The 72089-nt window shown below is 42.2% G+C and overlaps 2 pseudogenes; both read left to right on the forward strand.

Moving 5' to 3' along the window:
- Positions 1-13565: 13565 nt before the first annotated feature.
- LOC113886005 lies at positions 13566-24164 on the forward strand (annotated as a pseudogene).
- Positions 24165-41273: 17109 nt separating this feature from the next.
- On the forward strand, positions 41274-50599 carry LOC113885706 (annotated as a pseudogene).
- The last annotated feature ends 21490 nt before the right edge of the window (positions 50600-72089 follow it).

The raw sequence follows: 72089 nt of genomic DNA on the forward strand, positions 1-72089 counted from the left end.
GCTTTGGCTATTAGAGGTTTTTTGTATTTCCATACAAATTCTTAAATTAGGTGTTATAGCTCTGTGAAAAATACCGTTAGTAGCTTGATAGGGATTGCGTTGAATCTATAGATTGTTTCAGTTAGTGTACTCATTTTCAGTATATTGATTCTTCAGAACCACAAACACGGTATATTTCTCCATCTATTAGTGTCCTCTTTGATTTCTTTCATCAGTGTTTTATAATTTTCTATATATAGGTCTTTAGTTTCTTTAGGTAGATATAGTCCTAAGTATTTTATTCTTTTCATTGCAACGGTGAGTGGAATTGTTTCCTTTATTTCTCTTTCTGTTTTCTCATTATTAGTGTATAGGAATGCAAGGGATTTCTGTGTGTTGATTTTATATCCTGCAACTTTACTACATTCGTTGATTAGCTCTAGTAATTTTCTGGTGGAGTCTTCAGGGTTTTCTATGTAGAGGATCATGTCATCTGCAAACGGTGAGAGTTTTACTTCTTCTTTTCCAATTTGGAATCTTTCATTTCTTTTTCTGTTCTGATTGCTGTGGCCAATACTTCCAAAACTATGTTGAAAAGTAGTGGTGAGAGTGAGCACCCTTGTCTTGTTCCTGACTTTAGGGGAAATGCTTTCAATATTTCACCACTGAGGATGTTTACTGTGGGTTTGTCATATTTAGCTTTTATTATGTTGAGTTATGTTCCTTCTATTCCTGCTTTTTGGGGGGTTTTTATCATAAATGGATATTGAATTTTGTCAAAGGCTTTCTCTGCATCTATTGAGATAATCATATGATTTTTATTTTTCTGTTTGTTAATGTGGTGTATACATTAATTGATATGAAGATATTGAAGAATCCTTGCATCCCTGGGATAAAGCCCATTTGGTCATGATGTATGATCTTTTTAATATGTTGTTGGAATCTGATTGCTAGAATTTTGTTAAGGATTTTTGCATCTATGTTCATCAGTGATATTGGCATGTACTTTTCTTTATTTGTGACATCTTTATCAGGTATTGGTATTAGGGTGATGGTGGCTTCATAGAATGAGTTTGAAAGTTTACCTTCCTCTACAATTTTCTGAAAGACTTTGAGTAGGATAGGTGTTAGCTCTTCTCTAAATTTTTGGTAGAATTCAGTTGTGAAACCATCTGTTCCTGGTCTTTTGTTTGCTGGAATATTCCTGATTACAGTTTCAATTCCATGCTTGTGATGTGTCTATTAAGGTTTTCTGTTTCTTCCTGGTTCAGTTTTGGAAAGTTGTACTTTTCTAAGAATTTGTCCATTTCTTCCAAGTTGTCCATTTTATTGGCATATAATTGCTGATAGTAGTCTCTTATTATTCTTTTCATTTCTGTGTTGTCTGTTGTGATCTCTCCATTTTCATTTCTAATTTTATTGATTTGATTTTTCTCCCTTTGTTTCTCTATGAGTCTGGCTAATGGTTTGTCAATTTCATTTATCTTCTCAAAGAATCAGCTTTTGGCTTTGTTGGTCTCTGCTATGGTCTTTTTGTTTCTTTTGCATTTATTTCTGCCTGCATTTTGAAGATTTCTCTCCTTCTACTAACACTGGTGTTCTTCATTTCTTCCTTTTCTAGTTGCTTTAGGTGTAGTGTTAGGTTATTTATTTGACTTTTTTCTTGAGGTATGCCTGTATTGCTATGAACCTTCCTTTTAGCACTGCTTTTACACTGTCCCACAGTGTTTGAGTTGTTTGTTTTCATTTTCATTTTATTTTTCCTCCAAGTTATATTGCCCTCTGAGGTGCCAAGTCTAGCCACAGACTTGCCGCTAAGAGTGTTTCGTGGTGTTTGGAAATTTCTCTCTTTTTTAAGACTCCCTTCCTGGCACGGATTTCCATCCCTACCTCTTTTGTCTCTCTTTTTATCTTTTACATTTTTTCCTACCTCCCAAGGCTATGGTTTTTCCAGTGGTCATGTATAGATTTGAGAGTTGGACTGTAAAGAGCTGAGTGCCAAAGAATTGATGCTTTTGAACTGTGGTGTTAGAGAAGACTCTTGAGAGTCCCTTGGACTGCAAGGAGATCCAACCAGTCCATTCTGAAGGAGATCAGCCCTAGGATTTCTTTGGAAGGAATGATGCTAAAGCTGAAACTCCAGTACTTTGGCCACCTCATGCGAAGAGTTGACTCATTGGAAAAGACTCTGATGCTGGGAGGGATTGGGGGCAGGAGAAGGGACGACAGAGGATGAGATGGCTGGATGGCATCACTGACTCGATGAATGTGAGTCTGAGTGAACTCCAGGAGTTGGTGATGGACAGGGAGGCCTGGCGTGCTGCAGTTCATGGGGTCGCAAAGAGTCGGCACAACTGAGTGACTGAACTGAACTGAAATCGAAGACAATGGGCTGCTTTTCTGGGTGCCTGATGTCCTCTGCCTACATTCAGAAGTTGTTTTGTGGCATTTCCTCAGCGTTCAAATGTTCTTTTGATGAATTTGTTAGGAAGAAAGTGGTCTCCCTGTCCTATTCCTCTGCCATCTTAGGACTGCCCCCAAAATTACTCATAATTTCCATGAGTTCAATAGGGCCCTGAAGACAATATTGCCTTGCTAGTGGGGAATAGTAAACCTGCTCAAAAGGCCGGTTTCATCTCAGCCTCAAAAACTATACAGCAAGCCTTCAAAAAATGCAATGACTTCAGTCATACAAAGTACATCCTCTGTTTATAAAAATTGGCATTAGAAATCAGTGTTCACTGGACAGAAGAAGAAGGTGCTAGCATAGTGCGGACCTTCCCTTTTTTACAACTCTAATTCTTCTCAGGAGGGAGCAGATAAATTGACAGGACTTACATCTCTTCAATACTAGACATACTTGACATTACTACACATACATAGACAATACTAGACATTCATGTTTGATTTTCACCGTTCAGTCTCCTCTCTCTTCTCCTCTCTTGCTCATCCTGGGCAACAGGGACTGCTCCTCTAAACCACAGCTCAGTCACTATACACAAAGCCGGATGATATTTGCCGAGTCTTTCACATAAACCAGTGAAAACTTGTTTCCTCCTACTTTGCACTCTCGGCTCTTTTCAACCAACCATGGCTCTTGTCCTACCTCTTGGGATCCTGGTCCTCTGTCACTTACAGCCATGTTTTCATACACCAGGCCTCAATTACATCCAATGAAATTCCTATTCAAAGTGGCCATAATACATGCAAAAAGGGAAAGAACAGGCTGCTCCTTATTCTCCTCTCTTGTTCCTTCACTACATACATTCACTGAAAACCTGTGTAGCAAGTTTGTTACATACAAGCGTTCAAGTAGAAAACTTTCAAACATGTAAAAGTGCATTTGCATGTGCAATCACATCAGTGAGTTCACAGATCTGACACACATTGTCGTGGGCACATCCAAGACAAGTTGGTGTGCATTTGTGTACTTTACTGTACAGAACTGTATGGAGTACAATAGGGCAGGACTTTTATTTCAAGCCTATGCTGTCTGCAAGGAAGCATAAATGCAGTGGTAATGAAGATGGTACTATTATTCTATTTTTAAAGGTGTGCTTAGTTGCTCAGCAATGTCTGAATTTTCAACATATGTACTGCAGTCCACCAGGCTCCTCTTGCCATGGGGATTCTCCAGACAAGAATACTGGAGTGGGTTGCCATGCCCCATCCAGGTACTGCAAGATTAAAAAGGTTTCTTTTATTGTGTTTGATTTTTTTTATGTATTATTTGTGTGAAAAGTATCATAAAGCTATTAAACTACAGAAATATATAGCCAACTGTCTTAGTTGGCTACCTAAGTAACTTTGCTGGATTTATGAAGAAATTGGGATTTTTGAACACTCTTTTGGAGAAGGAAATGGCAACCCATTCCAGTACTCTTGCCTGGAAAATCCCATGGACTGAGGATCCTGGCAGGCTATAGTGATGGGGTTGCAAAAAGTTGGACACGACTGAGCAACTTCACTTTCACTTTCAAATGTAACTTGGTCATATACAGGGGACTTACTGTTCGGCTAAGACCTGTGGATCCAAAAGTGAACGCATCCCCTCCAGATCCAAAGGAGTCACATTCTTGGTTGGGATTTTAGAGGAAACGTGAGATCTCCATAATTCTAGCCATTTCAGTCTTTTCAAAAGACCTTGATCAGGACAAACAAATACTAAAGCAGAAATAGTCATTGTGTTTCTACCCACTTCTAGAAAGCGTTGCTAAGTTCTCAATACTGAATCTTGTAATGGTGGTGGACTAGATGGAGAAGTGATGTGAACAGAAATAAAAATGGTGAGACAGGTAGGTCAGAATGTGAGGTAACAAAGACAAGGTATTTAGAGCTGAAGAATTGAGAGAGATTGGAACCTGAGTTGGAAAAGCAGTTTTCAAACCAAATTGGGTCATGTGGTATGTATAATCCTCACTTCCGTCCTTAGTAGATCTCTACTGACCAGTCTGGCTCTATTTTCTAGAGCACAGTTCAGATCCATCTAGCTGTTTCTCATTGCTCCTCCTTTCTCCTGCCTCCCACAATGTGCCCAGCCTTTCAGCCTATACCATTCTTTTTTTTTTTTTTTTTTTTGGTTGTTGTTCTTTAAGGCAGGCACTGCAGGCTACCTACAAAATTACATATTCTTGCTTCTTTTCAAAACTGAAAATAGTTTATTATATAGCCATGAGCCCAGTAGCTACAGGACTACACTTCCTACCCACCCGTGCTCTTAGTCATGACAGGTTACTTAGAGCTGCAAGCAGATCTGTAAGAGGGATTTCTTGGAAGACTGCTTTCAAGGAGCTGATTTAGCTGAGAGATGGGACTCTTCCCTTCCCTAATTTCCTCCTAAGTGTTGTCTGGATTTTAGTTGTGATGGCTGGAATTCCTGCAGTTTTATTGGACAATCATGTATCTTTGGAGATGGATACCACCCAAGCTCTGGCTGGCCAATCTCCAGTATTGTTTCAGTGAGAGATAAAAATCAAGTTTATCTTGGTAAGGTTATAGTTATTTTAGTTTAGTTTTTTTTTTTTAATGTGCATCCAAACTTAATCCTGATACTATTGTGTGTTTAATATGGTATAGCCTTATTATTTTGTTTGGTTTAGTGAATTACATTTCTCTAATTTTTTATTTTATAAATTGATTCATCAACCATTATACCTAAATTGTATAAGTGCAAAATTATAAGTATGCTTTCCTACAGATTTTGCATTTTTATACTTTCTTATCTTCTTTCCTTTCTTGTTTTCTCCATATTTGTAGAGCCTGTGCCATGTTCTTTCTTATAACCTCACCGTATCCATATCTGCAGGCCAAAACAGGCTGAAAGCTGTTTTGGAGAACCAAAGAAGAATAAATTACAGAGACATGAATGAAGGATGGTGGCCCTTGTTAGTCATCATGAATGTTCTTCAGTAGGATCACATTTCCCTGCTCTTCTGTTTGCCCACCACCCCCAGGTTTGCCATGACCATGGAAAATACTTCAGCCAGTAGAATTTGAGTAGAGGTGATATGTCAATTCCAAATGGAAGTATTATTTTATGTCCCACTAGCTGGAATGCAGAAATAATGACAGGACCTGGAGCAGCCATATTAGACCAGAGGTAAGTAGCACAGGCAGAAGATGTGACAAGAAAGAAGTGGGCCCTCATCTCTGTGGAGAGACCTCCACTAACATTATATGACAGAGAATTGAAATTGTATTGTATTTAACACAGTGTTATTTAGGGTTTGATTACAGTCGTTGAACCTGTAACCTAACACTCATAATAGAATAACTGATCTTTGTGTTAGCCTTGTCTTGACATTAGGGTCTGAATGAGACAATATCTACTGATGTATACTTACAAGTGAGTCAAGTGACAGCCCTGCCCTCTGGAAACTGTGGTCTAGTGTGAGATTCAGACTGAAGCAAGAACAAAGCCACATGGCAGAAGAGCTTCAAGATCCTGTAGGAACCCTTGGGAGGGGAACCTCAATCAGTCCTAATCTCCGGAAGTAGCTTGAAGCAGGGACAATCCTCTATCAGTCTCCACATAAATAGGCCATGGTGCCAAGTTTCATGTAAAAGTGATTTATTTCAAATTCCTTCCAGAGTGTTTTCCCTTTTGATCCAGTGCTTAAGATATGCGTTTGAGACCTGGTTTGGGAAGACTGCAAATGCCCCAGGGCAACTAAGCCGGTGGGCCACAACTACTGAGCCTGCGTGCCCTAGAGCCTGTGATCTATATCAAAAGAAGCAAAAGATTGAAAAGTCAGTGCACTGAAATTACAGAGTATCCCCTGCTCGCTGAAAATAGAGAAGTCCTTAGCAGCAATGAAGACCTGTTGCTCTTGCTACGTCACTTCAGTCGTGTCCAACTCTGTGCAACCCCATAGATGGCAGCCCACCAGGCTCCCCAGTCCCTCAGATTCTCCATGAAAGAACAGTGGAGTGGGTTGCCATTTCCTTCTCCAATGCATGAAAGTGAAAAGTGAAAGTGAAGTCACTCAGTTGTGTCTGATCCTCAGCGACTGCATGCACTAATCCATTCATGGGATTTTCCAGGCAAGAGTACTGGAGTGGGGTACCATTGATTCTCCGAAAATGAAGACATAGTGCTGCCAAAAAAAAAAAGTTTCTCCCAGAGAAACCCGTGAGGTCTCAGGGGAAGTAGGGCGTGAAAAAGGATGAAACTGCTCTGGGTCTGATATCATGCGAGTCATGGAGAGGGAAGCCACAGACTGTTTTCACAGGGAACTTGGGATATAAGTTGTGCCTCAAACGTGCTTAAACCCAAGGCTAGGGAGCTGGGATTTCACTCTCCCACTAGTGCCTCCCTCTCATCCTTTAACTGACACCCAGATGGTGTCTCCACGCCCTTGTATCAGATCCTCCAAAGGCAAACCAAAGGTGACACTAGAAGCAAAAGACACCACAGCTCAGGAAAATGCAACCTCAGATAATGTCTAGATTTCTGCATCCAGTCTGCCATCTCGAGCATCATATCTGAAATCCTGCGAGTCTAAAGAACTCCATGGGTCTCTACATGTAAGCATTAAAAAAAAAAATTCAGGTTTTAATTTATATAGGAGTGTAGTTGATTTATAGCATTGTATTAATATTAGTTGTACGGGAAATTAATTCCCATATACATACATATATCCATTGTTTCTTACTTTCTTTTCCTATACAGGATATTACAGACTATTGAGCAGAATTCCTCTTCCATACAGTAGGTCTTTGTGATTATCTATTAAATAAAGTAGTATACATATATTAATCTCAAACTCTCAATTTATCCCTCTCCCACCTTTCCAATTTGTTAACTATAATTATTGTTTTGACAGAGGGAAGGGTCTAGGCACTTTTTTGGATGACGGTCTGTGCTTGTGAGAGTACAGTGGCCAGGGAAAGCAAGCCTGAGAGAGACTCATTTGAGATGATGCTAAATGTTGAGAAGGACCTGGCCATGCAAAAAGCTGGGAGAAAACATTCTAGATGTGGGAAATAGCCCCTGCTAAGAAACAAGGTAACCAAGCTTAATAAATGGCTACCATTCCACTGCCAATCCTTCTTCCATGCTTGGAACTTGGCCTACAGATCAACCACCATGACCTCATCCCATGCTTCAGTTGTGAGTTAGCAGCAATGAGCCATGTCAGTCTTCCCAAGAAGGGATAACCTGGGGCTATCACGAGGCTGAATATGCTCTGGACTTAGGGATGTGTACACAAACTGGTTATCACCAGGAGCATCAGGTACCAGGGGCACCACCAATGCCTCTGACTATCTCCATGTACTTGTTCTCAGGAGTAGAAACACCAAGGAATCAATAGAGCAAAGAAACAAGTAATGATTCTTGTTTCATCTTGCCCCATGTGATTCCCACAGCACTTTGACCACATTGTTCTTTGACCAAAAACTCTTTCCTCTATTCCTTTTTCAAATGTGGCTTGTGAATAACATCAGTACCTGACTGTGAAGCCTGGTGGCTGGAACTCAACTCACAATCAGCTGTGGTACAGAGATGTCCAGCCTTGTCCTCTGTTTCTATCCTTTTTCTCCAACCAGATTCATAAAACAAAGTCCCCCCAAAATATAAGGGTGATTGTCATTCTCTCAAGGCATTTGAATCTCCAAGGTCTATTTGGAGCATCAAAGAAGAAACTCATCCCCTGCATCCAGGCTAGTCTCAGACCCTGCCTTCGCTCAGCCAGGGTTTCCCTGAGGAAACATAAGCCACATATCTAAGTTGCCAGAAGACTGAGAAGACAAGAAAATACTTCTCGCTGTGACTGCAGGTTCATGTTACCCAGTCAGACAAGGGTCTATCTTGTGTGAAGGAGGACCGGGAGCTCTCAGGATTCTGAGTTGTGGGTGAGTCAGTCACCACCTGCACGACTGCCTCTTCGGGTCACTACAGCTGTGGCTCTCCCACTGTGCCTGGAACCCAGAAGAAACAGCCCTGAATATTGCTTTCCTGCTGCTACATGGAAGCAAGTCTGCTGATAAAATTGGAACCAGACTTGAGGGGAAATGGGAAAGAAACTTCCACTCTGGTGTTTGAAGACATCTTAGAGCTATCCAGCAGTGGATGCAATTGAGCTTTCTCTCATCTTTCCCTTCCTGGAAGTCTCCTAGCCTGGGAACCAGTGTTATTGTGTCCCAGATCTTCACTAACTTATCTGCAGCTAAGGTGAGTCATACACCCCAGGGTTCAATTTCCCATCTCTTGGATGAGGGAGACTGGACTTGCTCCAGAACACTTGTTCCAGACTGAGGCTCAATGCCAATCAGTGAACAAGTGGCTCAGTGGTGGGTGTTTCTGAGGATGCTGAGGCTGCCTCTGGTGGGCACGGGGCTGTAACTGTCTGGTGATGTTCATGGGTCTTGGGCTCAGGACTGGGAGTGGTAAACCACTTGGCACACAGCTGCTGTGACACTGAGGACCTTAGAGGCCTTGCCCACCAGAACTTACCATCATTTGGGTTCTGCGGGATGAGATCAGGTAGTTATAAGTCAGAAGTTACCAATGGGGAAGCTTGTAGATTCCTCAGCAGAAACCCAAGTTAGGCTGATGAATCATCTCTCCAAAAAAGCTCTGAGAACTAGATATGCTAGGACTTTTAGACAAATTTTGTAGTATTTTAAATACCATTTAAAGTAGGTCATCTTTTGGATGACCTGCCATTTTCTCTCTGGCTTGGGATGATACCCACAGTTAGAGTGGAGTCAAAGGGCCTCTGGTGGAGGCTGTCCCTCTCCCTGTGACTCACTGGCAGTGAGTACAGCTCTCTCCCTTCCACATCTGGAGCAGGGATTCCAGTAGGAAGGATGTGACCTCCAAGTTTAACCAGAAGACTCAAGAAGGTCTGGCCCTCAGGAAAACACTATTCATTTCCCAGTGCTTCTTCCTTCCCTCCTGCATCCTGTGAAAGTTGCCCACCTCCGTGTTACTGGGCTCTGAATTCCTCCTCCCTTCACTTGTAGATATCTAGGCAGTCCCACTTGTGGCTCCATCCCTACTCAGGCCCAATCCCTCGCTTGCAGATGGCACTAAAGAAGGGAAAACCAAGATGGGTCTTCCCAGTTCATTCTTCCTAAAAATGTCTGCATTCATTCTGCTTCCAGACCCTGTTCTGAATCATCAACATCTACAGCTAGATGACTTAGCTTAGCAGAGGAATGGAGATGCATATGGCGGGGGGGGGGGGGGGGGGGGGGGGGGGCGGGGGGGGGGGCAGTAAGGGTATCAGGTACGGGGGAAAGTTTTCAGATGACAAGAGATGATTTGGAGTAAGGAGCATGTGGTCCTCCAACCACTCATTCATTGGAGACCTGCCTGAATCTGCTATCTTGGGCTCCTCAGGGTATCACTAAGACAGAAACTTCAAAATGGACTTGCTATAAACTTCTTGCTGCTGCTGCTAAGTCAGGCTTCAGTAATACGTGAACCATGAACTTCCAGATGATAAAGCTGGTTTTAGAAAGGGCAGAGGAACCAAAGATCATATCGCCAACATCTGATAGATTATCGAAACAGCAAGAGAATTCCAGAAACACACATACTTCTGCTTTACTGACTATGCCAAAGCCTTTGACTGTGTGGATCACAATAAAATGTGGAAAATTCTGAAAGAGATGGAATACCAGACCACCAGTCTGCCTCTTGAGAAACTTATATGCAGGTCAGGGATCAACAGTTAAATCTGGACATGGAACAACAGACTGGTTCCAAATAAGAAAGGAATACATCAAGACTGTATATTGTCAGCCTGCTTATTTAACTTATATGCAGAGTACATCATGAAAACACTGGGGTGGAGGAAGCACAGATTTGAATCAAGACTGCTGGGAGAAATAATAGCCTCAGATATACATCTGACACCACCCTTACAGCAGAAAGCGAAGAACTAAAGAACCTCTTGATGAAGGTGAAAGAGGAGAGTGAAAATGTTGGCTTAAAGCTCAACATTTAGTAAAGTAATATCACGGCATCCGGTCCCATCACTTCATGGCAAACAGATGGCAAAACAGTGGAGACAGTGGTTGACTTCATTTTGCTGGGCTCCAAAATCACTTCAGATGGTGATTGCAGCCATGAAATTTAAAAAAACGCTTACACCTTGGAAAGAAAGTTGAGATCAACCTAGACATCATATTGAAAAGCAGAGACATTACTATGTCAACAAAGGTCTGTGTAGTCAAGACTATGGTTTTTCCAGTGGTCATGTATGGATGAAAGATTTGGACTATAAAGAAAGCTGAGCCCTGAAAAATTGATGCTTTTGAATGGTGGTGTTGGAGAAGACTCTTGAGTGTCCCTTGGACTGCCAGGAAATCCACCCAGTCCATCCTAAAGGAAATCAGTCCTGAATGTTCACTGGAAGGACTGATGCTGAATCTGAAACTCTAATACTTTGGCCACCTGATGCAAAGAGCTGACTCATTTGAAAAGACCCTGATGCTGGGAAAGATTGAGAGCAGGAGTAGAAGGGGATGACAGAGGATGAGATGGTTGGATGTCATCACCGACTCAATGGACATGAATATGTGTGGGCTTTGGGAGTTGGTGATGGACAGGGAGACCTTGCTGCCGTTCATGGGCTCACAAACAGTTGGACACAACTGAGCAACTGAACTGAACTGAAATTATTGAATATAGTTTCAGATTTCTTTCCTTTTTTTCTTTTGGTTTTCTTTGGTTTTGTTTCTGATGGGCCATATTTTTGTTTTTCTTTAGAAGATACTCCACTCTGAATGTAGAGTCATAAGTCTGAATTTTTAAGCCACTTAAGTAATGTGTTGTTATAGGCAGCTAGTCAACAACTTCGGAGAAAGCAATGGCACCCCACTCCAGTACTCCTGCCTGGAAAATCCCATGGACAGAGGAGCCTGGTAGGCTGCAGTCCATGGGGTCGCTAAGAGTCGGACATGACTGAGTGATTTCACTTTAACTTTTCACTTTAATGCATTGGAGAAGGAAATGGCGACCCACTCCAGTGTTCTTGCCTGGAGAATCCCAGGGATGGGGGAGCCTGGTGGGCTGCTGTCTCCGGGGTCACACAGAGTCAGACACAACTGAAAGAACTTAGCAGCAGCAGCAGCAGCAGCAGTCAACAACTTGATGCAATTAGATTTATTAGTCTTTGTTCTCAATTTGTTCAGTTCAGTTCAGTCCTTCAGTCGTGTCCATCTCTTTGCAATGCCATGGACTGCAGCATGCCAGGCTTCCCTATCCATCGCCAACTCCCAGTTCTTGCTAAAGCTCATGTCCATCGACTTGGTGATGCCATCCAACCATCTCATCCTCTGTCTTCCCTTTCTCCTCCTGCCTTCAATCTTTCCTAATACCAGGGTCTTTTCCAATGAGTCAGTTTTTCCCATCAGGTGGGCAAATAATTGGAGCTTCAACTTCATCATCAGTCCTTCCAGTGAATATTCAGATGGATTTCCTTTATGATGGACTGGCTTGATCTCCTTGCAGTCCAAGGGACTATCAAGAGTCTCCTCCAACACCATAGTAAAGGGCATGTATGTGTGTCATTTGTCAGTGATGTCATATTTCCCCTTTTAGGATTTAACCACCAAAACTGAATTTAAATAATATGCAAAAATAAGGATTAAAACACAGTGCCCCATCTACATACACCTGGCAATAGGAGAGGCTCCTGTTGTATTCAAGGGACAGGCATGTATAGATCTCATGTAGGAATTGGCCCGGAGAGTCCTGGATGAGTCCTTAAACACGATTGTCTTTACTTTGGCTGCCACAGTTGTTTTGTCTTCTTTGATTGGGAAGACATTTCAAAATTATTTTTTTGTATGTTTGCTTTGGCAGAAAAGTTTTCATGGCATAGACGCTATGGAGATATTATATCAGAAATGTATCCATTTATCTTCAGCAGTTAAATTCATTGGTTTGTATGTCCCTGATCATCTTCTTTATAAATTTAAAGGAAAGAAACATGCTCAGTATGCATTCAATCTCTTTGTAAATCAACCAACTTGAATTAAATTCCTCTCTATCCGCACTGCACTCCCAACTCTAAGCCAGAAATAAAAACCTGCAGAGACTGAAGGCTGATTCCAGCACATTGCTGTGGAGATTTAGTTCCCACTTTTTTTTCGGGTAAAAAAAAAAAAAAATACTTGCTAACATTAAAATCAGTAGATTGTACATAAATATCCAAACTTCTTATGCTTTTGAAAACATGGCCAATAGGCCTGCTTTCCAGCATGGGTGAAGTGCAGGAAAGGCTGCTCCCAGTGGTAAGGCCTGTGCTGCCCAGGGTTCAACATGGCCATCTAGTCCTAGTATCATATCTCCTGCCTCCTGGGGCCTTGGGTTTGTGAGAACTAGACTGCTAGCTCTCTTAAGATAAAGACTACTTTTGTCTTGATCAACTTTGACTTTGAAGCCTTTAACCCGGAACCTAGTACACAGTTCTTCCTTGTATGTTTGTTGGATGCTATAAAATATCTTGTGGATGCATATGACATTTCTTCCAATACTGAACCCATGCAAGTGAAGTACTGCTCTGCCCTAAATCTTTGATGCAGACTGACATCATAGGTGCCCCTGATATCTGCCATTAGACCCACTACCTAAAGACAGTTGTGTATCCCTTGGCTGTCATGAAGTCTTCACTTAGCCATTTGACAACTTATCCTCTAGCAATTGCTTCTCCAATGAAAACAGCAAAGCATATCTTGTGAAGTGGCTAGGAAGATGACATACAACCATGAATGTAGAACATGGCCCCTAGTATCCATTTTCATGATGTTCTTAGCAGTTTTTTCCTCCAAGTAGGCAAGGTTCTCCATCTTCTTAGATGTCCATGCAGATCAGTTTGATTTTCCAGCCAAGGTTCAAGGAAGAGATTACAGTTCAATTCTCAGTATTCTGAGAAGCTTCAAAGTTCACTTGCCAAGGACACTGATGAAGGTGAAGATTTTATCCAGAGCTTTGTGTGTTTTTTTAGATCTATTAGGGGACTAAAGGGGAAAGCTAGGGTAGAACAGAGCATATATAACTAGGAGTTCCTGGTCACCACTACATGCTAAGAACCCATACTTCCCTTAGTATTTGGAGCCAGGAAAGAAGCATGAAGTGACTTGTGCTCCTCGGGCTGGTGGCCTTCTCAGAGTGCATAATGAAGTAAGTATGGGGACTGTAAGCCTCATCATATTCCTTTCTCAGATTTTTTTTTCCTCTGATTATTCTTCCACCCATCTGGGTTTTATTTTAATTTTATTTTATTTTTAAATTTTACAATATCGTATTGGTTTTGCAAAATATCGAAATGAATCCACCACAGGTATACATGTGTTCCCCCTCCTGAACCCATCAGGTTTAGAAGAGAATGGAATATTTCCCTAACAGTGTTAAAGTTCAACTCTTACTTATCGATAAGTCACTTGCTATAGGAACTGTGGATCCCAATATCTTCGTGTAGATTTGCATGGTTGCACAACTCTTGGGGTCCAGTCATGTCATGACCTATTGAAAATACAGCTCCTTGCAACTGTTCAGTGCACAGTCTATGCATATGTCGATGTGGTCCTGTGGAATAGTACTTTTCTACACTTTATTCAGCATGTCCTCTTTTTCCCCTCTCTACTTCAGACTGTATATGTCTATGTCTGCATCTCTGTATCACTATCATTTATTTCTCCACCTCTTTGGAAGTCACTGGGAGTGTATTTCTCTCTGTGTTGTTTTCTTTTAATTTTTCATTTGACTCTTCCTTCTTTCTCAAGCATCCAAATTTTCCTTACTTGTTCCCTATATCTTGGATTCTTCTTTCAACTCTCTCTTCTCTTTCACCTTGGAGAAATATACACTGATTTATGTACACTGTTTTATATCTCACAAAAAGTGTGACCACAGCCAACTCAGAAACCTCTTGCATTTCAAATTGATCCCTTGTAAAAGAGGATAGGAGTCCCCCTTCTACCTCCTTCCTTAAGGTTCTATGAGAAGGATAGAGTGGGATGACAACAGCAATGCTAATGGCTGTCATGGTTGAGACTTCCTATTTATTGGGTACCTTATTCCATCACTTCACTTATCCCCAAGATACTCTGTTTGGAGGGTTTGTATTGTTACATTCCACCATTTTACTGAAGGGGAGACTGAGACACCACATGGTCATATGGCTTACCCAAGATTGCAGAACAGAACGTGTATTCACATCTAAGTCTTTGCCATGGTATGTGCATAAAATTCTGATAATAAACTGCCTCATAAAAAGTAAAGAAAATACACAGGGCCATTACAATGACAGTTATACCCTAACACCGACAGCGTCTTGTAGCATCTTCTTTGTTTTGTCAAATGCTCAGTGAAAGAATACCTCTAAGGAGAGTGAAGACCATGAGAAAAACCCTCACTGAAAAAAAAAAAAACATACTGAACAATTTCCTGAAGAAACATGCTTATAGACTGTCCCAGTTTTCTTCTTGTGGCTCAAATCTAACTAGTCACCCTCTGAGGAACATCATGGATATGAGTGTATTGGGGAGGGTGCTCCACAGTGCCCCCTGGTGCTCCAGCCTATCACTGGGGCTTATCTGGAGGTACCTGGTGAGATGTTGGAGTTGGGGTTCCTGCAGGAAGCAGAAACCCTGGAAAACAGGGACCCCAATAAGAGGAAAAGGCATTCTCATCCTCAACTCGTGGTCTTTGTAACTGGGCCCAGCAATGACCAGATGGCAGGTAAACATCCATTTCTGTGTCAAAGTTGTAGCATTAGTTTGAGGGTGATTGTTCCTTCTGAACTAAGTGAGCCACTCACTTACAGATGAAGAGTGAACCATCACTGATCAAAAGATAGAACCAACTGCAAAGTAATTGTGAATCCCCAGGTAGAGGAATTCAGTTTCCACAGATGCAAGAACCATAGCAGTAAACAGTTACTGAACCTGTATTCCATGTAAGGTCATAAGAATCTAACACTGTGGTTACCGTTTTTAGACTAGAAAAGGGGCTTATTTTGTCTTCAAGAATGCCCATGCCAGCCTGAGAGATAGGCAAGGAGTAAATGCATTTCAAATGAAAGGGTCACCTGTGTGGTGTTGATTGGATATGGTCTGATTTAGAGGGAGTGGCTGGGGTTGATCAAGAAGGACCTCCTGTAGAAGAGGGTGCTAAGGCTGGATTTGAAGAGACTACAGAGCTTCTCAAATGAAGGCACCAGGACTTCCCTGGGTGTCCAGTGGTCCTGGAGGCCTAGTGGTTATGCCTCTGGGTTTCCCAGGCAGGAGGTACCGCTTCAACACCTGGTCATAGAGTCAATATCCTGCATAAATATCAAGTGCAGATACCTCTATGACCAAAGTCTATGAGCTGCATGGTGGATAGAAAGTGATCCCAAGAGATATGTTACACCCAGAGGGAGGCATCAGTGTGGGAATAGAGGGCAGCCAGTTCTGCACTAACCCACTCTCTCCTTCTCCCTGTAGATGCTCTACGAGGGTAACATCACCATTGGAACATCCCCGCAGGAATTCCAGGTTTTCATTGACACAGGCTCATCTGACTTGTGGGTGCCCTCTGTCTTTTGCACAAGTCCAGCCTGTTGTGAGTACAGACATCCCATACCCGGACCATCCTTCACTTGCCCTGCTGCCCCATTTCCACCCTTGGCACCTGATGACACTGATCTCTTGTGTCTGCAGCTACACACGTTATATTCAGACATCTTCTGTCTTGCACCTTCCAGCCTACCAATAAAACATTCAGCATCACCTATGGATCTGGGAGGATGAAAGGAGATGTTGTTCATGACACAGTTCGGGTAACAGTGTAAAAATTTCTGAGTCAGGACTAGCTATGGAGTGACCACTGCTTGCAAAATAGATGCAGGACCATCTGTTAGGACCATTCCTAGCCTAACTCCCATAGATATTGGCCATCTTATCCACAGGATCATGTCTCTGAGGAGGCAGTGCCCATGGTGACAGATGAGCAAGCAAAGTAGCTAACCCAGAGAGTGGATTGAGGTGTGGACTTGCAGATCCTCTGCCCATGTGCAGTTCAAGGTTCTTTTCCTGAGAGAGAGAAGAAGGGACAAAATCACCCACTTTTACATTCACAGACTGTTCCAGGCACTTTCAGGTGATAACTGGTTTAATCCTGCAACAACCCCACACAGCAATTACTCTGATTAGCTCATGAGATATATAAGGAAACTGAGTTTCAGACAGCAAGGTCTTGCTGAAGGCACACATGTTGTAAAACGTGGAGTTAGACTGGGTTTTCAGGACTGAAGTTGCTGTAGGGTGTTTGGGGACAGGATAAAACTGATCTGGGGACAATAGGGGCAGTCAAGTGATTCAGGTATCCAGAGTGGGAAACTGGAGGCCTGAGAAGTCAAGGGGCCTGATAAATGAGTTCTCACTCTAGAGGACCCTAGAGAGTCTCCTAAACGTATGGCCTGCCTCCCCCATAAGACTTGAGTAGTTCCCCTCTCTCTCTTTCTGTCTCATACACACTCACAGAAATACACACATATCCCCAAAAGTGAATTCCCCAGGCAGTAATTTCATAGAACCCTGCAAGCAAGATTGTGTTTTTGGCTCTGTCTTCCTGGACAGATGCAGAATCCACAGTACATTACAGAGAATGCAGTCCATTCCTGTCATTAGGTCACAGTGACACCAAAGAGAAGGCTCTCTTGCTCTTGACTGTTTGTCCATAAGGTGGCATCAATGGGACCTGGCCTAACTCTTGGTTGTTCCACCTGTAAAGAAGCCATAAGGCCAGTTTGACTCACTCATGTGGTGTTTTTCAGAGGGGCAGATGTTTTAAAATTCACAGCCTCTCTCAAATTGAACCCAAATTCCCCTCCCAGCTTGATCTAACCGGCTGTGGGCCACCGAAACAGAGCCCAGCATCAATTTTTCTCTAAGGATCTAATGGCAATGCACCCCAGCCCAGTCCTAGCCCCACTTCATGTATCTGTAAGTGGGAACACTCTTCTCTCCCACAGATTGGGCACCTTGTAAGTACTGACCAGCTGTTCGGTCTAAGCCTGGCGGAATCCGGGTTTGAGGGCATAACTTTTGATGGCATCTTGGGCTCGAACTACACCAAAATATCCTTCTCTGGAGCAATCCCCATCTTTGACAAGCTGAAGAATCAAGGTGCAATTTCTGAGTCTATTTTTGCCTTCTACTTGAGCAAGTAAGTCTGAGATGGACAATCTCTTTCTCCAACTTAGCTGTAAGATGCTTTCAGTTGCACGAAAATTATAGAACACTTAATAAAGAAGTATCCTGAGAGATAATATAACCCAGGATAACTATGGGCCCAGGGCCCTACCTGGCTTCACCCCTGGCTTTTATAAATAAAATTTTATTGGAACACAACCCTACTCCTGGGCTCAAGACCAGTAACTTGGTCTAGGAGTGTGAGTGAGGAGAAAGGCTAATGGAAGGCAACAGGAAACAAGTTGAAGGAAAAGGCATTAGGATTTGCTTATGAATTTGATAAGGAAGGAAGGAGAAGGATGGTGGATATCTTTCCTTCCTCATTAGCATTTCACTGGGAGCCCAGGACCAGCTACCAATTTGTGGGAGCCAGTGAGAAACAAAAGTGTGGGACACAAAAATGTGGGACCCCTTGTTCAAGAAATATTAGGCATTTCAAGACAGGGAGAGCAGAGGTGGGGTCCCTTCTGTGTGTGGGGCCCTTTGCACAGTAGAGGTCACAGACCAGTGGAGCCAACTCTTGGTGACCTGAACCCACACCCTTAGAAATTCCAGGCCTTGATTTTCCTGAAAAATGACAAGATGGTCAAGGGGAAAGCAAAACGCTTCAGCACCCTTTCCTCTGAGATTGTCTGAGCACTCAGGTCACAGGTGGTCCAGGGCGTCTTCAGAAGACATAGTGGGTAGAGCCCAGCCAAGTGATTCAGCTTCTAACCTCCTCTGTACCATTCATTAGCCAGTAACAGACCCCAGTCTGGATCTCAATCGCTCCTAGCCTCTACTTCTGCATCTGTACATGGGGACCTTATTAGGGCCTTGATGGGTGGACAAACACAGCTCTCAGAAAGTGCTGTTGTTACTGTCCTTTAAGGATCCCCCCCTCTCTTCCATTTGCAGATACAAGTGGGAGGGCAGTGTGGTGATGTTTGGTGGGGTGGACCACTGCTACTGCAAGGGAGAGCTCAACTGGGTACAAAGCAAGAGACTGGAGTGTACACATGGACCGATAAGCCTCTCCCACTGAGGGTCAGCCCAGTGATGCTCCCTCTATTGTACATGGACACAGGTAGACACACACAAATTAATTCTCAGACACATAGTCCCACAGACATATACACCACCCACAATGACACAGACCAACACACAGACACATGGAAACACACAAGCAGACACATATAAACATAAAAAGAGACACATAAAAACATGCATAGCTAGTCATAGACACACACACAGAGACACATAAAAACACACATACAAACAAGCACACAAGCACATGGATACACAAGCAACCCATGGGTTCATAATCCCCAGGCCTTCTGAGCAAGGCTCTGACCAGGGTCCTAAAAGGGTCTAGAGAGGTCTGTGCAGCTGGGAGAGGGCTGCACCCACTGCCCTTTGAGGTGGGGAGCATGATTAGAGGACTTTACAGTGTGGTGAACAGAGAATCAGGGAGAATTTCACCAGCCTGAACAGAGTTATGATAAGATGACCAACAGTCCAGGGCTACCTAGGACATAGGAAGTTCACAGTATAGTTAAATGTCATTTTAAAAACAGGGACAGCCCTCAGAAAATGGGAAAATCTGGTCTTCTTAAGGATCAGCTACCCAGCACCAGTGGAGAGAGGTTGGCTGTAGTCTTAAGATGTGAAACCAACTAATTAAAAAGGCACCCCACGTTCTTGGGCACATAATGGGACAGGGGATATAACAGAGAATCAGGAAGGGGGGATCCAGGAGTGACCTGAGGACAAGAGGCATAATTGATAGGATTCTGTGTGATACCCTCAGACAAAAGCTGACCTATTCTTTGGAGTTTCTGTGGGCTAGTCATGTATTTCCTGGCCAGGGTCTCAGGGTCTGAGCTGGTTGTAGGAGCAGTGCTGGCAGACACCCTCTCCCAGAGGAGCTCCTCTCTCCCCCTACTATGAGAATCTGCTGCCCTGCAAAACTCCATCTTCACTCTGCATGCAACCTGTTATTTGTTCCCCACCAGCTACAACTTTCTGGATGTTTCTCATTGTTTTATCAGTCTTCATTCACTCATTGAACAGACAAGCATTGGGCATTCACTGTGTGCCAGGCACTTTAGGGAGGAAAGGAGAATAAAACGCCCTCACATCTAAGAAGGCAGATGTACATGAAGTGACTCACCCACATAGTGAATGGTAATGTTGGTACATCCTAGACATGAAGAGGAGAAGACAGTGGCAACCCACTGCAGTACTCTTGCCTGGAAAATCCCAGGGATGATGGAGCCTGGTGGGCTTCCCTCTATGAGGTCACATAGAGTCGGACACGACTGAAGTGAGTTAGCAGCAGCAGCAGACATGAGGAAGGGTCTACAGAGAGTGACCAAGACAGGAGACTGATAAACATCAGGGGAAAGACTTCCCAAAAACAGTACAATTAAGGTGGAATCTGGAAGACAAGAATAAATTTGCTAGTCAAAGTGGAGTGGAGTCTTCTAGGAAGGAAGACCAGGTTGTGTGAAGGTGCAAAAAATCCTGGTGTATTCAAGTACTGCATTCGAGGATGTCAAGAAAGGTGCTGTGTCGAGAGAAAAGGAAAAGAGGGCAAGAAATGAAGGGCTGTTTAGGAAACAGTCGGGAAGGGGACAACTCTCAGAAGACTCAGAGTGACCTTGATGTCTGCTTTCTTCCATTGTCTCTCAGCATTTCCATGGGAAGAAAGGTTATTGCTTATTCTAGCGGCTGTGAGGCCATTGTTGACACTTGGATATCACTGATCCAAGGCCCAAGAAGACTGGTCAATAACATGCAGAAGCTCTTCGGCACCGCGCCACGGGTTCCAAGGTGAAGAGTCATACCCCAGGGTCACCCCAGTCTCCACACACAACAAGGATCTCCAGGGCCAACCTCTCACCCCCTCTCTCTAACAGCACTACATTTCATGTTCTGTGGTCAATACCCTGCCCTCTATTATCTTCACCATCAACAGCATCAACTACCCGGTGATGGCTCGGGCCTACATCCTCAAGGTGAGGGGACAATACTGAGAGTTGGTTCTCAAACTGGAGCTTGCAGGAACCCTTGGGCTGCTGCTGGGAGGAGGGTGCCCTCTGCAGGCCATGTCATACCATTGTAGATACTGCTGAGCCCTGTGGCTGGGCCAGTGCCTCCCACAAAACCAATCACTTGGGAGTAAAGGGCTGTGTGGGACACAGATCTTCCTGAAATAAATGTGGAGACGCCACACCGTGCTGGCATGGTGGAAGTCAGAAGGGGAGGGGAACACTAAGGTCCTCAGTCCTCAAAGAGCTTCAATTCAATCTGAACCCTTAGGTGCATGAACATGAAATTCAGTTCTAGCAGTCCCTGAAATAGGCCATCTTACAAGGAGAATGGCTGGGGACAGTTTCAGTATGATGTTCCAGCATAAGTTCACAGTTTCCCTTCCTTTCTCAAAGTTTTCCTGGTTTGGATGATGAATTACATGGTCAGCCTAGTTCTTGGCTGCATTTTCCCCTTGCTCCGGCTTGGTGCCTCCTTTGTGAGTTGGAATGCCCGACCCCTCTGTGGGGAGGTTGGATGCTAATGTTATTAAAGGGTGCTCAGTGACTGCTCAGCCCCAGCACAGGGTGGAGGTTTCATGTCAGCTCCCTGTGGGAGTTCACAGCAAGCTGATGTGAATTTCAGGAATTCTAAAACCACAACTCATAGAGCCATATGGAGGGTTGTTTGGTTCTAGGCAAAACTGAACTGGATTCCATGCAAATGGCATCTCAAGGTGGTCTGCACTGGGGCACTCGGGACTTACTAGGGGTGATGAGGGTTACGGATGGACCAGTGAGGATGGGGAACCAGAGTAAGTTACCCAGCCAAACCTGGAGAGGCCAAAGAGGGTGAGACTGGCAGATGGTCTAGGCCATGGAAGAGTTTGTGATGACCCACCAACTCCACCACCTCCTAATTCAGAGGAATTAATTATAAGGGGTAATGAAATAGATTCTCTTCATCCCATCTCAGATGATCTTATCACTGGGCTTTTCCTCCAGGGGATTTTGGCAGAGGTACTTCAGCAGAGCTTGTTCCCTCTTGTTCCCACACCCCAGTCACCAGCTCTATGCCACAAATGCCTGCTCTGTCCTTTCCAGTCCTACTTGGTAAGTGGTGGCACTAGTGGATCCCTGAGCCATCCCACACCTCCAGGGGCCAGAATGCCCCTTCTTTGACATTCAATGCTGCTGGGGAGAATGCAGCGCATGTATCAGGGGACCCAGGGTACACAGAGCCTTCAGCCTTTCTGAGCTTCCTCCAGGGGTGGAGCTACAAACTATTTAATTGGCGCTGCCATGGTTAGGCACTTTTGCAGTGGAAGCATCCCTTCTTTCCACTTGGAGGCCCTCAGTACATGCCTCAGCTGAGTCAGCAGGGGTCAGAGGTTGATTTCCTTTCAGATTGACTGGTTTGATTTCCTTGTTTTATAAGGGACTCTCAAGAATCTTCTCAAGAACCACAGTTCAAAAGCTCAGTTCTTTGGCATTCACCCTTTCTTATGGTCCAGATCACACATCTGTACATGATTACTGGAAAAATCCTAGCTTTGACACTACAGACCCCTGTAGCATAGTGAGTCTCTGGTTTTTAATACACTGTCCAGGTTTTTCATAGCCTTTATTCCTTCCAAGGAGCAAGAGTCTTTTAATTTTGTGGCTGTAGTCAAGGTCCATGGTGGTTTTGGAGCCCAAGAAAATAAAATCTGCCCCTATTTCCACTTTTTCCTCATCTATATGACATGATGTGGTGGGACCAGATGCCATGAATGTTGAGTATATTTTTGTGAATAGTTTTTTGAATGTTGAGTTTTAAGCCAGTCTTTGCATCTCTTCTCCTCAAGAGGCCCTTTAGTTCTTCTTTTCTTTCTGCCATTAGGGCAGTGTCATCTTCATATCTGTGGTTTGTTGATAATTCTCTCAGCAATCTGTATTCCAGCTTGGTAATTATGCAGTCCAGCATATCAAATGATGTATCCTATATAGAAGTTAAATAACCAGAGTGAGAATGTACACCTTGTCATGCTTCTTTCCCAATTTTAAACCTTTCAGTTGTTCTGTGTCTGATTCTAACTCTCGCTTTTTGGCCTACATACAGACTTTTCAGGAGACAGGTAAGGTGATCTGGTACTCCCATTTCATTAAGAATTTTCCACAGTTTGTTGTGGTCCACACAGTGAAAGGCTTTGGCATAGTCAGTGAAGCAGATGGAAATGTTTTCAGGGATTCCCTTGCTTTCTCTATGATCCAATAGATGTTGGCAATTTGATCTCTGGTTCCTCAAACCAGTTTGTATATCCAGAAGTTTTCAGTTCATGTAGTGTTGAAGCTTAGGTAGAAGGATATTGAGCATTACCTTGTTAGCAAGTGAGATGAGCGCAATTACATAATAGTTTGAACATTCTTTGGAATTGCCTTTCTTTTGAACTGGAATGAAAACTGACCTTTTCCAGCACTGTGGCCACTGCTGAGTTTTCCAAATTTGCTGACATACTGAATGCAGCAATTTTACAGTCTCATTCTTTAGGATTTTTAAATAGCTCAGCTGGAATTCCATCACCTCTCCTATCATTGTTTGTAGTGATGCTTCCTAAGGCCCATTTGAATTCATAATCCAGTATATCTGGCTTTACATGAGTGACCCAAGCATCATCTCTTTCCCGGTCTTTATGACCATTTTTGTTCAATTCTTCCGTGCATTCCTGCTACCTCTTCTTAATCTCATCTGCTTCTGTTAGGTCTTTGACTTTTATGTCCTTTAGTGTGCCCATCCTTGCATGAAATGTTCCTCTGGTAGCTCCAATTTTCCTGAAGTGATCTACACTCTTTACAATTCTATTATTTTCCTCTAATTCTTGCACTTTTCACTTACAAGGACTTTCTTATATCCCCTTGCTATTCTCTGGAAGTCTGCATTCCATTGAGGACATCTTTCCCTTTCTCCTTTGCCTTTCACTTCTCTTATTTTCTCAGCTGTTTTTATGGCCTCCTCAGGCAACCCCTTTTCCTTCTCACATTTGTTTTTCTTGGGGATGGTTTTGATGACCACCTTCTGTACAATGATACAAACCTCCATCCATAGTTCTTCAGGCTACCAAACCTGATCCCTTGAATCTATTTTTCATCTCCACTATAAAATCCTAAGGGATTTGATTTATGTCATAGCTGAATGTTCTACTGGTTTTCCTTACTTACTTCAATTTAAGCCTGAATACTGCTTTCTTCTGCCTAAGCATTGGTGCCAGATCACCAGATGTGGAGCAAAAACACACAATTTGAGGACTGTTACCCTGGATTTGTGCATGGCTTTTCACGTGCTTAGCTGTTTGACCTTCATCAAGTCCCTTAACCTCAGTTTTCTCACCTGAAAAACGGGCACCATGATGATACTTCAACCTTTTAGATTGCATATGTGCCTGCAAAGAGCAGCTGGCCCTGAGACGCCTTTCTGTGTTCCTGAGTCTGGAACAAATATGAATTATTCTGCCACCTGGGGAGAAGGAAATCTTCTGTTTAGAGGTTATGGCTGCCATCACCAAGGCTAAATATTGATTCAAGCCAAATGGCATCTATCTCTGAACCCTGACCAAAACTCTGACTGAGCTGATGCTTCTGTTATCAGGGCCCCAACAAGAGCTAATGATAACTGGCTCATATTCCTCCCTTCTTCAGCCTTACCAGTCAGCCTTTCCTTGTCAACTACTTCTAGCCTGAAACCACCCTGCAAGGAGAATTGTAAGGCTTTTTGTCTCTTTTCAGTTTCCCACATCTCCAGCATAGCAAAAAGTAGCTGTTATTGCTACTTGTCATAGCAACAACTATGGCAACCTGTACAGTCCAGTCTCAGCCTGTTAAATGAACCTGTCCCCATTTGGACCCTCATGTTTTAATTACCTACAGCTGCCTTAGAAACCTTCCTATGCTTGCTGTTTAATGACCAAATATGTGTGGACTTGATATAGTTTTCTTTCCCAAGTATGATTCCAACCATGCAATGAAGTAACCAGACATTTAGTCATCTAACTACCCACAGGAATTGGCAAAAGCAAACCACCCATCCATTTCTTGCTTGCCCCAAAACAACATTAATGTGATCTGCTGAAACAATGTGATATATTGGCATGTACACTCCAGAGGGACAGTTTTTCTGGATTCGTTTACCACCTACTGCAGAATGTTTATCACAAACCTTGCCCTCTAGCAGCTGGTCACCTGGTTTTTGCAGACTCAGCCCACTCCTGATCCCTTCGACATCCCTCAGTAAAATCTAGAGAACAAACTCAGTTAAAGCTCTCTCTCCTGTAGAAAACAGTTTTTTGTTTTTTCAGAAAACAGTGTTTGGTAACACATTCAAAATATTGTGCTCCTTGCCTTGGGTTCAAGGACCTGCACCAGAGAATGGGAAGGCTCCCCTTCCAACTCAATTTTTCTCCACTCCAACAAGGACAAGAGCCTTCACTGGACCCTGTGTCCTCATTGGTATTGTTCAGTTGCTAAGTCAAGTCTGACTCTTTGTGATTACATGTTTGGCAACAGAACAGACTTCCCTGTCTTTCACTACTTGTGTACTTTCCTCAAACTCATGTCCTTTGAGTATGCGATGCCATCTCACAATCTCATCCTATTGTTCCCTATTATTCTGCCCACAGTCTTTCCCAGCGTTAGGGTCTCTTCGAATGATCTGAGTCTTCACATGATTGGCCTAAATGTTGGAGCTTCATCTTCCTCATCAGTCCTTCCATTGAATATTTCTCTACCACTTCCAAAACAAAACTCATGTTTCCAATCACCTAACAGTATTGGGCATTGGTAAAGTTTAATAGAAAAGGGATCTAGTCCTCTGAGAAATCCCAGCATTGCCGCCCTGCCTTTCTCTTACCATTCTCTCCCCCTGGCATAGAATTGCTTCCCTACAGCTTCTCCAGCTTGAAATGTCCTGTTGACACAAAATCGTCAACTATCCAGGAATTTTTCCTTCCTCCTTCCTTAAAGACTTCTGCCTGTTCCCTGATTGTCCTCTGTACATCAGTTCAGTTCAGTCTCTCATTAATGTCCAACTCTTTGCTATATCATGGGGTTCAGCATGCCAGGTTTCCCTGTCCATCACCAACTCCCGGAGCTTGCTCAAAAACTCATGTTCATCAAGTTGATGATGCCACCCAACAATTTCATCTTCTGTCTTCCCCTTTGTCTCCTGCCTTTAATCTTTCCCAGCATCGGGGTCTTTTATAATAAGTCAGTTTTACCCATCAATTGCCCAAAGTAATGGAGGTTCAGCTTTAGCATCAGTCCTTCCAATTTATATTCAGGACTGATTTCCTTTAGGAAGGACAGACTGGATCTCCTTGCAGTCCAAGGGACTCTCAAGAGTCTTGTCCAACACCACAGTTCAAAAACATCAGTTCTTTGATGCTCAGCTTTCTTTATGGTCCAACTCTCACATCCACTCACAACTTCTGGAAAAACCATAGCTTTTACTATACAGACTTTTTTAGTAAAATAATGTCTCTGCTTTTCAGTATCCTGTCAAGGTTTTTTGTAGCTTTTCTTCCAAGGACCAAGTGTCTTTTTTTTTTTTTTTTTTCCACAGCTGCAGTCACTATCTGCAGTGATTTTGGAGCCCAGGGAAATAAAGTCTGTCACTGCTTTCATTGTCTCTCCATGTTTTTGCCATGAAATAATGGAACTGGATGCAGTGATATTTGTTTTTTGATCGGTATGTACCTCATTAAGACCATCCCCAAAAAAATGAAATGCAAAAAGGCAAAATGGTTGTCTGAGGGTGCCTTAGAAATAACTTAGAAAACAAGAGAAGCAAAAGGCAAAAGAGAAAAGAAACACATACCAATCTGAATGCAGAGTTCAAAATATAGCAAGAAGAGATTTATAAAAAGCCTTCCTAAGTGATCAGTGCATAGATATAGAGGAAAACAATAGAATGGGAAAGACTAGAGATCTGCTCAAGAAAATTAGAGGTAGGGAAGGATCATTGCATTCAAAGATGGGACAAATAAAAGAAAGAAATGGCATGGACCTAAGAGAAGCAGAATATATTAAGAAGAGGTTGAAAGAATATATAGAAGAACTATACAAAAAGGATATTAATGACCCAGATAACCACAATGGTGTTATCACTCACTTAGACCTTAGACATCGTGAAATGTGAAGTCAAGAGGGCCTAAAAAAGTATCACTATGAGTAAAGCTAGTGGAGGTGATGGAATTGCAGTTGAGCTATTTCAAATCCTAAAAGATGATGCTGTTTAAGTGATGCACTTAATATGCTAGCAAATTTGGAAAACTCAGCAGTGCCCGCAGGATTGGAAAGGTCATTTTCATTGTAATCCCAAAGAAAGGTGATTTCAAAGAATGTTCAACTACCACACAGTTGCACTAATCTCACATACAACCAAAGTAATTTCTCCAAGCAAGTCTTGAACAGTACATGCACTGTGAAATTCTGTATGTTCAAGCTGGATTTAGAAAAGGCAGAGGAACCAGAGATCAAATTGCCATCATCCACTGGATCATAGGAAAAGCAAGAGATTTCCAGAAATACACCTACTTCTTCTTTATTGACCATGCAAAAACCTTTGACAGTGTGGATCACAACAAACTGTAGAAAACTTACTGAGATTGGAATACCAGAGCATCTTACCTGCCTTCTGAGAAATCTGTATGCAGGTTAAGAAGCAACAGTTAGAACTTAACATGGAACAGCTGACTGGTTCCAAATCAGGAAAGGAGTACATAAAGGCTGTATATTATCACCCTGCTTATTTAAATTATATGCTGAGTACATCATGCGAAATGCCCAACTGGATGAAGCACAAACTGGAATCATGGTTGCTGGGAGAAATGTCAATAACCTCAGATATGCAGAAGACACCATTCTCATGGCAGAATGTGAAGGGAAACTAAAGAGCCTCTTGATGAATGTTAAAGAGGAGAATGAAACATCTGGCTTAAACTCCCCATTCAGAAAAATGAAGATCATGGCATTTTGTCCCATCACTTCACAGCAAATAGATGGAGAAACAATGGAAACAAGGGGAGACTTTATTATTGGGGGGGGGGCTCCAAAATCACTGCAGATGATGACTGCAGCCATGAAATTAAAAGATGCTTGCTTGTTTGAAGAAAAGCTATGACAAGCCTAGCAACATTTTTAAAAGCAGAGACATGACTTTTCTGAAAAAGTTCAGTATAATCAAAGTTATAATTTTGCCAGTTGTCAGGTATGGATGTGACAGTTGGAGCATAAAGAATGGTGAGTAATGAAGAATTAAACCTTTTGAACTGTGGTGTTGAACAAGACTCTTGAGAGTCCCTTGGACTACAAGGAGATCCAACAAGTCCATGCTAAAGGAAATCAATCCTGAATATTCATTGGAAGGACTGATGCTGAAGCTGAACTCCAATACTTTGGCCAACTGATGTGAAGAACTTACTAATTAGAAAAGACCCTATTACTGGGAAAGACTGAAGGCAGGAGGAGAAGAGGACGATAGAGGATGAGATGGTTGGATGGCATCACCGACTCAGTGATGTGAGTTTGTGCAAGATCCAGGAGTTGGTGAAGGACTGAGAAGCCTGGCATGCTGCATTCCGTGGGGTTGCAAACAGTCGGACATGACTGAGCGACTGAACTGAATTGAACATACCCCATAGCAAATGCTATTTGTAATTGTCATGTTTCTCCAGCAAGATGGGGCTCCCCAAAGCCCCAACACATATCCTTAGTCAGCACCCATGCACAGAAGTCAGTGCATAGCATTCACAAGACATTCAGTGAGTTCTGATTGCAGGGGGACCTCCATTTTGGTAGACATAGAGGAGCAAAGGACACATTTATCCTCCTGTCTCAAACAACTTAAAAGTAGAAGAGATAAATGAAAGCAGTTTTACATGAAATGTCAGGCAGCAGAGAATGGATTCCTGAGGCGGGGAGTAAGCACGGTGAATTCTACAATTGCCCCAACTCTAGAAATAGTTTCCAACACATACATGGAAGGGCTATCTAGGCAGAGACAAATGGTCCCCTCAAGAAGAGAGATTTGAGACTCTAGGTAGTTAGAGTTTACAGGAGAGAGCTACACACAGAGAACTGTGGGAGTGTACAGGTGATACCTTTCCAGTTTACAGCAGAGAGTTGATAGTGCTGGTCAGTATTATAGGGAACAATCCTTGAGTCTCAAATTGAGCCAAGTCTAATGGTGTCCCCACCCACCAGCATGGAAATTACTCATAATTCCCATGACATCACTATGGCCCTGAAGACAATATTGCCTCACTAGTGCGGAATAGTAAACCTGGTCTAAAGACTGGTCTTATATCAGCTAAAAAACCTGAACAGCAAGCCTTGAAAAAATATAATTGTTTCCAAGAAATTAACAGTGTTTGCAAACAGTTCCAGGAATAATTTATAAAAATAAAAAGTATCCAGCAACCAAAGGGTAAAAATTGCCATATCCAATATCCAATTTAAATTTTCCGTATGAATTGTGAAAATATTTGTCCTAGGTCAATCAAAATATTGTAAAGTAATTATCCTCTAATTAAGATAAATTTATCAATTTAAGAAGGAAAAAAGTTCCAATCTGTAAAGAAGCAAGAAAATATCCATAATGAGGGGAAAATCAATTAGTAAAAACACAGTTAAAATATATATTACATAATTAGTAGGGAAGGACATTAAAATGCTTCTTAGAATAATAATCTTTATATTGATGAAGCTGGAGACTATCGAGTATGTTAAATAGAGACATGGAAAATAAGAATGAAAAGACTGTGGGAAAAAATTAATTGTCTATAAGAATACTGAAATATATGTAAATGGAATCCCACAGGAAGTAAAAGAAGAATAGAGAAAAGAACTTCATAATTCCTAGCTGAAAATTTTCTAGATATGATGAAAGCTTTAAACCCATTAACACAGAAGTTCAATTAACTCAAGTACAAGAAATATGACAATTATTCAAAGGTGCATGATAATTCATTGTTTAAAACAATCAACCAAAGAAATGTAACCAGAAGGAAAAACAGACACAGTAGAACAAAAAATGGGAAAGACAGCAGATTAGGATATGAAACAATGTTAGGCAGAGGACACTGTCACCACATCTTAGAGTGCTGAGAGAAATAGAATTGACTCAGAATTCTATACCCAAGAAAAATATATATCAAAAACAAGATAAAATACTTTCTCAGACTTAGAACAACTATGAGACTGCATAACCACCAACAGACCAATGTAACAAGAAATTTTTTTAACGCCTCAAATGTGAAATCTCCATAATTCTAGCCATCTCAGTCCTTCAAAAGACCTTGATCAGATCAGATCAGTCACTCAGTCATGTCCGACTCTTTGTGACCCCGTGAATTGCAGCATGCCAGGCCTCCCTGTCCAACACCAACTCCTGGAGTTCACTCAGACTCACGTTCATCGAGTCAGTGATGCCATCCAGCCATCTCATCCTCTGTCGTCCCCTTCTCCTCCTGCCCCCAATTCCTCCCAGCATCAGAGTCTTTTCCAATGAGTCAACTCTTCGCATGAGGTGGCCAAAGTACTGGAGTTTCAGCTTTAGCATCAATCCTTGCAAAGAAATCCCAGGGCTGATCTTCAGAATGGACTGGTTGGATCTCCTTGCAGTCCAAGGAACTCTCAAGAGTCTTCTCTAACATACAGTTCAAAAGCATCAATTCTTCTGCGCTCAGCCTTCTTCACAGTCCAACTCTCACATCCATACATCACCACAGGAAAAACCATAGCCTTGACTAGACGAACCTTTGTTGGCAAAGTAATGTCTCTGCTTTTTAATATGCTATCTAGGTTGGTTATAACCTTCCTTCCAAGGAGTAAGCATCTTTTAATTTCATGGCTGCAGTCACCATCTGTAGTGATTTTGGAGCCCAGAAATAAAGTCTGACACTGTTTCCCCATCTATTTCCCATGAAGTGGTGGGACTGGATGCCATGATCTTCATTTTCTGAATGTTGAGCTTTAAACCAACTTTTTCACTCTGCACTTTCACTTTCGTCAAGAGGCTTTTTAGTTCCTCTTCACTTTCTGCCATAAGGGTGGTGTCATCTGCATATCTAAGGTTATTGATATTTCTCTCGGCAATCTTGATTCCAGCTTGTGTTTCTTGCAGTCCAGCGTTTCTCATGATGTACTCTGCATATAAGTTAAATAAACAGGGTGACAATATACAGCCTTGACGTACTCCTTTTCCTATTTGGAACCAGTCTGTTATTCCATGTCCAGTTCTAACTGTTGCTTCCTGACCTGCATACAGATTTCTCAAGAGGCAGATCAGGTGGTCTGGTATTCCCATCTCTTTCAGAATTTTCCAGTTTATTGTGATCCACACAGTCAAAGACTTTGGCATAGTCAATAAAGCAGAAATAGATGTTTTTCTGGAACTCTCTTGCTTTTTCCATGATCCAGTGGATGTTGGCAATTTGATCTCTGGTTCCTCTGCCTTTTCTAAAACCAGCTTGAACATCAGGAAGTTCACGGTTCACATATTGCTGAAACCTGGCTTGGAGAATTTTGAGCATTACTTTACTAACGTGTGAGATGAGTGCAATGGTGTGTAGTTTGAGCATTCTTTGGCATTGCCTTTCTTTGGGATTGGAATGAAAACTGACCTTTTCCAGTCCTGTGGTCACTGCCGAGTTTTCCAAATTTGCTGGCATATTGAGTGCAGCACTTTCACAGCATCATCTTTCAGGATTTGGAATAGTTCAACTGGAATTCCATCACCTTCACTAGCTTTGTTCGTAGTGATACTTTCTAAGGCCCACTTGACTTCACACTCCAGGATATCTGGCTCTAGGTCAGTGATCACACAATCGTGATTATCTGGGTCATGAAGATCTTTTTTGTACAGTTCTTCTGTGTATTCTTGCCATCTCTTCTTAATATCTTCTGCTTCTGTTAGGTCCATACCATTTCTGTCCTTTATCGAGCTCATCTTTGCATGAAATGTTCCTTTGGTATCTCTGATTTTCTTGAAGAGATCCCTAGTCTTTCCCATTCTGTTGTTTTCCTCTATTTCTTTGCATTGATTGCTGAAGAAGGCTTTTTTATCTCTTCTTGCTATTCTTTGGAACTCTGCATTCAGATGTTTATATCTTTCCTTTTCTCCTTTGCTTTTCGCTTCTCTTCTTTTCACAGCTATTTGTAAGGCCTCCCCAGACAGCCCTTTTGCTTTTTTGCATTTCTTAAAAGACCTTGATAAGGACAAACAAATATTAAAGTAGAAAGTCATTGTGTTTCTACACACTTCTAGAAAGTATTGCTAACTCCTCAATAATGGATCTTGCAATGCTGGTGGACTGAATGGAGAAATGATGTGAACATAAATAAGGAAGGTGAGACAGGTAGGTCAGAATGTGAGGTAACAAAGACAACGTATTTAGAAGCTGAAGAATTGAGAGAGATTTGGGACCTGAGTTGGAAAAGCAGTTTTCAAAACAAATTGGGTCATGTGGTATGTATAATCCTCACTTCTGTCCTTAGAAGATCTCTACTGACCAGTCTGCCTCTTTTTACTTGAGCACAGTTCAGGTCCATCTCCCTATTTCTCATTGCTGTTCCTTCCACTTGGCTTCCACACTGTGCCCAACCATTTACCCTAATCCATTCCAAAAAGGTTTTTCTTTAAGGCTGGCACTGCAGGCTACCTAAAATGATCTATTCTCTGCTTCTCTTTTAAAACTGAAAATAGTTTCTTATATAGCCATCAACCCAGTAGCTACAGGACTGCACATCCTGCCCACCTGTGCTCTTAGTCATGACTGGTGGCTGAGATGCAAGCAGACCTGTAAGAGGGATTTCTTTAAAGACTGCTTTCAAGGAGCTGATTTAGCTGAGAGATGGGACTCTTCCCTTCCCTACTTTCTTCCTAATGGTTCCCTGGACTTTAGTTGTGATGTCTGGAACTCCTGTAGTTGTATTGGACAATCATGTTACCTTGGTGATGGATAGCACCCAAGCTCTGGCTGGCCCACCTGCAGCTTTTTTCAGTGGGAGAGAAAAATCAAGTTTATCTTGCTAAAGTTATAGTAGTTTTAGTTTTTGGCAATGTGCATCCACACTTAGTCCTGATACTACAATGTGTTTAATATGATATAGCCTTATTATTTTGTTGGTTTTAGTGACTATATTTGTTTTAAATTTCTCTAATTTTTAATAAATTGATTCATCAACCATTATACCTAAATTGTATAACTGCAAAATTTGATTATAAGCATGCTTTCCTTTAGATTTTGCATTTTTATACTTTCTTATCTTCTTTGCTTTCTTGTTTTCTCCATATTTGTAGACCATGTCCTCTCTTATAACCTCATCAATATCCATATCTTCAGGCCAAAACAGACAGAGAGCTGTGTGGGGAGAACCAAAGAATGAATACAGGGATATGAATGAAGTGTGGTGGCCCCTGTTACTCATCATGAATGTTCTGAAGTAGGATCACATACCCCTACCCTTCTGTGTGCCCACAACCCCCAGGTTTGCCATGAACATGGAAGATACTTTGGCCAGTGGAATTTGAGTAGAGGTGATATGTCACTTTCATATTAATTTCTGTCCCACTAGCTGGAATGCAGATGTAATGACAGGAGCTGGAGCAGCCATGTTAGACCAGAGGTAAGTAGCACAGGTGGAAAATGTGACAAGAAAGAAGTGGGCCCTCATCTCTGTGGAGAGACCTGCACTAACATTATATGAAAGAGAATTGAAATTGTATTGTATTTAAGGTAATGTTATTTAGGGATTGATTACAGTCGTTGAACCTGTAACCTAACACTCATAACAGAATAACTGATCTTTGTGTTAGCCTTGTCTTGACATTAGGGTCTGAATGAGACAATATCTACTGACGTATACTTATAAGTGAGTCAAGTGACAGCCCTGCCCTCTGGAAGCTGTGGTGTAGTGTGGGATTCAGAAACTGAATCAAGAACAAAGCCACATGGCAGGAGAGCTTCAAGATCCTGTAGAAACCCTGGGGAGGGGAACCTCAGTCCTGATCTCAGGAGGTTGCTTGAAGCAGGGACAATCCTCTATCAATCTCCTAATAAATAGACCATGGTGCCAAGTTTCATGTAAAAGTGATTTATTTAAAATTCCTTCCAGAGTGCTGTCCCTTTTGATCCAGTGCATAAGATATGTGTTTGAGACCTGGTTAGGGAAGATTGTAAATGCCCCAGGGCAACTAAGCCGGTGGGCCACAACTACTGAGCCTGAGTGCCCTAGAGCCTATGATCTACATCAAGAGAAGCATAGGATTGAAAAGCCAGTGCACTGCAATTACAGAGTAGCCCCTGCTCACTGCAAATAGAGAAGTCTTGAGTAGCAATGAAGACCTAGTGCTGCCAACAACAACAAAAAAATTCTCCCAGAGAAACCAGTGAGGTCTCAGGGGAAGCAGGACATGAAAAACGATGAAACCAGTCTGGGTCTGATTTCATGCAAGTCATGGAGAGGGAACCTACAGCCTGTTTTCACAGGGAACTTGGGATATAAGTTGTGCCTCAAACGTGCTTAAACCTAAGGCTAGGGAGCTGGGATTTCACTCTCCCACTAACGCCTCCCTCTCATCCTTCAACTAACACCCAGCTGGTGTCTCCAAGCCCTTGTATTAGATCCTCCAAAGACAAAGACACTAGAATGAATAGACACCAAAGCTCAGGAAAATACAACCTCAGATAATGTCTAGATTTCTGCACCGACTCTGCCATCTCCAGTATCATATCTGAAATCCTGTGAGTATAAAGAACTCCATGGATCTCTACATGTAAGCTTTTTTTTTAATTCAGGTTTTAATTTATATAGGAGAGTAGTTGATTTACAGCATTGTATTAATATTAGTTGTATGGGAAATAAATTATTTTATACATACATATGCATCCATTCTTTCTTAGATTCTTTTCCATACAGGATATTCCAGACTATTGAGCAGAATTGCTGTGCTGTACAGTAGGTCTTTGTTGATTATCTATTAAATAAAGTGGTATACATATATTAATCTCAAGCTCTCAATTTATCCCTCTCCCACCTTTCCACTTTGGTAACTGTAATTATTGTTTTGATGGAGGGATGTGTCTAGGCACTATTTGGATGAAGCTCTGTGCTTGCGAGAGTGCAGTGGCCAGGGAAAGCAAGGTTGAGAGAGAATCATTTGAGATTATGTTAAATGTTGAGAAGGACCCAGCCATGCAAAAAGCTGGGAGAAAAACATTCTAGATGTGGGAAGTGGCCCCTGCTAAGGACCAAGGTAACCAAGTTTAATAAATGGCTACCCTTCCACTGACAACCTTCCTTCCATGCTTGGAACTTGGCATACCTGTCAACCATCATGACCTGATCCCATGCTTCAGTTGTGAAGCATCAATGAGGCATGTCAGCCTTCCCAAGAAGGGATAACCTGGGGCTATCATGAGGGATGTGTTCACAAACTGGTTATCACCAGGGACATCACCTGCCAGGGGCACCATCAATGCCTCTGACTATCTCCATGTACTTGTTCTCAAGAGTAGAAATGCCAAGGAACTGAGAGCAAATAAAAAAGAAATCATTCTTTTTTCATCTTGCCCCATGTGATTCCAACGGACCTTTGACCACACTGCTCTCTGCCCAAAAGCTATTTCTTCCTTTGCTTCTTCAAAGTTGGCTAGTGAATAACATCAGTACCTGACTGTCAAGCCTGATGGCTGGAACTCAACTCACAGTCAGCTGGGACCCAGAGATGTACAGCCTCATCCTGTGTTTCTGTCCTTTCTCTCCAACCAGATTCATAAAAGCAAAGTCCCTGCAAAATATAAGGGTGATTGTAATTCTCTCAAGGCCTTTGAATCTCCAAGGTCTATTTGGAGCATCAAAGTGGGAACACATCCACTTCATTCAAGCTAGTCCCAGACCCCAAGCTCACTCTGCCAGGGGTTCCCTGAAGAAACATCAGGCACTTATCTAAGTTTCAAGAAGACTGAGAAGAGAATGTTTCTTTTTGTGAATGCAGGTTCATGTTACCCAGTCAGCCAAGGGTCTGTCTTGTGTGAAGGAGGAGTGGGAGCTCTGGGGATCTGAGTTGGGAGTGAGTCAGTCACCACGTGCATGACTGCCTTCTAGGGTCACTACACCTGGGGCTCTCCCACTGTGCCTGGTACCCAGAAGAAGCAGCCCTGAATATTGCTTTCCTGTTCCTACATGGAGGCAGGTCTGCTGATAAAATCAGAACCAGACTTGAGGGGCTACGGGAAAAAACTTCCCCTCTGGTGCTTGCAGACATCTGAGAGCTACCCAGGAGTGGATGCAATTGAGATTTCTCTCATCTTTCCCTTCCTGGAAGTCTCCAAGCCCGGGAACCAAAGTTCCTGGGTCCCAAGTCTTCACTAACTTACCTTCAGCCTTAAGATGAGTCATACACCCCAGGGTTCAGTTTCCCATCTCTTGGATGAGGGAGACTGGACTTGCTCCAGAACATTTGTTTCAGACTGAGTCTCAGTGCCAATCAGTGGACAAGTGGCTCAGAGGTGGGTGTTGCTGAGGATGCTGAGGCTGCCTCTGGTGGGCAGGGGACTGTAACTGTCTGGTGATGTTCATGGGTCCTGGGCTCAGGACTGGGAGTGGTAGACCACTTGGCACATAGCTGCTCTGACACCGAGGACCTTAGAGGACTTGCCCACTGGAACTTACCATCATTTAGGTTTTGTGGGATAAGATCAGGTAGTTATAAGTCAGAAGTTACCAGTGGGGAAGCTTGTAGATTCCTCAGCAGAAACCCCAATTAGCCTGATGAATCATCTCTCCAAAAAATCTCTGCAAACTAGATTTGCCAGGACTCTTAGACAAATATTGTTATATTTTAAATACTATTTAAAGTAGGTCATATCTGGATGATCTGCCATTTGCTCTCTGGCTTGGGATGATACCCACAGTTAGAGTGGAATCAAAGGGCCTCTGGGGGAGGCTGTTCCTCTCCCTGTGACTCATTAGGAGTGAGTACAGCTCTCTCCCCTCCACATCTGAAGCAAGAATTACAGCAGAAAGGACGTGACATAGAATTTTAACCAAAAGACTCAAGAAGGTCTGGCCCTCAGGTAAGCACTAATCTTTTCCCAGTGCTTCTTCCACCCCTCCTGGGTCCTGTGCAAGCTGCCCACCTCCTGGTTACTGAATTCCTCCTTCCTTCACTTTCAGATATCTATACAGTCCCATTTGTGGCACCCTCCCTACCCAGGCCCAATCCCTCACCTGCAGATCCCACTAAAGAAGGGAAAACCAAGATGGGTCTGCCCAGTTCATTCTTGCTAAAAATGTCTGCATTCCTTCTGCTTCCAGACCCTGTCCTGAATCATCAACATCTACAGCTAGATGACTCAGCTTATCAGAATAAGGAGATGCAGATGTCGGGGAGGGGATGTTAAGGGTGTCAGGTATGGGGACAGTTTTCAGATGACAAGAGATGATTTGGAGTAAGGAGCATGTGGTCCTCCAACCACTCATTCATTGGGGATCTGCCTGAATCTGCTATCTTGGGCTCCTCAGGGTATCACTAAGACAGAAACTTCAAAATGGACTTGCTGTAAACTTCTTGCTGCAGCTCCTGCTGCTAAGTCACTTCAGTCGTGTCCAACTCTGTGCAACCCCATAAATGGCAGCCCAACAGGCTCTCCCGTCCCTGGGATTCTCCAGGCAAGAACACTGGAGTGGGTTGCCATTTCCTTCTCCAATGCATGAAAGTGAAAAGTGAAAGTGAAGTTGCTCAGTCATGTCCGACTGTTCCTGACCCCATGGACTGCAGCCTACCAGGCTCCTCCATCCATGGGATTTTCCAGGCAAGAGTACTGGAGTGGGGTGCCATCACCTTCTCCGGTAAACTTCTTACTGCAAAACAATTTCAAACATAACAAATATAGAAAAGAAGAGTGTCATGAACCCTATATTTCATCATTCAGCATCAATAACTACAAAACTAACCTCTTAGTCCCCCAGGTTGTCATAGACTGGAGACTATGTAACATCAAGATGATGGCCAATTGAGTTCCCAGTGAAGACATTCTTGACTTGCATTAGTCTTTCTCTTCATGCTATGTTCTCATATGTGCTGGTTGAAGGGAAGGAAGAAGAGGGACAATAAGAGATATAAAGATGGAGAGGCTAATCCTATCATGAGGGGCCACCATCAAAACCCCATGTCAACCTAATTACCTCACAAAGGCCCTACTTCCTAATACCATCACATTGGGATTCAAGGATGGGCACAATTCAATCCTTAGTAATATGTATAGCATAGCAGCTATCTGTTTTTAGTTCAAGACAAACCCTCATTTCATTATCTCTTTTACTCCTTATTCATTTTTCTGAAGTATTTTAGGAAAAAGATGAACATTTCACAAAATGTACATAATGAGTATTTGTGGTAAAATGATAGGATATGAAAAAAATGCTCTTTTGTTCCCAATAAAATGAACATTTAATATCCAGTTCATGTACAAATTTCCCAGATCTCAAAAAGCAGATGTCTTTTCACAGTTTATTGAAAGAATGTAGTCATATGTTGCACTTTGTTGTTCACTTTTAAGATGAAATAACTGTTCCTCTCCCAATTTTAATGCCATTTATTTGTTCAGAAACTGGGTGGAAGCAGGGTTGTCTGTCTTACAGAATGTCCCACTACTGGGTTTAGAGCAGGAGTCCACAATACCAGAACAGTAGATCAGGAACAGTACCAGTCCTTAGTCTATTAGGAAACAGACCTCCACAGCAGGAGGTGAGCTGCAGGCCAGTGAGTGAAGCTTCCTCTGTACTATAGCTTGTCTCCATTACTCTCTCATCACCCCCAAAAGGGACAGTCTAGCTTGTTTTCCTGGAACTGTTTGTAGTTACATAACCTATGCTTAATAGAAACAAAAAGAGCAAACAAATTTTTGTTTACTCTTCAAAAAAGAGTAAACAAATTTCTTTACCCAGTCCTGAAATCAGCCATCTCTAAGCATTCATGCATCGTTTGATGGGAAATGTATTTAGAAGTTACATGTTAGACCTCAGAATAGTCACTGTTATCAAGTTGTCATTGCTTGTAGGCTTTACATTGGTCAGAGTAGGAAGGACACATTTTCCTTGAAAAATAAAATAAAAAGGAATATAACAGTTGATACAAATTTATGCTTTCAGTTTGAGATTTAAGACAGCATGGTTTTAATTAAAGTTCCTTATATTATGAGTGAACCGCTTTTTCTAGCCACTGAAAGGCTTACTTCAGAACATTAGTTTTAATTATTGTCTTGCTTTTACCTGTTAACATATTTATGATTCTGTCATAATAACCGAAGCAATATGAGGAACAATAAGTTGTTGAATATAGTTTCAGATTTATTTCCTGTATTTCTTTTTATTTTCTTTGGTTTTGTTTTGGATGGGCAGTGTTTTTGTTTTTCCTTAGAAGATATTCCACTCTGAATATAGTCATAATTCTGAATTTTAAAGCCACTTAAATAATGTGTTGTTATGGGCAGCTAGTCACCAACTTGATGCAATTCGATTTATCAGCCTTTGTTCTCAGTTTGTTCAGTTCAGTTCAGTCCTTCAGTCGTGTCAGTCTCTTTGCAACACTATGGACTGCAGCATGCCAGGCTTCCTTATCCATCACCAACTCCTGGAGCTTACTCAAGCTCATGTCCATCGACTTGGTGATGCCTTCCAACCATCTCATCCTGTCTTCCCCTTCTCTCCCTGCCTTCAATCTTTCCTAATATCAGGGTCTTTTCCAATGGGTCAGTTCTTCCCATCAGGTGGGCAAATAATTGGAGCTTCAACTTCAGCATCAGGTTTTCCAGTGAATATTCAGGACTAATTTTTTTTTTTTTTTTTTTTAGGATGGACTGGTTTGGTCTCCTTGCAGTCCAAGGGACTCTCAAGAGTCTTCTCCAACACCATAGTTCAAAGGGCATATATGTGTGTCATTTGTCAGTGACGTGTTATTCCCCCTGTTTGTATTTAACCACCAAAATTGAATTTAAACAATGTGCAAAAATGAGTGTTAAGACACAATGCCACATCTACATATATCTGGTGATTAGGAGAGGCTCCTGTTGTATTCAAGGGACAGTCATTGATAGATCTCATGCAGGAATAGGCCCTGGGAGTCCTGGATGAGTCATTAAACATGATGTCTTTACTTGGCTGCCACAGTTGTTTTGTCTTCTTTGATTGGGAAGACATTTCACAATTTTTTTTTTTTTTTTGTATGTTTGGTTTGGCAGATAAAATTTTTCACGGCATAGACCCTAGGAGGAAATTATATCAGAAATATATCCATTTATCTTCAAAAGTTAAATTCATTGGTTTGTATGTCCCTGGTGATATTTCTTTTTAAATAAAAAGGAAACACAAATGTTCAGTACGCATCCAATCTCTTTGTAAACCAACCAACATGAATTAAATTCCTCTCTGTCCCCACTGCACTCCCAACTCTAGGCAAGAAATAAAAACCTGCAGAGACTGAAGGCTGATTCCAGCACATTGCTGTGGATATTTCATTTCCACTGTTTTTGTTTTTTGGTGTTTTTTTGTTTTTTTGGTTTTTTTGGTTTTTTTTTGGTGGGGGGGAAATTAGTTGTTAACATTAAAATCAGTAGATTGTACATAAATATCCAAACTTCTGACTTCTCTTGAAAACATGGCCAACTGGCCTGCTTTCACACATGGTTGAAGTGTAGGAAAGGCTGCTCCCAGTGGTAAGACCTGTGCTGCCCAGGGTCCAACATGGCAACCTAGTCCTAGTATCATTTCTCTTGCCTCCTGGGGCCAAGAGTTTGTGAGAGCTAGACTGCTAGCTATCTTAAGAGAAAGATTACTTTTGTCTTGATTAACTTTGAATTTGTAGCCTTTAACCCAGAACCCAGAACACACTTCTTCCTTGTTTGTTTTTGGATGATATACAATATCTTATGGATGCATATGACATTTCTTCCAATACTTAAACCATGCAATTGAAGTACTACTCTGCCCTAAATCTTTGATGCAGCCTGGCATCATAAGTGCCCCCTGATGTCTGCCATTAGACCCACTACCTAAAGCCTGTTCTATGTCCCTGGGCTGTCCCTGAAGTCTTCACATTGCCATTTGACAACTTATCCTCCTAGAAAACTCCTCTCCAATGAAGACAACAGTGCATATCTCATGAAGTGGCTAGGAAGATGGCATGAAACCAAGAATGTCAAGCATGGCCCTTAGTATCCATTTGCATGATGTTTCTTCGAAGTCTTTTTCTCCAAGTATGCAAGGTTCTCCATCTTCTTAGATGTCCATGCAGATCAGTTTGATTTTCCAACCAAGCTTCAAGGAAGAGATTACAGTTCAATTCTCTGTATTCTGTGAAGCTTCAGAGTACACTCGCCAAGGACACTAATGAAGGTAAAGATATTATCAAGACCTTTGTGTTTTTTTCAGACCTATTATTGGCCTAAAGGGCTAAACTAGGGCATGTCAGAGCATATATAACTAGAGGCTCCTGGTCACCACTACATGCTAAGAACCTGAACTTCCCTGAGTACTTGGAGCCAAGAAAGAAGCATGAAGTGGCTTGTGCTCCTTGGGCTGGTTGCCTTCTCAGATTGAAGAGTCATGTAATTATGGAGACTGTAAGCCACATCATCTTCCTTTCTGTGATTTCTCTTTTCATCTGATTATTCTATTCATCAATTTTAGAAGGCAATAGAATATTTCCCTGACAATGTTAAAGTTCTACACATACTTATTGATAAGTACATTGCTATAGGAAATTTGGGTCCCAAGGGACTTGGTGTAGATTTGCATAGCTGCACAACTCTTGGGGTCCAGTCATGTCATGACCTATTGAAATTGGAACTCCTTGCAATTGTTTAGTGCACAGTCAATGCAGACGTAGGTGTTGTCCTGTGGAATAGCACTCTTCTACATTTTATTTAGCATGTTCTCTTTGTTCCCTCTCTACTTCAGTGTGTATATGTCTATGTCTGCATCTCTGTATCACTGTCATTTATCTCTCCATCTCTTGGAGGGCTCTGAGTGTACTTCTCTCTGTGCTGTTTTCTTTTAATTTTTCATTTGACTCATCCTTCCTTCTCAAGCCTCTACATTTCCTTAACTTGTTCCCTATCTCCTGGATTCTTTTTTCAACTCTCTCTTCTCTTTCAACTTGGAGAAAAATTGGGAGAGCTATTTATACACTGTTTTATATATGACAAGCAGTGTGACCACAGTCAATTCACAAACCTCTTGCATTTCAAATTCCCCCCTTGTAAAAGAGGATAGGAATCCCACTTCTACCTATTTCCCTGAGCTTCTATGAGAAGGATACAGTGGGATGGCAACAGCAATGCTAGTGGCTGCCATTGTTGAGACTTCCTATTTATCAGGTACCTTATATCCATCACTTCACTTATGCCCAAGATATCCTATTTGGAGGGTTTGAATCATTACATTCCACCATTTTACTGAGGGGAGACTGAGACCCCACAGGGTCATATGGCTTACGCAACATTACAGAACAGAATCTTTATTCAAACCTATGCCTTTGCCATAGTATATGCATAAAATTCTGATAACAAGGTGACTCATAAAGATTATTGGAAAATACACAGTGCCATTACAATGACAGTTACACCTTAACACAGACAGCTAATTGTAGCTTCTTCTTTGTTTTCTTTGTCAAATGCTCAACGAAAGAATACCTCTAACAAAAGTGAAGACCATGAGAAAAACCCTCAGTGAAAAAAAAAACATGCTGAACAATTTCCTTATGGAACATGCTTACAGACTGTCCTAGATTTCTTCTCGTGGCTCAAATATAAATATTCACCCCATGAGCAACATCATGGATGTGAGGTTTTGGGAGAATGGTACTCCACAGCGCCCCCTGGTGCTCTACTTTAGCACTGGGGCTCATCTGGAGGTGACAGGAGGGATGCTGGGGCTCAGGCTCCTGCAGGAGGCAGAAACCTTGGGTAAAAGAGGCCCCACACATAGGAGAAGGCACTATCATCCTCAACTCTTGGTCTTGGTGACTGGGCCAGAAATTACCAAGTGGCAGGTAAATGTCCATTTCTGTGTCAAAGATGTGTCATTAGTTAGATGGAGATTGTCCTTCTGCGGAGAAGGCAATGGCAACCCACTTCAGTCCTCTTGCCTGGAAAAACCCAAGGATGGAGGAGCCTGGTAGGCTGCAGCCCATGGGGTCACTAAGAGTAGGACATTACTGAGCGACTTCAATTTCACTTTTCACTTTCCTGAATTGGAGAAGGAAATTACAACCCACTCCAGTGTTCTTGCCTGGAGAATCCCAGGGATGGGGGAGCCTGTAGGCTCCTGTCTATGGGATTGCACAGAATTGGACATGACTGAAGCGACTTAACAGAAGCAGCAGCAGATCCTTCTGAACTAACGGAGTCAGTCAGTTACAGATGAAGAGTGAACCATCCCTGATCAAAGGGTAGAACTAATTGCAAAGCAATTGTGAATCCCCAGGCAGAGGAATTCAGTTTCCACAGATGCAAGAACCACAGCAGTAAAAAGTTACTGAACCTGTATTCCATGTAAGGCCATAAAAATCTAACACAGTGCTTACAGTTTTTAGATAAGAAAATGGGTTATTTTGTCTTCAAGAATGCCCATGCCAGCCTGAATGATAGGCAAAGAGTAAATACATTTCAAATGAAAAGGTCACCTATGTGGTGTTGATTGGATGTGATCTGAGTTTGGAGGTAGTGGATGGGGTTGATCAAGAAGGACCTCCTGGAGAAGGGGATGCTAAAGCTGGGTTTGAAGAGACTACAGAATTTCTCAAATGAAGGCACCAGGACTTCCCTGGGTGTCCAGCAGTCCTGGAGGCCTGGTGGTTATGCCTCTGGGCTTCCCATACAGGAGATACCACTTCAACACCTGGTCATAGAATCAATATCCTGCATACATTGTAGCACAGGAAAAAAAAAAATCAAATGCAAGCACCTCTGTGATCAAAGGCTGGGAGCTGCACAGTGGTTAGAAAGTGATCTCAAGATATATGTGACACCCAGAAAGAGGCATCAGTGCGGGAATAGAGGGCAGCCAGTTCTGCACTAACCCACTCCCTCCTTCTCCCTGTAGATATTCTAAGTTGGTAACATCACCATTGGAACACCCCTCAGGAATTCCAGGTTATCTTTGACACAGGCTCATCTGACTTGTAGGTTCCCTCCCTCTTTTGCCCCAGTCCAGCCTGTTGTGAGTACAGACACCCCTACCCGGACCATCCTTCACTTGCCCTGCCACCCTGTTTCCATCCTTGGCACCTGATAACACTCATATCTTGTGTCTGCAGCTACACACGTTAGGTTCAGACATCTTCAGTCTTCCACATTCCGGTTTACCAATAAGACCTTCAGCATAGCCTATGGATCTGGGACAATGAAAGGAATTGTTGCTCATGACACAGTCTGGGTAACAGTGTAACATATGCTGAGTCAGGACTGGCTATGGAGTGACCACTTCTGGCAAAACAGATGCAGGACCACCTGCCAGGACCCTTCCTATCCTAACTCCCATAGATATTGGCCATCTTATCCACAGGATCATGTCTCTGGGGAGGAAGTGCCTGTGGTGACACAGGAGCAAACAAATTAGCTAACCCAGAGAGTGGCTTCAGGTGTGGACTTGCAGGTCCTCTGCCCATGAGCACTTCAAGGTCCATTTTGCTGGGACCCAGAAGAGGGGATAAAAGTGCCCACTTTTATTTTCACAGACTGTTCCATGCACTTTCAGGTGATAGCTGGTTTAATCCTGCAACAACCCCACACATCAGGGGGTGTGATTAGCTCATGAGACATATGAGGAAAGTGAGGTACAGACAGCAAGGGCCTTGCTGAGGTCACACATGTGGTAAGTAATGGAGCTGGGCTGGCATTTCAGGACTGCAGTTGCTGTGGGGTGTTTGGGACAGGATAAAACTGATCTGGGCACCCTGGGGGCAGTCAAGGGCATCAAGTATTCAGAGTGGGAAACTGGAGGCCAGAGATATCAGGGGGCCTGATAAATGAGTTCTCACTCTAGGGGACCTTTGAGAGTCTAATAAAACCTATGGCCTGCCACTCCAAAGTACTTGAGTAGTTCCCCTCTCTTTCTCTTTCATACATACTCACAGAAATGCATACATATCACCAAAAATGAATTTCGCCGGCAGTAATTTCATAGAACCCTGCAAGCAAGATTGTGTTTTCTGCTTCTGTCTTCTTGGACAGTTGCAGAATCCACAGTATCTTACAGAGAATGCAGTCCATCCCTGGGATTCTCCAGGCAAGAACACTGGAGTGGGTTTACATTTCCTTCTCCAATGCATGAAAGTGAAAAGTGAAAGTGAAGTCGCTCAGCCATGTCCGACTCTTAGGGACCCCATGGACTGCAGCCCACCAGGCTCCTCCATCCCTGGGATTCTCCAGGCAAGGATACTGGAGTGGGTTGCCATTTCCTTCTCCAATGCATGAAAGTGAAAAGTGAAAGTGAAGTCACTCAGTCGTGTCCAACTCTTAGCGACCCCATGGCCTGCAGCCCACCAGGCTCCTCCGCCCATGGGACTCTCCAGGCAAGAGTCCTGGAGTGGAGTGCCATTGCCTTCTCTGATTCTTGTCATTAGGTAATGCCAAAGAGAAGGCTATCTTGCTCTCAATCATGTTGTCCACAAGGTGGCACCAGTGGGTCCTGGCCTGACTCTTGGTTGCCCCACCTGGACACAAGGCCAATTTACCTCACTCAGGTGGTGTTTTTCAGAGGGGCAGATGTTTTAAAATTCACAGCCTCTCACAAATGGAACCCAAATTCCCCTCCCAGCTTGGTCTAACTGTCTGAGGTCCACCTAAGACACAGCCCAGGCTCAATTCTTCTTTGAAGATCTAATGGCAATGCACTCCAGCCCAGTTCTAGCCCCACTTCATGTATCTATAAGTGGGAACACTCTTCTCTCCCACAGATTGGGGACGTTTTAAGTACTGACCAGCCGTTTGGTCTAAGCATGGCGGAATACGGGTTTGAGGGTATACCTTTTGATGGCTTCTTGGGCTTGAACTACCCCAACATATCCTTCATTGGACCATCCCCATCTTTGACAACCTGAAGAATCAAGGTGCCATTTCTGAGCCTGTTTTTACATTCTACTTGAGCAAGTAAGTCTGAGATGCACAATCCCTTTCTCCAAATTAGCTGTAAGATGCTTTCAGTTACACGAAAATTATAGAACACTTGATAAAGAAGTATTCTGAGAGATAAACTAACCCAGGATAACTAGGGCCCTCCCTTGCCTCACTGCTGGTTTTTATAAATAATGTTTTATTGGAACACATCCCTGCTCCTGGGCTCAAGACCAGTAACTTAGTCTAGAGGGGTGAGTGAGAAGGAAGATTAATGGAAAGCAACAGGAAGCAAGTTGAAGGAAAAAGCAATATGATTTGTTTATGAATTTGATAAAGAAGGAAAGAGAAGGATGGTGGATGTCTTTCCTTTCTCATTAGCATTCCACTGCGAATCCAGGACCAGCTACTCAATATGCAGGAGCCAGTTAAAAATAAGTGTGGGACACAAACAAAATGTGGGATCCCTTGTTCAAGAAATATTAGTCATTTTAAGACAGGGAGAGCTGAGGTGAGGTCTCTTCTGAGTGTGGGGCCCTTTGGACAGTAGAGGTCACAGGCCAGCGGAGCCAACTCTGGGTGACCTGAACCCACATCCTTAGAACTCCCAGGCTTTATTTTCCTGAAAAATGACAAGCTGGACAAGGGGAAAGCAAAAACTCTTCAACATCCTGTTGTCTGAGGGTTTCTAAGCACACAGGTAGCAGGAGGTCCTGGGCCTCTTCAGAAGACATAGTGGGTGGAGCCCAGCCATGTGACTCAGCTTCTAACCTCCTCTGTGCCACTCATTAGCTAGTTACTGACCTCAGTCTGGATCTCAATCGCTCCCAGCCTCGATTTTTGCATCTGTAAATGGAGACCTTATTAGGGCCTTGATGGGTAGACAAGCGCAAACACAAGCTCTCAAACAGTGTTGTTGTTACTGTCCTTCAAAGATCTCCCCCTCTTTTCTCTCTACAGATGCAGGGGAAGGGCAGTGTGGTGATGTTTGGTAGGGTGGACAAAGCCTACTACCAGGGAGCGCTCAACTGAGTACCATTGATCCAAGCGGGAGACTGGCGTGTACACCTGGACCGGTAAGCCTCTCCCTCTGAGGGTCAGCCCAAGTGATGCTCCACATCTGTACACAGACACAGACAGACACACACAAATGGATTCTCAGACAAATAGTTACATAGACATATACACCACCCACAACGACACAGATAGACACACAGAAACATGAAAACACACAAGCAGACACATATAAAGAGACACATATAAACATGTATAGCTAGTCAGAGACACAAAAGCACAATTAGAGACACATACAAACACATATACAAACAAACACATAAACACATAGATATGCAAACAACCCATGGTTTCATAATCCCCAGGCCTTCTGAGCAGGGCTCTGACCAGGATCCTAAAAGGGTCTGGAGAGGTCTGTACAGCTGAGAGATGGCTGCACCCACTGCCCTGTGAGGCGTGGAGCATGGTGAGAGGACTCTACAGTGTGGTAAACAGAGGATCAGGGAGGATTACAACAGCCTGAACAGAGTTATAAGATGACCAACTGTCCAGGGCTACCCAAGATCAAGGAAGTTCTCAATAAAGATAAATGTCAGTTTAAAAATAGGGTAAGTCCTGAGCAAATGGGGAAAACTGGTCTCCTTAGGGAGCAGCTACCCAGCAGTGGAGAGAGGTTGGCTACAGTCTTAAGACTTGAAAGCAACCAATAAAAAAGACACCCCACGTACGTGGGCACACAGTGGGGCAGGGGCTATAACAGAGAATCAGGAAGGTGGGATCCAGGAGTGACCTGAGGACAGAGGCATAATTGATAGGATTCTGTGTGATACCCTCATACAAAAGCTGACCTGTCCTTTGGAGTTTCTTTGGGCTAGTCATGTATTTCCTGGCCAGGGTCTCAGGGTCTGAGCTAGCTGTAGAAACAGTGCTGGGAGACCTCCTCTCCCAGAGGAGTCCCTCTCTCCCACAATTATGAGAATCTGTTGTCCCCGTGAATCTCCATCTTCACTCTGTGGCTGACCCATTATTTGTTCCCCACCAGATATAGCTCTCTGGATGTTTCTCATTCATTATTTTCACAGTCTTCATTCACTCATTGAACAGATAAAGCATTGGGCATCCATTGTGTGCCATGCACTTTAGGGAGGCAATGAGAATCAAACTTGCCCTCACATCTAAGAAGGCAGATGCACAGGAAATGAGACACACACATAGTGAATTGTGACTTTGGTATATGCTAGACATGAGGAAGTGTCTACAGAGACTGTCAAGAAAGGAGACTGATAATCACCGGGAGAAAGACTTCCCTGAAACCATGACAATTAAGCTGGAATCTGGAAGATGAGAAGAAATTTGCTAGTCAGAGGGGAGGGGGCTCCTCTAGGAAGAAGACCAGCTTGTGTCAAGGTGCAAAAGAGCCTGGTGTATTCAAGTACTGCATTCAAGGGTGTCAAGGAAGGTGCTGTGTCAGGAGCAAAGGAAAAGAGTCAGCGCAAAAGATGAAGGGCTGTTTAGGAGACAGTCAGGAAGGGGGCAGCTCTGGGGAGACTCAGAGTCTCCCCAGACCTTGATGCCTGCTTGGTCACACTGTCTCTCAGCATCTCCATGAAAATAAAGATTATTGCTTTTTCTGGCAGCTGCAAGGCCTTTTGGATACCGGGACATCACTGATCCTTGGCCCAGGAAGACTGGTCAATAAAATCCAGAAGCTCATCGGCGCCACGCCACTGGGTTCCAAGGTGAAGGGTCATGCCACAGGGTCACTCCCAGTCTCCACACATAACAAGGATCTCCAGGGCTAACCTTTCTCCCTCTCTCTAATAGCACTACATTTCATGTTTTGCAGTCAGTACCCTGTCCTCTATTATCTCCACTATCAATGGTGTCAAATACCCTGTCCCAGCTCAAGCCTACATCCTCAAGGTGAGGGGAGGACCCTGAGGGGTGGTTCTCAAATAGGAACTTGCAGGAACCCTTGGGCTGCTGCTGGGAAGAGGGTGCCCTCTTCAGGCCATCTCACACTATTGCAGATGCTGCTGAGCCCAGGGGCTGGCCAGAGCCTCCCGCAAGACGAACCACTTGAAAGTAAACAGCCGTCTGAGACACTGATCATCCTGAAATAAATGTGGAGACACCACGCCATGCTGGCATGGTGGGAGTCACAAGGAGAGGGGATCAGTCAGGTCCTCAGTGTTCAAAGAGCTTCAATTCAATCTGAACCCTTAGATGGATGCACACGGAAAGTCAGCTCTAGCAGTCCTTGAAATAAGTCATGTGACAAAGAGAATGGCTGAGGACAGTCCCAATGTGCTGTCCCATCATAGGGATTAACAGTCTCCCTTCCCTACTCACACTTTTCCTGGTTTGGATGATAAATTACATGGTCACCCTAGTTCTCAGATGCATCTTCCCCTAACTCTAGCCAGGTGCCCCCTTTGTGAGTCAGGCTACCTGACCCCTCTGTGGAAAGGCTGGATGCTAATGTGTATAAAGGGTGCACAGTGACTGCTCAGCCCCAGCACAGGGTGGAGGCTTCATGTCAGCTCCCTAGGGGAGTTCAGAGCTGGCTGATGGGCTCAAAGAAGACTTTGAGGAAGGGAGGGAATATCAGGAATTTTAAAACTGTAAACTCATTGAGCCATATGGAGGGTTGCCTGGTTCTAGGTGAAACTGCACTGGATTCCATGCAAATGGCATTCCAAGGTGCTCTGCATTGGGGCTCTGGGTACTTACTCGGGGTGATGAGGGCTTGGGGAACCAGAGTACATTACCCAACCAAGCCTGGAGTGGCCAAAGAGGGTGAAGGCGGGCTAAAGGAGGATTCTCAGAGTTCTAAGTTAAGTCTTCAAGAACGTGTTGTGGGCACTGCTCTATTAGGATGGATAACCAACAACAGGTTACTGTGTAGAACGGGGAACTCTGCTTAATTATATTACAACCTGGATGGTTGGGGTATTTTTGTGACCAGGATACATGGATATATATGGTTGAGTCCGTTTACTGTCCACCTGAAACTCAGAATATTGTTAATCAGCTATACTCCAATACAAAATAAAGTTTTTTAATAAAGTACAGATTGTGGGGACGCAGGAGGAGAACCAGCATTCTCTGCAGAGAAAACAAGGAGCAGGAGTCAGAAGGAAAGAAATAGGGAGAGAGGAGAACTATGGACACTCTTTTTCTTTCCTAAAAATTTTATTGAAGTGTGGCAAAACTTCAGTATTGCGTTAAGTTCTGCTGCACAGCAATGTGACTCAGTTATACACATATAGAAATATATATTGTCTTATTCTTTTTCATGTGGTTTATGACTTAATATTTAATGTATTTCCTTATGCTCTACAGTAGGACTTTGTTGTTTATCATTCCTCTGTATCCCCAACTCCCAGTCCTCCCCTCCCCCACACCCTTCCTCATGGTAACTTCATGTCTTGGCCCTTTTTGGTTGTGGATGAACTCTCATATCCCCTGCTAAGGAGAAAATCCCTTGATACTTACCAAAAGAAGGAAATAAAACCAAGAATTGTGCTGGGTCTGGACATTTGTGGGAGTCACAGGTAAGGGCTCAGGCTGACTGGTGTGTGTCTCTGACTCCTCCAGGATTCTAGAGGCCACTGCTATACCATCTTTAAAGAAAACACAGTGAGGACATCTAGAGAGGCATGGATGCTGGGTGACGTCTTTCTGAGGCTGTATTTCTCAGTCTTTGATCGAGGAAATGACAGGATTGTCCTGGCACAGGCAGTATAAATGCTTGGTGTGGCTCAGGAATCAGTAAGGTCTCTCCGAGCAAACACTAAATCTCATTTAGGGTACTCCTTCCCAGGATGCTGGTGAACTGTGTTTGGTGGTCTGCACACCCTACTCTCAATAAAGAATAAAGGGTTTCACTCATAATGGTGCTGAAACAAACAGGTGCCTCTGTTTGTGTCTTGGAGGTGTACAATGATCAGGAAGGATCTAGAACAAAGTCTGAATCACAGTTGAGAGGAGCCCACCTCCAACTGGCTTCAAGGAAAGAGGAGACTCACTGAAATGATTCTGGGAATCCAGGACACAAGACTCAGAGCAAATACAAACATCTCAGTGACTGGACCCAAGAAATCAGAAGTAATCAGTTCTCTATTTCACACCTTCACTCTTTCATTCCCTCTTCTTTGATGGTCTTAGCCTGACAACTTTCTTCCTTAAGGCTTCTACACCTAGTGAGGGAGTCCAAGATACCTGGCCTAGGGTTTTATATCCTGAAGGCATCTCCAATAAGGAAAGAAAAGATTGAAGACATCAGAGTTCAAGGGTGGTCTCTGAATGACCCACCTCAAATCACATGTACAGTCCTAGATCAGCCATCCTGGTAGGGCCATGGGGTCCTATGATTGGCTTTACATGGTCATTGGCCCTGACCAGGCAGCACACATGATTGTCAATTTCCTCCAGAACTACATGACTGAAGCTGGGGAGAGGCAGCCCCAATGAAAGTGACTGGGAGATAGTCTAGGCCATGGAAGGGTTTGTGGTGACCCACCAACTGCACCACCTCCTCATTCAGAGCAATTATAAGGGGTAATGGAATAGATTCTTTTCATCCCATCTGAGATGATCTTATCAATGGCTTCTCCTCCAGGGGAGTTTTGATGTGGTACTTCATGCAGAGCTGGTTCCCTCTTGTTCCCACACCCCAGTCACCAGCCCCTGCCACATAAGCCTGCTCTGTCCTTTCAAGGCCTACTTGGTAAGTACTTGCCCCAGTGGATACCTGAGCCACCCCCTCCTCCATGGCGCAGAATGCCCATTCCTTGGCCTCCAATGCTGCTGGGGAGAATGCAACACATGTGTCAGGAGACCCAGGGTACACAGAGCCTTCAGCATTTCTGAGCTTCTCCATGGGTGGTTCTACAAATTGTTTGCTTGAAGCTGCCATGGTTAGGCACTTTTGCAGTGAAAGCATCTGTTCTTTCCCCCTGGAGGCCCTCAGTAGATGCCTTAGCTGAGAAAGCAGGGGTCACAGGTTGATTTCCTTTCAGATTGACTGGTTTGATCTTGTTTTATAAGGGACTCTCAAGAATCTTCTCAAACACTGCAGTTCAAAATCTTACTTCTTTGGCATTCACCATTTCTTATGGTCCAGATATCACATCTCTACCTGATTACTGGAAAAACCATAGCTTTGACTCTACAGACCTCTGTAACAAAGTGAGTCTCTGCTTTTTAATACATTGGACAGGTTTTTCATAGCCTTTCTTCCTTCCAAGAAGCAAGTGTGCTTTAATTTTGTGGCTGCTGTCAAGGCCCATAGTGATTTTGGAGCCCAAGAATATAAAATCTGCCACTGTTTCCACTTCTCACTCATCTATATGCCATGAAGTGGTGGGACTGGATGCCATAAATATTAAGTATCTTTTTGTGAATAGTTTTTTGTGTTGAGTTTAAGCTTGTTTTTTCATTTCCTCTCCTCATCGAGATGCTCTTTAGCTTTTTTTTTTTTTTTTTTTTGCTTTCTTTTATTAGGGTAGTGTCATCTTCATATCTGTGGATGTTGATACTTCTCCCAGAAATCTTGATTCCACTTTGGGATTTATCCAGACCAGCATATTGAAAGATGTATCCTACATATACGTTAAATAACCAGAGTGACAATGTATACCTTGTCATTCTGCTTTCCCCATTTTAAATCTTTCAGATGTTCCATGTCTGATGCTAACTGATGCTTTTTGACCTACATACAGACTTGTTAGGAGAAAGGTAAGGTGATCTGGTACTCCCATTTCCTGAAGAATTTTCCACTGTTTGTTGTGGTCCACACAGTGAAAGGCTTTAGCATAGTCAGTGAAGCAGATGGAAATGTTTTTCTGGGATTCCCTTGCTTTCTCTATGATCCAATGGATGTTGGCAATTTGATCTGTGGTTCCTCAAACCAGTTTGTATATCTGGAAATTCTCAGTTCATGTACTGTTGAAACTTGGCTTGAACGATTTTGAGCATTGCCTTGCTAGCAATTGAGATGAGCACAATGGCAAGATAGGTTGAACCTTCTTTGGAATTGCCTTTTGTTTGAATTGGAATGAAAACTGACCTTCCCAGCACTGTGGCCACTGCTGAGCTTTCCAAATTTACTGACATATTGACTGCAACACTTTGACAACCTCATTCTTTAGGATTTTTAAACAGCTCAGCTGGAATTCCTTCACCTTCCCTAGCTTTTCTTGTAGTTATGCTTCCTAAAGCCCACTTGATTTCATATTCCAATATATCTGGCTTTATGTAAGTGACCCCAGCATCATCCCTATCCCAGTCATTATGACCAGTTTTGTATAGTTCTTATGTGCATTCTTGCCACCTCTTCTAAATCTCATCTGCTTCTGTTAGGTCTTTGACTTTTCTCTCCTTTATTGTGCCCATCTTTGCATGAAGTGTTCCTCTGGTATCTCCACTTTTCTTGAAGAGATTTATACTCTTTACAATTCTGTTCTTTTCCTCTAATTCTTGCACTATTTACTTATGAAGGCTTTCTTATCTCTCCTTGATATTCTCTGGAAGTCTGCATCCCATTGGTTATATATTTCCCTTTCTCCTTTGCCTTTAATTCTCCTATGTTCTCAGCTATTTATAAGGCCTCCTCAGGCAACCACTTTGCCTTCTCACATTTGTTTTTCTTGAGGTGGTTTTGATGACTACCTCCCATACAATGTTGCAAACCTCCATCCATAGTTCTTCAGGCTACCAGAACTAATCCCTTGAATCTATTTTTCATATCCACTATATAATCATAAGGGCTTTGATTTAGGTCATAGCTGAATGTTCTAGTTGTTTTCCTTACTTTCTTCAATTTAAATGTGAATATTGTTTGCTTCTGCCTATGCATTGCTTCCAGATCACCACCCACCACTCCCAGTGGGCGTGGAGCAAAAACACACAATTTGAGGACTGTTACCCTGGGTTTGTGCTTGGCTTTTCACATGCTTAGCTGTGTGAGCTTGATCAAGTCTCTTAACCTCAGTTTTCTCATCTGGAAAATGGGCACCATGATGATAATTCCACTTTCTAGATTGCATGTGTGCCTGCAAAGAGCAAGTGGCCCTGAGAGGGCTTTCTGGGTTCCTGAGTCTGGAACAAATATGAATTATTCTGCCACTTGGGGAGAAGGAAATCTGTTTAGAGCTTATGGCTGCCATCTCCAAGGCTAAATATTGATTCAAGCCAAATGACATCTATTTCTGAACCATGACCCAGAACTCTGACTAAGCCGATGCTTTTGTTTTCTGGACTCACAAAAGAGCTAATGATTACTGTCTCAGATTACTCCCTTCCTCAGCCTTACCAGTCAGCCTTTCCTTGTCAACTACTTCTTCCCTGAAATCATACTGCAAAGAAAGTCGTAAAGGCTCTTGGCCTCTTTCCAGTTTCTCACATTTCCAGCGTAGCAACAAGTAGCTGTTATGGCTACTTGTCATAGCAACAACTATGGCAACCTGTATAGTTCAATCTCAGCCTGTTAAGTGAATCTTTCCCCATATAGCCCCTCATGTTTAAATTACCTATAGTTGCCTTAGTAACATTCCTATTGGTTCAGTTCAGTCACTCAGTCGTGTCTGACTCTTTGCAACCCCATGAATCACAGCACTCCAGGCCTCCCTGTCCATCACCATCTCCCGGAGTTCACTCAGACTCACGTCCATCGAGTCAGTGATGGCATCCACCCATCTCATCCTCTGTCGTTACCTTCTCCTCTTGCCCCCAATCCCTCCCAGCATCAGAGTCTTTTCCAATGAGTCAACTTTCACATGAGGTGGCCAACAGTCCTATGCTTGCTGTTTAAAGTAAAAATATATGTGGACCTCATCTAGTTTTCTTTCCCAAGCATAATTCCAACCATGCAATTAAGTAACCAAACTTTTAGTCATCTAACGACCCACAGGAATTGACAAAAGCAAACCACACATTATGCAGTTCTTGCTTGACCCCAAACACCATTTAATTGATCTGCTGAAACAATGTGATACATTGGCATGTACACTTCAGAAGGGACATTTTTTCTCTGGATTTGTTTTCCATCTAGTGCAGAATGTCTACCATAAGCCTAGCCCTCCAGAAGCTGGTCACCTAATTTTTGAGGACTCATCTCACTACAGATCCTTTCCACATCCCTCACTAAAATCTAGAGAACAGACTCAGTCAAAGTTATCACTCCTGCAAAAAATGTTTTTATGTTTTTTTTTAGAAAACAATATTTGGTAACACATTCAAAATCTTGTGCTCCTTGCCTTGGATTCAAGGACCTCCATGAGAGATGGAAAATCTCCCTTTCCATCTAAATCTTTCACCACTCCCACCAGAGCCATTGGCTTGACTGGATCCCAAAGACTTTTGCCTGCTCCCTGATGCCCTCTGTACATCAGTTCAGTTTAGTCTCTCAGTCATATTCTACTCTTTGCTATATCATGGGGTGCAGCTTGTCAGGTTTCCCTGTCCATCACCAACTCCTGAGCTTGCTCAAACTCATGTTCATCAGGTCGGTGATGCCACCCAACAATTTCATCTTCTATCTTCCCCTTTGCCTTCTGCCTTTAATATTTCCCTGCATGAGGGTCTTTTCTAATGAGTCAGTTCTTCAGTTGGCCAAAGTACTGGAGGTTCAGCTTCAGCATCAGTCCTTCCAATGAATATTCAGGACTTATTTCCTTTAGCATGGACTGGTTGGATCTCCTTGCAGTCTAAGGGATTCTCAAGAGTCTTGTAAAACATCACAGTTTAAAAGCATCAATTCTTTGCTATTCAGCTTTCTTTATGGTCCAACTCTCACATCCATCACAACTTCTTCTAGCAAAACCATAGATTTGACTATACAGACCTTTGCTGTAAAGTAATGTCTCTGTTTTTAGTATGCTGTTTGGGTTTTTCATAACTTTATCTTCCAAGGATCAGTGTCTCTTTTTTCATAGCTGCAGTCACTATCTCCAGTGATTTTGGAGCCCATAAAAATAAAACCTGTCACTGTTTTCATTGTTTCTCCATGTATTTGCCATGAAGTAATGGAATAGGATATCATGATCTTCTTTTTTTTTTTTTTGATCTGTACATACCATATCAAGACCATCCTTAAGAAAAAGAAATGCAAAAAGTTTGTGTGAGAAGGCCTTACAAATAACTTACAAAAGAAGAGAAGCAGGAGGCAAAGGAGAAAAGAAAGACATACCCATCTTAATGCAGAGTTCCAAAGAATAGAAAGAAGAGATTTTTAAAAAGCCTTCCTAAGTGATCAGTGCAAAGAAATAGAGGAAAACAACAGAATGGGGAAGACCAGAGATCACTTCAAGAAAATTCGAGATAGGGAGGGCATGTTTCAGGCAAAGATGGGCACAATAAAAGAGAGACATGGGATGGACCTAACAGAAGCAGAATATATTAAGAGGTTGAAAGAATACATAGAAGAATTGCAAAAAAAAAAAAAAAGATATTAATGACCCAGATAAACACGATGGTGTGATCACTCACCTAGAGCTAGACAATCCTGAAATGCGACGTCAAATGGGTCTTCAGAAGTATCCCTAAGAGCAAAACTAGTGGAGGGGATGGCATTGCAGTAGAGCTATATCAGATCCTAAAAGATGATGCTGTTAAAGTGCTGCACTCAATATACCAGCAAATGTGGAAAACTCAGCAGTGGCCACAGGACTGGAAAGGTCGTTTTCCTTGCAATCCCCAAGAAAGGTGATTTCAAAGAATGTTCAACTACCACACAGTTGCACTCATCTCACATGCTACCAAAGTAATTTCTTCAAGAAAGTCTACAACACTACATGAACTGTGAAATTCCATATGTTCAAGCTGGATTTAGACAAGGTAGAGGAACCAGAGATCAAGTTGTCAACATTCGTTGGATCATAGAAAAAGCAAGAGAATTCTAGAAAAACACCTACTTCTGCTTTACTGACCATGCAAAAGCGTTTGACTGTGTGGATCACAACAAACTGTAGAAAACTTACAGAGATGGGAATACCAGACCATCTTACCTGCCTTCTGAGAAATCTGTGTGCAGGTCAAGAAGCAACAGTTAGAACTGAACATGGAAGAGCAGACTGGTTCCAAATCGGGAAAGGAGTATATAAAGGCTATATATCGTCACCTTGCTTATTTAACTTATATGCAGAGTACGTCATGTGAAATGCCCAACTGGATGAAGCACAAGCTGGAATTAAGATTTCTGGGAGAAATATCAATAGCCTCAGATATGCAGAAGATGCCACCCTCATGTCAGAAATTGAAGAGGAACTAAAAAAAAGGAAAAGAAAAGAAATTGAAGAGGAACTAAAGAGCCTCTTGAGAAAGTGAAAGAGGAGAGTGAAACATCTGGCTTAAACTTCATATTCAGGAAATGAAGATCGTTGCATTTGGTCTCATCACTTCATGGCAAATAGATGGGGAAACAATGGAAACAGTGAGAGACTTTATTTTCAGGGGCTCCAAAATCACTGCAGATGATGACTACAGCCATGAAATTAAAAGATGCTTCCTCGTTTGAAGAAAAACTATGACAAACTTATACAAATTTTTTTTAAAGTAGAGACATTATTTTGCTGAAAATTTCAGTATAATCAAAGCTATGATTTTCTAGTTGTCAGGTATGGATGTGACAGTTGCACCATAAAGAAAGGTGAGTGATGAAGAATTAGTGGTTTTGAACTGTGGTGTTGGACAAGACTCTTGAGAGTCCCTTGGACTGCAAGGACATCCACCCAGTCATCCTAAAGGAAATCAATCCTGAATACTCACTGGAAGGACTGATGCTGATATTGAACCTCCAATACTTTGACTAACTGATGTGAAGAACTGACTCATTAGAAAAGACCCTGTTACTGGGAAAGATTGAAGGCAGGGGGAGAAGAGGATGACAGAGGATGAGATGGTTGGATGGAATCACCAACTCGATGGAAATGACTTTTCCCAAGCTCCAAGAGTTGGTGAAGAACAGGGAGCCCTGGCGTGGGGTTGCAAAGAGTCGGACATGACTGAGCGACTGAACTGAACTGAACATACCACATAGCAAATACTATTTGTAATTGGCATGTTTTTCCAGAAAGACTGGGGCTCCCTAGGCCCCAACAAATATCCCCAATTAAGTTTGTACCCATGCACAGAAGTCAGTGCCTAGCATTCACAAGGCATTCAGTGAGTTCTGATTGCAGGGGAACCTCCAATTTAGTCGACATAAAAGAGTAAAGGACACATTTATCCTCCTGTCTCAAATAACTCCAAAGTAGAAAAGACAAATGAAAGAGCATTGTTTTACATCAAACATCTGGCAGCAGAGAATGGATTCCCGAGGCGGGGAGCAAGCAAGGAGAGTTCTATAATTGCCCCAAGTCTAGAAATAGTTTCCAACAAATACATGGAAGGTATACCTAGGCAGAGAAAACAGTCTCCCCAAGAAGAGATATTTATGACTCTATATAGTTAGAGTTCACAGGAGAGAGCTACATACAGAGAACTGTGGGAAGGTACAGGTGATATCCTTCCAGTTTTTAGCAGAGAGTTGATAGTACTGGTCTGGATTATAGGGAACAATCCTTGAATCTCGAATTGCACCAAGTCTAATTGTGTCCCCACCCACCAGAATGGAGATTACTCATTTTTTAATATAAATTTATTTATTTAATTGGTGGCTAATTGCTTTACAATATTGTATTGGTTTTGCCAAACATTGACATAAATCTGCCACTGGTGTACACGTGTTCCCCATCCTGAACCTCCCTCCCACCTCTATCCCCATACCATCCCTCTGGGTCATCCCAGTGCGCCAGCCCCGAGTATCTTGTATCATGCATTGAAACTGGACTGGCGATTCATTTCATATATGATAATATACATGTTTCAATGCCATTCTCCCAAGTCTTCACACCCTGCCCTCTCCCAAAGTCCAGAAGACTGTTCTATACATCTGTGTCTCTTTTCCTGTCTCTCATACAGGGTTATCATTACCATCTTTCTAAATTCCATATATATGCATTTAGATCAGATAAGATCAGATGAGTCACTTAGTCATGTCCAACTCTTTGCGACCCATTGAATCGCAGCACACCAGGCCTCCCTGTCCATCACCAACTCCCAGACTTCACTGAGATTCACATCCATCAAGTCAGTGATGCCATCCAGCCATCTCATCCTCTGTCGTCCCCTTCTCCTCTTGCCCCCAGTCCCTCCCATCATCAGAGTCTTTTCCAATGAGTCAACTCTTCGCATCAGGTGTCCAAAGTACCGTAGTTTCAGCTTTAGCATCATTCCTTCCAAAGAAATCCCAGGGATGATCTCCTTCAGAATGGACTGGTTGGGTCTCCTTGCAGTCCAAGGGACTCTCAAGAGTCTTCTCCAACACCACAGTTCAAAAGCATCAATTCTTCGGTGCTCAGCCTTCTTCACAGTCCAACTCTCACATCCATACATCACCACAGGAAAAACCATAGCCTTGACTAGATGAACCTTTGTTGGCAAAGTAATGTCTCTGCTTTTGAATATGCTATCTAGGTTGGTTATAACCTTCCTTCCAAGGAGCAAGCGTCTTTTAATTTCATGGCTGCAGTCACCATCTGTAGTGATTTTGGAGCCCAGAAAAATAAAGTCTGACACTGTTTCCACTTAGTATACTATATTGGTGTTTTTCTTTGTGACTTACTTCACTCTGTATAATAGGCTCCAGTTTCATCCACCTCATTAGAACTGATCCAAATGTGTTCTTTTAAATGGCTGATAATACTCCATTGTGTATATGCACCAAAGCTTTCTTATCCATTCTTCTGCTGATGGACATCTAGGTTGCTACCATGTCTTGGCTATTATAAACAGTGCTGCAATGAACATTGGGGTACACATGTCTCTTTCAGTTCTGGTTTCTTTGGTGTGTATGCCCAGCAGTGGGATTTCTGGGTCGTATGGCAGTTAAATTTCCAGTTTTTAAAGGAATCTCCACACTGTTCTCCATAGTGATTGTACTAGTTTGCATTCCGACCAACAGTTTAAGAGTGTTCCCTTTTCTCCACACCCTCCCCAGCATTTACTGCTTGTAGACTTTTGGATAGCAGCCATTCTGACTGTCGTGAAATGGTACCTAACTGTGGTTTTCATTTGCATTTCTCTGATAATGAATGGTGTTGACCAACTTTTCATGTGTTTGTTAGCCATCTGAATGTATTTTTTGGAGAAATGTCTGTTTAGTTCTTTGGCACACTTTTTGATTGGGTCGTTTATTTTTCTGGAATTGAGCTACAGGAGTTGCTTGTATATTTTTGAGATTAATTCTTTGTCAGTTGCTTCTTTTGCTATTGTTTTCTCCCATTCTGAAGGCTGTCTTTTCACCTTGCTTATAACTTCCTTTGTTGTCCAGAACCTTTTAATTTTAATTAGGTCCCATTTGTTTTCTTTTTGCTTTTATTTCCAATATTCTGAGAGGTGGGTCATAGAGGATCCTGCTGTGATTCATGTCAGAGAGTGTTTTGCCTATGTTCTCCGCTAAGAGTTTTATAGTTTATGGTTGTAAGTTTAGATCTTTAATCCATTTTGAGTTTATTTTTGTGTATAGTGTTAGAAAGTGTTCTGGTTTCATTCTTTTACAAGTGGTTGACCAGTTTTCCCAGCACCAGTTGTTAGAGATTGTCTTTTCTCCATTGTATATTCTTGCCTCCTTTGTCAACATAAGGTGTCCATAGTTTTGTGGAATTATCTCTGGGTGTTCTATTTTTTCCCCATTTATCTATATTCCTCTCTTTATGCCAGTACCATACTGTCTTGATGACTGTGGCTTTGTAGTAGAGCCTGAAGTCAGTCAGGTAGATTCCTCCAGTTCGATTCTTCTTTCTCAAGATTGCTTTGGCTATTCGAGGTTTTTTGTATTTCCATACAAATTCTGAAAATATTTGTTCTAGCTCTATGAAAAATACCATTGGTATCTTGATAGGGATTGCATTGAATCTATGGGTTATTTTGGGTAATATACTCATTTTCAATATATTGATTCTTCCGATCCATGAACAGGGTATATTTCTCCACCTGTTAGTGTCCTCTTTGATTTCTTTCACCAGTGTTTTATAGTTTGCTATATATAGGTCTTTTATTTCTTTCGGTAGATATAGTCCTAAGTATTTTATTCTTTCCTTTGCAATGGTGAATGTAATTGTTTCCTTAATTTCTCTTTTATTTTCTCATTATCAATGTATAGGAATGCAAGGGATTTCTGTGTGTTGATTTAATATCCTGCAACTTTACTATATTCATTGATTAGCTCTAGTAATTTTCTGGTGGAGTCTTTAGGTTTTTCTATGTAGAGGATCATGTTATCTGCACACAGTGAGAGTTTTACTTCTTCTTTTCCAATTTGGATTCCTTTTATTTATTTTTCTGTTCTGCTTGCTGTGGCCAATACTTCCAAGACTATGTTGAATAGTAGTGGTGAGAGTGAGCACCCTTGTCTTGTTTCTGACCTTAGGGGAAATGCTTTCAATTTTTCACCATTGAGGATAATGTTTGCTGTGGGTTTGTCATATATAGCTTTTATTATGTTGAGGTATGTTCCTTCTATTCCTGCTTTCTGGAGGGTTTTTATCATAAATGGATGTTGAATTTTGACAAAGGCTTTCTCTGAATCTATTGAGATAATCATATGGCTTTTATTTTTCAATTTGTTAATGTAGTGTATTACATTGATTGATTTGCGGATATTGAAGAATCCTTGCACCTCTGGGTAAAAGCCCACTTGGTCATGATGTACGATCTTTTTAATGTGTTGTTGGAGTCTGATTGCTAGAATTTTGTTAAGGATTTTTGCATCTATGTTCATCAGTGTTATTGGCCTGTATTTTTCTTTTTTTGTGGCATCTTTATCAAGTATTGGTATTAGGATGATGGTGGCCTCATAGAATGAGTTTGAAAGTTTACCTTCCTGTGCAATTTTCTGGAAGAGTTTGAGTAGGATAGGTGTTAGCTCTTCTCCAAATTTTTGGTAGAATTCACCTGTGAAGCTGTCTGGTCCTGGGCTTTTGTTTGCTGGAAGATTTCTGATTACAGTTTCAATTACTGTGCTTGTGATGGATCTGTTAAGATTTTCTATTTCTTCCTGGTTCAGTTTAGAAAGTTGTACTTCTCTAAGAATTTGTCCATTTCTTCCAAGTTGTCCATTTTATTGGCATATAATTGCATATAGTTGTCTTTTATGATCTTTTGTATTTCTGTGTTGTCTGTTGTGATCTCTCCATTTTCATTTCTAATTTTATTGATTTGATTTGTCTCCCTTTGTTTCTTGATGACTCTGGCTAAATGGTTTGACAATTTTATTTGTCCCGTCATAGAACCAGCTTTTGCCTTTGTTCGTCTCTGCTATGGTCTCTTTTGTTTCTTTTGCATTTATTTCTGCCCGAATTTTGAAGATTTCTTTCCTTCTACTAACTCTGGGGTACTTCATTTCTTCCTTTTCTAGTTGCTTTAGGTGTAGAGTTAGGTTATTTATTTGACTTTTTTCTTGTTTCTTGAGGTATGCCTGCATTGCTATGAACCTTCCCATTAGCACTGCTTTTACAGTGTGCCACAGTGTTTGGGTTGTTGTGTTTTCATTTTCGTTCATTTTTATGCATATTTTGATTTCTTCTGTGATTTGTTGGTTATTCATCAGCGTGTTGTTCAGCCTCCATATGTTGGAATTTTTAATTGTAATTGAGATCTAATCTTACTGTATTGTGGTCAGAAAAGATTCTTGGGAACGATTTCAATTTTTTTTTACTTTACCAAGGCTAGATTTATGGCCCAGGATGTGATCTATCCTGGAGAAGGTTCTGTGTGCACTTGAGAAAAAGGTCAAATTCATTGTTTTGTGGTGAAATGTCCAATAGATATCAATTAGGTCTAACAGGTCTATTGTATCATTTAAAGTTTTTGTTTCCTTGTTAATTTTCTCTTTAGTTGATCTAGCCATAGGTGTGAGTGGGGTATTAAAGTCTCCCACTATTATTGTGTTATTGTTAATTTCCCCTTTCACACTTGTTAGCATTTGTCTTACATATTGCAGTCCTCCTATGTTGGGTGCATTTATATTTATAATTGTTATATCTTCTTTTTTGATTGATATTTTGATCATTATGTAGTGTCCTTCTTTGTCTCTTTTCACAGCCTTTGTTTTAAAGCCTATTTTATCTTATATGAGTATTGCTACTCCTGCTTTGCTTTCTTTTGGTCTCTATTTGTGTGAGATATCTTTTTCCAGCCCTTCACTTTCAGTCTGAATTTGTCCCTTGTTTTGAGGTGGGTCTCTTGTAGACAACATATATAGGGGTCTTGTTTTTGTATCCATTCAGCCAGTCTTTGTCTTTTGTTTGGGGCATTCAACCCATCTACATTTAAGATCGTTATTGATAAGTATGATCCCATTGTCATTTACTTTATTGTTTTGGGTTCAAGATTATACACCCTTTTTGTGTTTCCTGTCTAGAGAATATCCTTTAGTATTTGTTGGAGAGCTGGATTGGTGCTGCTGAATTCTCTCAGCTTTTGCTTGTTTATAAAGCTTTTGATTTCTCTTTCATATTTGAATGAGATCCTTGCTGGGTACAGTAATCTGGGCTGTAGGTTTTTCCTTTCATCACTTTAAGTATGCCCTGCCATTCCCTCCTGGCCTGAAGAGTTTCTGTTGAAAGATCAGCTGTTATCCTTGTGGGGATCCCCTTGTGTGCTATTTGTTGCTTTTCCCTTGCTGCTTTTAATATTTGTCCTTTGTGTTTGATCTTTGTTAATTTGATTAATATGTGTCTTGGGATCTTTTGCCTTGGGTTTATCCTATTTGGGACTCTCTGGGTTTCTTGGACTTGCATGATTATTTCCTTCCCCAATTTAGGGAAGTTTTCAACTATTATCTCCAGTATTTTCTCATGGTCTTTCTTTTTGTCTTCTTCTGGGACTCCTATGATTCGAACGTTGGGGAGTTTAACATTGTCCCAGAGGTCTCTGAGATTGTCCTCATTTCTTTTAATTCTTTTTTGTTTTCCCTCTGTTTCACTGATTTCTACCATTCTATCATCTACTTCACTTATCCTATCTTCTGCCTCTGTTAGTCTACTCTTTGTTCCCTCCAGGGTGTTTTTGATCTCATTTATTGCATTATATATTGACTCTTTTTTATTTCTTCTAGGTCCTTGTTAAACCTTTCTGGCATCTTCTCAATCCTTGTCTCCAGGCTATTTATCTGTAATTCCTTTTTGTTTTCAAGATTTTGGATCATTTTCACTATCATTATTTGGAATTCTTTATTAGGTAGATTCCCTATCTCTTCCTCTTTTGTTTGGTTTGGTGGACATTTATCCTGTTCCTGCACCTTCTGAGAATTTATCTGCCTCTTCTTCTTGTTTATATTCCTGTGTTTGGGGTCACCTTTCTGTATTCTGGCAGTTTGTGGAGTTCTCTTTATTGTGGAGCTTCCTTGCTGTGGGTGGAGTTGGATGGGAGGCTTGTCAAGGTTTTCTGGTTAGGGAAGCTTGTTTCGATGTTCTGGTAGGTGGAGATGGGTTTCTTCTCTCTGAAGTGCAATGAAGTGTCCAGAAATGAGTTATGAGATGTCAATGGGTTTGGAGTGACTTTGGGCAGCCTGTATATTGTTCCAATGTTAGGGCTATGTTCCCATGTTGCTGAACAGTAGGTGTGGTATGTCTTGCTCTGCAACTTTTTAGCCCTTTGGTGGTACTTGAATAAAGTGTAGGTAAGGAGGCGTTTGATGAGCTCCTATCAATTAATGTTCCCTGGAGTCTGGAGTTCTCTGGTGTTCTCAGGATTTGGACTTAAGCCTCCTGCCTCTTTCAGTCTTATTCTTACAGTAGCCTCACAACTTCTCCATCTATACAGCACCAATGATAAAACATCTAGGTTAAAGATGAAAATTTTCTCCACAATGAGGGACACCCAAAGAGGTTCACAGAGTTACATGGAGAAGAGGAGAGGAGGGAGGGAGATAGAGGTGACCAGGAGTAGAAGATGGATAATCAAAAGAGGAGAGAGCAAGCTAGCCAGTAATCACTTCCTTATGTGCTCTCCACAGTCTGAATCCCTCAGAGATGTTCACAGAGTTATACAGATAAGAGAAGAGGTAGGATGGAGATAGAGGTGACCAGGAGGAGAAGAGGAGGAATCCAAAGGGAAGAGAGCATGCTAGCCAGTAATCACTTCCCTAAAAAAGGAGTATGTCAAGGGTGCATATTGTCACCCTACTTATTTAACTTATATGCAGAGTACATCATGAGAAATGCTGGGGTCGCAAAGAGTTGGACATGACTAAGTGACTCATCTGATCTTATCTGATCTAAATGCATATATATGGAATTTAGAAAGATGGTAATGATAACCCTTCCAAATTCAGATAAAAAGACTGAAGATTTATCCAAAATTTGCCAGGCACCAGATGAACCATATCAGGATTTTGTTGCCCGCCTGCTTGAGGCAATTGGTAAAATGATAGGGGATGAGCAGGCGGGGATGGTGTTGACTAAACAGCTTGCTTATGAAAATGCCAATTCAGCTTGTCAAGCTGCCCTGAGACCTTACAGAAAGAAGGGAGGCTTATCCGATTATATACGGATTTGTGCTGATATCGGCCCTTCGTATTCAAGGCATAACTTTGGCCGTGGCATTACAAGGAAAGACAGTCAAAGAAGTATCAACAACAAAAGCGGGATAAGACTAGTGGTTGGCTTCGAGTCCCTGGCTCTGGCTGCTTTTCTTGTGGCCAGATGGGTCATCAGGCCACCCACTGCCCGCAGAAACAGGCCCAGAGACCTGCTCAAACCCTTAACCTTTGTCCTAGGTGTAAGAAAGGCAGACACTGGGCGAAGGATTGCCATTCTAAAACTGACTTATGGGGAAAGCCACTTCTTCTGGTCTCGGGAAACTGGGTGAGGAGCCAGCCCCAGGCCCCGAAACAATGTTATGGGACAATGCAAAATCTGACCAAATTGGAGATGCTTCAAGGCCAAAACGCAGAACTGTTACCAAGTTGTTCAGAGCAACTGCAGGGAGTGCAGGATTAGACCTCAGTTCCTCCACCTACACAGTATTAACTCCAAAAATGGACATGCAGGCTTTGCCAACTGAAATTTTTGGCCCTCTTCCGAAGAACACTATGGGCCTCCTATCGGAGAAAAGCAGTACTACAATGAAAGGTTTGTAAGTAGCCCCTGGAGTCATAGACTCTGATTATATGGGTGAAATAAAAATTATGGCCCATTCACCACAGGGCATAACAGTAATACAATCTGGTCAACGTGTTGCTCAATTAATTCTACCTCCTACAATTCCAGTTGGAAAAGCCATTAAGCAAGAATGAGGATCCCGAGGTTTTGGGTCTTCAGACACTTATTGGATTCAGGCCATTAAAAAGCAGCGCCCTGAGCTTCTACTGTATATTCAAGAAAAGGCTTTTAAAGGTATTTTGGATACTGATGCAGATGTTTCCGTCATATCTCAAAAACATTGGCCTGATGAATGGCCTAAGCAGGTTGTAGTTTCTACTTTGCAAGGCATTGGGCAATCACACAACCCAGAACAGAGTTCAACCTTTTTAAAATGGAGGGACGAAGAAGGACATGAAGGACATTTTCAACCTTATATTTTGCCAGGATTGCCGGTTAATCTATGGGGGAGAGATGTTATGATGAATATGGGGGTATATCTTTATAGTCCAGATAAAAAGATTAGTAATCAATTGTCAGACCAAGGCCTTTTGCCCCATCAGGGGTTGGGGATAAATTCACAAGGGCCTTTACAACCCCTGATCCCTGCAGTTAAGAATGATAAAAAAGGTATAAGATGTTTTTAAGAGGGGTCATTGATCATCCTGCAATCCATGCTGATCCGATAAAATGGAAGTCTGACGATCCGGTATGGGTTGATCAGTGGCCCCTATCAATAGAAAAGATCACAGCCGCCAATCAGCTTGTGCAGGAACAGCTTGCTCTCGGCCATATTACCCCCGCAAATTCACCTTGGAATTCACCTATTTTTGTCATTAAAAAGAAAACAGGTAAACGGAGGCTATTACAAGATTTACGAAAGGTTAATGAAACAATGGAATTGATGGGCCCCCTTCAGCCGGGGTTGCCTACCCCCATGGCCATTCCAAAACATACTTACAAAATTATTATTGACTTCAGGTGATCTTCCTGACCCGGAGATGGAACCCACATCTCTTGGGTCTCCTGCATCCGTGGGTAGGTTCTTAACCACTAGCATGACAATCCAGTATTCTTGCTGGGAGAATCTTCTGGACAGAGAAGCCTAGCAGACTATAGTCCATAGGGTCACAAAGAGTTGGACACAACTGAAGCGACTTAGCACACACATATGTACATGTATGATTGATTCACTTTGCTGTACACTGGAAACAAGCGTTGTAAATAGTACGTTGTAAATCAACTAAACTCCAATAAAAGTTTTTAAAAAGAAAAAATATATATTATTGACTTAAAAGATTGCTTTTATACTATTCCCCTTGCCACTAATGACTGTCAAAAATTTGCTTTTAGTGTTCCTTCTACAAATTATAAAGAACCTATGCAAAGATATCAGTGGCAAGTTTTACCTCAGGGAATGGCTAATAGTCCTACTCTCTGTCAGAAATTTGTTGCTCAAGCTTTAAAAACCACCAGGTCCTTGTACTCCCAAGTATATATTATTCATTATATGGATGATATTCTTTTGGCATGCCAAGATGAGGAGTTGCTATTAACAACATTCGCTTATATGCGAACTGCATTACAGGATTATGGTTTGATTATCACAGCAGAAAAGGTGCAGCGCTTCCCCCCCCCCCCCCCATTCTTATTTGGGTTTTTTTTTTTTTTTTTCTGGAAAAAGAATGGTTTTGAGCTCAGAAGATAGAGATTCATAAAGATAACCTGGTTACCTTGAATGATTTCCAAAAACTGTTAGAAGATATTAATTGGATAAGACCTTACTTGAAGCTAACTACAGGGGAAATGAAGCCTCTTTTTGATATTCTGAAAGGTGATCCTGATCCAACTTCCCCCCAAACTCTGACTCTGGAGGGAAGGCAAGCCTTAGATAAAGTTGAATAGGCCCTGTTTAAACAACAAGCTACTTATTGTGACTATACTCAAGAATGGGGTTTATATATTCTTCCTACTAAACATGCTCCTACAGCAGTCTTATTCCAAGGATGGCTTCACTTGCCTGCCTCTCCCTCTCGGGTACTAACCCCCTATTATGATTTGGTTGCTGCCCTAATAGCTCTTGGGCGGTCAGAACCCACTGTATGTCTAGGAAGAGACCCACATTTTATATGTGTTCCATTTTCTAAAATTCAGCAGGACTGGCTGTTTCAGTTTAGCGACAATTGGGTTATTGCCTTAGCTGGTTTTAGTGGAGGGCTTGATAATCATTATCCCTCAGATAAAATTTTACAATTTGCTCACTATCACCAATTTCTCTTCCCAAAATTCGTTGTTTCTCAGCTCCTTGCTGACGCCCTAACTGTATTTACTGATGGCTCTTCTAATGAAATATCTAGTTTGATTATACAGGACAATACTTCCGCCTGGCGTACTAATTATAAGTCTGCTCAAGAAGTAGAACTATTTGCCGTTTTTCAGGCTCTATTACAAATCTCTGCTCCATTTAATTTATATTCTGACAGTCAATATATCATAAGAGCCTTAAACACTATTGAGACTGTTCAACTCATTGGTACCCTGAATTCTACTATTCAAACTCTTTTTCATGATATACAACATTTAATTTGTTCCAGAGTTAATAAATGCTATTTTGGTCATATTCGTGCTCACTCTGGGCTTCCTGGACCTTTAACACGAGACAATGCTTTGGCTGACGAAGCTACACTTATGATATTTCCTTCATTGGAACAAATGGCAAAAACTTCTCACAGCTTACACCATCAAAACAGCAATAGCTTAAGACTTCAATTTGGCATTACTTGAGAAGCTGCCAGACAGATTGTTAAGCAATGTCAAACATGTCCTCAATTTTTTAGTCCCCCATGGGAGTTAATTCCCAAGGATTGTTGTCAAACGATATATGGCAAATGGATGTTACCCATATTCCTGAATTTGGTAAACAAAAATTTGTTCATGTTACCATTGACACCTTCTCTGGCTTTTTACATGCCTGTCTACAATCCGGAGAAGCTAGAAAACATTGTATAGCTCATTGCATTAAATGTTTTGCTGTTATGGGAACCCCTAAAACCATAAAAACAGACAATGGTCCAGGATACACTGGAAAAAATTTTCAACTATTTTGTATGCAATTGTCTATCTCACATAAAACGGGTATCTCTTATAATCCTCAATGTCAAGGAATCATTGAACGGGCACATCAAACTCTCAAACATCAATTGCAAAAACTAAAGAAGGGGGAATTGTATCCCAATACCCCCTCCAACTCTCTAAACCATGCTTTATTTGTTCTAAATTTTTTACAATTGGATATAAGTGGCCATTCAGCAGCACAGCGATTTTGGAACTTTGATGCACAAACAATAAGACCTAAAGTCTTCTGGAAAGACCCACTTGTGGGAAAATGGTATGGACCAGATCCTGTACTAATTTGGGGATGAGGGCAGGTTTGTGTTTTCCCACAGGATGCCGAAGCACCGCGCTGGCTGCCGGAAAGTTTGGTACGCATGGTGGAGATGATGTCTAGTAAACCAGATGAAGAGATTGACGATTCAAGAGCATGATGAATTACCATCTCGGCAACAACTTCAGGCATTGATGCGAGAGGCACAGAATCGTGTTGCTGTGCAGGGCGATCCGATATCGCCTTTAAGCTTCCTGATAACCTTATTAATTATCTTAAATCAGATTAATACTGCACATTCTGACGAATATTCAAGTGCTTACTGGGCTTATTTTCCCGACCCTCCCCTTCTCCAACCGGTGGCCTGGGAGAGTCGGTCTATTCCCATATACACTAATGATACTGTGGCTTTGGGTGGTTTTTCAGATAAACATATTATTCCTAATCAAGTTAATTTCTCTTATCATGGAGTGTTTGATCGCTTACCTATTTGTCTGTCTAGATATTTTAATTCAACAGGATGTCTTTTTGTTGGGGAGTCAGGATATGCTGATTATGACAATGGTTGGAGCCTGTATATTCCTGGAGTAACAAAAGAATCTGGAACTCCTCAACGTCATAATGGAACTGGTCCTTTAGATATTCCTTTCTGCGACTTTGGAACAAGGGGAAGAGTCACTGCTGCACCATGGAAACTGTGTCGAGATGGAACTGCTACGGTTTATAACATATTTGGGACAAATGAGTCATTGTGGGACTGGTCTCCAGACTCAGCCCGAAACCCTGGAGCTCAGGATAATAGAAACTTTGCATCCCGTATTTGGAACTTCGGCGGCTCTAAAGTGTTCCAAACAGAAATCTGGAAACTAGCTGCCACCCTTGGATGTGAGGGTTCCTACCTTCAGGTGGGATCGAAAGTGAGACACGGTTATTTGTGGAATCTCATCATGAGGTGCCCTAATGCATATGTGCCTCACCCTTATGCTTTACTAGTAGGGTCTGTAAAAATACAACCTGGGTTATGAAATTATAATGTAACTTGTAACAATTGTACCTTAACTAACTGTGTCAGGGGAATTACTAATCAAACTAGGGTTCTAGTCTTAAGACAGCCTGCTTTTGTTATGGTTCCTGTAAAGATTAATAGGTCTTGGTATGATGGAAGGGGACTTGAACTTTGGAGAGAAGTAGAGGGTGCTTTAATGCGTTATCGCAGGGGAATAGGGTTAATAATTTTGGGATTTGTAGCTTTGGTAACTCTTATTGCTTCCTCGATTACTGCAGCCCTGTCCTTGGCACAATCAGTGCAAACTGCAACTTTTGTTAATAATCTGGCACAAAATGCATCCATTGCCCTGGGGACTCAAGAAGATATTGACAAAAAGCTAGAGGATCGATTGAATGCCCTTTATGATGTTGCAAAATGTTTAGGTGAAGAGGTTCAAAGTATAAAGTTGAGATTATGGGTACAATGTCATGCTGATTTTTGATGGATCTGTGTTACTCCAAAAAATATAATGATAGTTGCTTGGGATAAGGTGAAAGCTCTTTAGAAGGTATTTGGCATAATGAAAATATTTCCTTAGATTTGCTGCATCTACATCAGGAAATAATGAACACTGAAAATGCACCCAGACCTGATTTGGATGTTGTAAAAAGAGCTGAGTCTTTTGTTTAAGAACTTTTTTGATATGTACCTACTGTCAATAGTATTTGGTACTTGGGAGCAGCCATAGGAGGACTATTCTTAATAATTTTAACTGTTTTATTTCTTGCACCTTGTTTAATTAAAAAACTGATTGATGATCTATGGATGATAAAGGCTTCCATCTATGGAAATGGTCTGCGGTTAAAGGAACATAAGCGTGCGCCTATATAAAAAGAAAGGGGGAGATGCGGGGAGCTGCCCATGAGAACGGGGTCCTTTGTCTGAAGGACACAAGCTCTGGGAGCTGCCTCAGTTCTTGAGGGTTTGCCTGCAAACATAGCTCTCTGTCCCGCCACCCCAGAGTTTAGGCACTTATTTACTGCAGACACCTGGAGTTTTGTGCAAACTTCTCATGCACAGAGAAATGTTATCTGGTGTAAGAAATAATAACAGGGTGCCATTCCCATGCTTTCAAGATTTCTTGTGACTGTTTGTAAGATGTATAGGTCAACCAAGAAAAAATGTCAACTGTCTTGTCTTTCTCACGCTCTTCTGTATAAATATAAGATGCTGAATAAAGTTGGTGTCAGACTGCATCCCTTCATGGAGACGTGTCTGAACCTCTCGACCCCATCTTTGTTGTAGTCTCTTGCTGTAGTTTCCTTTCTTAGCCCCGCCGTGCACGTTCTTGGGACCTGATCAACTTTGCTGGCTCGCACGGGCACCCCCGCTTGCTAGTGGAGGATGCAGTTGTCAGTGCTGCTTCTCCACTGGAAGTTACCATTGGGCATGTAATCTGTGGGTTTAAATTATTTATTTATTTTTCCTCCCAGTTATGTTGCCCTCTAAGGTTCCAAGGCTCTCCATAGACTCGCCAGTGAGAATGTTTCCTGCTGTTTGGAAACTTCTCTCTTTTGTAAGCTCCCTTCCCGGGACGGATCACAATCCCTACTTCTTTTGTCTCTCTTTTTATCTTTTACATTTTTTCCTACCTCCTTTCAAAGACAATGGGCTGCTTTT

The sequence above is a fragment of the Bos indicus x Bos taurus genome, chromosome 29 (assembly GCF_003369695.1).
Source record: "Bos indicus x Bos taurus breed Angus x Brahman F1 hybrid chromosome 29, Bos_hybrid_MaternalHap_v2.0, whole genome shotgun sequence".
Classification (NCBI taxonomy): domain Eukaryota; kingdom Metazoa; phylum Chordata; class Mammalia; order Artiodactyla; family Bovidae; genus Bos; species Bos indicus x Bos taurus.